General features: G+C 48.1%; 1 protein-coding gene across 2 annotated transcripts; it reads left to right on the top strand.

Moving 5' to 3' along the window:
• Positions 1-33,939: 33,939 nt before the first annotated feature.
• polr2g (RNA polymerase II subunit G) lies at positions 33,940-70,353 on the top strand. Of its 2 annotated transcripts, XM_070868237.1 has the most exons (9): positions 33,940-34,086; positions 46,596-46,628; positions 57,743-57,852; positions 59,060-59,219; positions 61,326-61,376; positions 64,198-64,263; positions 66,991-67,062; positions 68,306-68,339; positions 69,451-70,353. In XM_070868237.1, the coding sequence occupies exons 1-9, from the start codon at positions 34,075-34,077 to the stop codon at positions 69,462-69,464; spliced, it is 552 nt and encodes a 183-aa protein (XP_070724338.1). In that variant the 5' UTR covers positions 33,940-34,074; the 3' UTR covers positions 69,465-70,353. The 2 variants fall into 2 exon arrangements, with proteins under 2 accessions (XP_070724338.1, XP_070724339.1); XM_070868238.1 differs by lacking the exon at positions 46,596-46,628.
• The last annotated feature ends 1,736 nt before the right edge of the window (positions 70,354-72,089 follow it).

Below are 72,089 nucleotides of genomic sequence, written 5' to 3'. Positions count from 1 at the left end.
TTGGACAGGCATTCATGTGTACACAACATTTTTAACAATATAGGTTGAACCTCCCTTATCCAGGACTCTCTTATCCGGCACCACCCCTCGTCCGGACCATTCCTGGCCGCCAGGTGGTGCATGCGCAGAACACGACCGTCAAAATCCTACTCAACAACATAATCTTTCTCCTCAATTGGCTGCCTCCTCCTCGTCGCCCTGCTGGAACTCCTGCAGCCACAATCCTCGGGCCGGCCGCTCCTCCCCACAGCGCTCCCGCCGACTCTGGGGCCCGCCGACTCTTCGGGGCCCCCTGCACACTGATTGGCTGACTGACTGACTGACCATCGGCCCAGCCAATCGCCACACACACACTTACCCCAGCAACAGCACTTAAAGGCGCAGTCCACCCAAACACGTGACCTCCCCTCATCCGGCAAAATCCCTCATTCGGGACAGGCCCGAGGGTGCCGGTTAAGGGAGGTTCAACCTGTATAAAGATTCAGTCATCCAACACAACTGAGCAGTTGAGTGGCTAATCAATACAGAGAACATATCTAAAAGTAAGGCGACAATTTATATATGGGGGTAATTTTTCAAGTACACGCCAACAGTGAAGAACCTCGCCTGCTGCCAGCTGTATACGCTCCTGCAATTTTCCAATAAGCGATGGCAGTGAATGAGATTTCCCACCACCAGAGCACACTTGAAAAATTTAGGCTAATCAACAAAGCCTATACGTGCACCAAATACTGGCTTCCCTTCCACACATCTCCTACCCTTTTCCACTGAAGGCAACACAACATGGGACATTTTGCTACATGAAATGCATTACGTAAGTTACTGTTGACATGGAACCACAGAAATTTACAGGGCAGAAGGCGGCCATTTGGCATGTCGTGTCTGTGCCATCGCTGCTGGAGCAAACCAAAACTAAATCCACCCCCTGCTATCTCCCCACAGCCCTGAATCTTCCTCTGTTTTAAATATTTATGCAGTTTTCCCTTTAATGATGCAATGGTCTCCGCTTCAACCACTCACTGAGGTAGAGCATTCCATGTTCAACAACCCTCTCTTATAAAAAAATTCTCCTCACTTTATAAGTGATCATTCTAAAATTATGTCCCCTCACATTGACTCCTAACCAGAGAAAATAGTCTTTCCCTATTTACTCTATCAAAACCCTTCGGGATGCTAACTTTTGAAAAGTAAAAAAAGTAGCGGCAGGCACTAATGATTCTCTCCTGCCGGAAAATTCAGCTTTAGCGCTCCAAGAGGGAACTGGAGCGCTAAATCAAGCGCTAATCACTTCTCTTAGGGCGCTAAAGTCCAAGAGAGACAGTAGCGGCAGAGTGCTGAACAATGTGGAGTGCATTGCCAACGGCATCAAAGGGTTCTTCCCTCGCTTAAAGGGAAAAGTCAGTGATAGTGCACAACCTACTTGTCAGCAGGTCTGCGTTGCAAGGCGACCAGCGCGGTTGCCATTTCAGCCCGAAACACTCGCAAAGTGGAGGGCTTGGACATCTTACAGCCATGAAACATTGAAAACTTTCAGCAGGCACCAGACTGGTGCAAAGTATAAAGATTGGCCTACCTGAAAACCATTCACAAACGGCCAGCCAAGTTGACAACGTCTCTTCTTCCTGCCCGGCGATACAGCAGGGGGCGGGAGGCAATTTCACATCCGAGGTGGTAACGGTGTGCTGCGCACTTTATGATGTCACGATCTGCGAGGTGCTAGAGGCCCAGGTGGTAAGAGTTGCGTCACTGAAGTTTGCGGGTGCGCTTAATTCACCACGCCCGGTCGCTAACCCCTTAGCACACCGTTAGCACCCCACCCAGGCACTAAGCAGCCGAATTTCTCCCCCATAATTTTAAAAAACTTTATTAAATCTCCAAATAGCCTTCTCAACTCCAGTGGAAATAGTTCCAATATCTCAAGTCTCTCCATTTAACAACAGTTTCCCATCACTGGCAAATTCTGGTGAATCTATGTCATACAATGTCTAAAATGAGGTGTGCAAAACTGCACGCAGTACTCTACGGCCTAACCACTGTCATGTACAAATTTAATCATGAGCTTTTTAACTCTTGTATTCTATGGAAGAAATTTCCTACCTTAGCGGATAATGTGTCGAAATCAGCAGCCGCTGCCCTTCCGCCAGCTGGTGGCGGGTCTCATTGCGTCCTTCATTTTTGCCGGTATGTAACATCGCCCTGAAAAGAAATTTGCCACTGAGGTGATGAACACCGACTTAACGTCACCAGGCGAATTTCAACCCTAGCGCTAAGTTCAGCACTGGGTCCTACGCACACCAGGTAAACCCAGCGTGCAAGCAGATTGACAGAGGTGCTGACACCTCTCAAAGGGACACAAACATCTTTCAGATAAGTTTGCACTTAAGCTTTGGGACAGGATATTTTTTTGATTATATTTAAGTAGTGGCTTGCTGCAATACATGTTAAAAGTTGTTTAAGTGTGTAAGGAGTGGAGTGCTGCTGGATGCTTGCAAGGTCTCGGATGGTAAAGGAATGCCTCTGAGAAGACAAAAAACGCTACAAAAAAATGCCGCAGGTTTCTGTCGATGTCCAATTTCTAGGCCTATGCCTCTATTTATGTTATGTATGCAATAAAGGTTCAAACTGAGTACTGTTTAACTAAGCAAGATACAACCTTGGCTCTGCTTTATTTAGGCCCAAAGTGCCTGACTCTCAAAGTGGCTGCCTTTTATACCTGAGCAGCACCTTGTGCGTGCTGCTCAATGGCCTCCAAAAATGATGCCATCTGGTGGCTACAAACAGAATGTACATACATGACAATACCCCCCTCTGAGATCTTATCATGGTCTTTCACAGGTTGAGATGGTCCGGTGCTTTGTGCTCCTGGGTTGACCGTCTCAGTTTGATTCCAGCCTTGTTGGGGGTGGCAGTGGTCATGTCAGGAATTGCAAGTCCGTTTTTATTGAACAGGTGATGGAAATTCTGGGTTCACTGATGACCCTTGAGCCCCCTGAAGACCGCTGGTAGGTTGGTTGGTCGTCGATGGTTTCTTCGTCCGACTGTTCTGGCTCATCTGTGTGCCTCAGCTTTGTCTGATCCGTGTGTTTCCTGCAAGTTTGCCTGTTCTTGAGCTTAATAACGAATATTCTGTTGCCCTCCTTGGCCATAACCATACTAGCGATCCATTTGGGACTCTGACCATAGTTCAACACATATACAGGATCATTAACAGAAATCGCGCGTGACACAGTTGCACGATCGTAGTAGCCTTGTTGACTTTGTCTTCTATATTCAACATGATTATTTAAATCCAGGTGTACCAGAGATAGCTTGGTCTTAAGACCTCTTTTCATCATGGATCAGCATGCGAAACCCCTGTGAGTGTGTGGGGTCTTGTCCTATAACTCAGCAATATGCAGGACAAGCGAGTCTTCAGTGACCCTTGGGTTAACTCTCCTCATGCTTTGCTTGATAATTTGTACTGCACATTCAGCTTGCCTGTTGGACGCAGGTTTGAACGGTGCTGATCTTACATGTTTTATGCCATTAAGTTTCACAAACTCCTGACTGGTGAAGCACGACCCATTGTTGCTCACCACTATGTCAGACAGACCATGTGTCGCGAACATGACATTGAGATTCTCTATGGTTGCTGTGGACGTGCTGGATGACATGATTATGCATTCTATCCACCTCGAATAAGCGTCCACCACCACTAAAACATCTTGCCCAGGAAAGGACCTGCAAAGCCGACATGGATCCTGGACCAAGGTTTGGACGGCATGACCACAGACTCAGCAGCGATTCCGCTGGTGCTTTGCTGAGCTGCACGCAAGTGTTGCACTGATGCACGCATGCTCCCAGCTCAGAATTAATTCCTGGCCACCATACATGGGACCTGGCGATGGCCTTCATCATCACTATACCAGGATGTGTGCTGTGTAACTCACGCACAAACTTCTCTCTCCCTTTCTTGGGCATTACAACGCAATTGCCCCACAATATGCAATCTGCTTGAATAGACAGTTCGTCCTCGTCCTTGAGGTTTGGCCTCCTCACACATTTGCTTAGGTATGGCAGACCAATCCCCTTTGAGGATGCAACCCTTTACCACCGATAAAATCAAGTCCTGGATGGTCCAAGTCTTAACTTGTTGAGCTGTGACAGGGGTTCCTTCACTCTCAAAAGCATCCATGATTAACATTAGATCCGTCAGTTGTGGCGTTTCCACCTCCGGTGTGGGCAACGGCAACCGGCTCAAAGCATCGGCACAATTCTCTGTGCCAGGTCTGTGGCAAATGACATAATCATAGGCAGATAATGTCAGTGCCCACCTTTGGATGCGGGATGAAGCGTTGGTATTGATATCTTTGCTCTCGGAAAGCAATGAAATGAGCGGCTTATGATCAGTCTTTAATTCGAACCTCATACCGAACAGGTATTGATGCATCGTTTTAACACCGTACACGCACATTAAAGCTTCTTTTTCTACCATGCTGTAGGCTCTTTCCGCTTTAGACAAACTTTTAGATGAATACGCGACAGGTTGAAGTTTCCCCGACTCATTGGCTTGTTGGAGTACGCAACCAATTCCATATGATGATGCGTCACAGGCCAAAACTAAATGTTTACTTGGTCATAATGTACCAGCAGCTTGTTTGAGCAAAGCAGATTGGTGGCTTTCTCGAAAGCTGTGTTGCGATGCGCCCCACACCTCGTTGTCGCCTTTTCTCAATAGCATGTGCAGTGGTTCTAGTAAGGTGCTCAATTTAGGTAGGAAGTTACCAATGTTGTTGAGTAGACCCAGGAACAAATGCAGCTCCATCACATTCTACGGCTTGGGTGCATTCTTGATGGCCTTGGTTTTCATGTCAGTAGGTTTGATGCCATCAGCAGCGATTTTCCTCCCGAGGAATTCGACTTCCGGTGCCAGCGTTTCAGTCTGAGTCCCACTCTATCCAAAGGCAGTAGAACCTCTTCTGGGTTGTTCAGATGTTCCTTGGAGTCACGACCGGTGATCAGGATGTCATCTTGGAACACGACGGTTCTGGGAATGGACTTCAGTAGACTTTTCATATTCCTCTAGAATATTGCTGTAGCCAAGCGAATTCCGAAAGGGCACCTGTGGTAAATAAACAGTCCTTTGTGCGTGTTAATGCATGTAAGTCTCTTCGACGTCTCGACCAACTCCTGTGTCATATAGGCCGATGTCAAATCTAGTTTTGTGAATGACTTCCCTCTGGCTAACGTCGCAAACCAGTCATCAGCCTTCGGTAACGGGTACTGATCTCGTTTCGAAACCCTGTTGATCGTAGCCTTGTAGTCTCCACAGATTCTGACTGTGCCATCACTTTTCAGCACAGGAACAATGGGGCTAGCCCATTCATTAAATTCGATTGGTGATATGATCCCTTCACACTGGAGTCTGTCCTCAGTTCAATTTTGACCTTCTCCCTCATCATATACAGCACTGCCCGAGCTTTATGATGGACGGGTCTTGCATCTGAGTCCACATGGATCTGCACCTTGGCTCCCATGAAGTTGCCAATACCCGGTTTGAACAGCGAGGGGAACTTGCTCAATACTTGGGCACATGTATCTTTCTCCGATGACAACGCCTTTATGTCGTTCCAGTTGCATCTGATTTTCTCCAACCAGTTCCTGCCGAGCAGCATTGGGTCATTGCCTGGAACAATCCACAGCGGTAACTCGTGAACATAAGAACATAAGAACATAAGAATTAGGAACAGGAGTAGGCCATCTAGCCCCTCGAGCCTGCTCCGCCATTCAATAAGATCATGGCTGATCTGGCCGTGGACTCAGTTCCACTTACCCGCCCTCTCCCCATAACCCTTAATTCCCTTATTGGTTAAAAATCTATCTATCTGTGACTTGAATACATTCAATGAGCTAGCCTCAACTGCTTCCTTGGGCAGAGAATTCCACAGATTCACAACCCTCTGGGAGAAGAAATTCCTTCTCAACTCGGTTTTAAATTGGCTCCCCCGTAATTTGAGGATGTGCCCCCTAGTTCTAGTCTCCCCTACCAGTGGAAACAACCTCTCTGCCTCTATCTTGTCTATCCCTTTCATGATTTTAAATGTTTCTATAAGATCACCCCTCATCCTTCTGAACCGCACCATTATATGACACATTAATTTGTACACTGCCAATCACCTTTATCAGTTCTTTGATGTACGTGCGCAGCTTGGCGTCAACAGGGCTCAGCCTCGGCCTCACAGTCTTAGTATCCCACAGCTTATAAAATGCCCTCTCGTTCATGATCGATTGACTCGCCCCCGTGTCCAGTTCCATCAATACCGGTATCCCGTTAAAACTTCACATTAATCAAAATTGGTTTACTCTTGGTTATGAAGGAGTACAGTCCACACACTTCCTCCTCTGGCATCTCAGATTGCGTATCCGGATCCGCGCTAGTCTGACTCTCATCCTCCGCATGGTGTGTCACAGCTTGCTTGCTCATCTGTGGACACTTGCGCTGGAGATGCCCCACACTCAGACAGCCTTTGCAACTATATTGCTTAAATCGGCACTACTGGTGCCGATGATTTCCCCCACAACGCCAACACAGAGAAGTCGGATACATTCCCGCTGGCGGACTTTGGGCAACCATAGGTTTCGCGAACACAGCCGGATAGGCCCTGCCATGTGCCGCTCTGCCGAACGCCGAATCAATCGCATTTACAGTACTTGCCGAGGTTCGGTTCTTCACCGCTATTTGCTTTAGATTCCTGTCCATCGTCATACATGATTGAACGATCTGGATGGCCCTTTTTAAATTCAACTCCTCCACCGCCAGAAGTTTGCGCAGGATCACCTCGTGGTTGATACCGATAACAAAGAAGTCCCGCAGCATGTCTGCCAACACCGTCCTAAACTTGCATGGTCCCACTAAAGGTCTCAGGTTGGCAACGGATTCCGCCGCGCTCTGACTCTCCGATCGAACGTGCGTATAAAACCTGTATCTCGAGATGATGATGCCGTTGTCTGGCTTGAGGTGCTCTCGTACCAATGTACACAACTCCTCATACGTTTTCTCTGTTGGATCACTAGGCATGAGTAGATTCTTTATCAGACCGTAGATCTTTGAACTGCACACAGTGAGGAACACGGCCCGGCGCCGATCTGCATTGTCGACCCCCTTCGTTTTGTTGGCCACGAAGTATTGGTTCAAACGGCTCACAAAGTCTGCCCAATCTTCTCTTTCCATGAATCGCTTCAAAAACCCAATCGTGCTCATTTTGCAAACAAAGGTTCTTGTATTCTCGCAGCTAAATGTTATGTATGCAATAAAGGTTCAAACTGAGTACTGTTTAACTAAGCAAGGTACAACCTTGGCTCTGCTTTATTTAGGCCCAAAGTGCCTGACTCTCAAAGTGGCTGGCCTTTTATACCTGAGCAGCACCATGTGCTTGCTGCTCAGTGGCCTCCAGCAATGACACCATCTGGTGGCTACAAACAGAATGTACATACATGACAATTTATAAAATCTAAAATGTTTTGGACTGTTTTATGACTTTATCTACACATGCACTTTCAATGAAATATGTATTTGAATCCCTAGGTCTCTGTTTATCTTCATCATCATCATCATCATAGGCAGTCCCTTGGAAGACTTGCTTCCACTCCTGAAGTGAGTTCTTTGGTGGCTGAACAGTCCAATATGACAGCCACAGACTCTGTCACAGGTGGGACACAATGTCGTTGAGGGAAGGGGTGGGTGGGACTAGTTTGCCGCATACTCCTTCCACTGCCCGCGCCTGACTTCCGCACGCTCCCGGCGTTGAGACTGGACGTGCTCAATGGCTTCCCGGATGCATTTTCCCCACTTAGTCTTTGTCCAAGGACTCCCAGGAGTCAGTGGTGATGTCGCACTTTTTCAGGGAGGCTTTGAGGGTGTCCTTGTAATGTTTCCGCTGCCCACCTTTGGCTCGTTTGCCGTGAAGGAGCTCCGCATAGAGCACTTGCTTTGGGAGTCTCGTGTCTGGCATGCGAACTTGTGGCCTGCCCAGCGAAGCTGAGCGAGTGTGGTCAGTGCTTCAATGCTGGGGATGTTAGCCTGGATGAGGACACTGATGTTGGTGCGCCTGTCCTCCCATGGGATTTGTAAGATCTTGTGGAGACATCGTTGGTGATATATCTCCAGCGACTTGAGGTGTCTTCTGTACATCGTCCATACCTCTGAGCCATACAGGAGGGCGGGTATTACTACAGCCCTATAGACCATGAGCTTGGTGGTAGATTTGAGGGACTGGCCTTCAAACACTCTTTTCCTCAGGCGGCCGAAGGCTGCACTGGCGCACTGGAGGCGGTGTTGAATCTCCGCATCAATGTCTGCTTTTGTTGATAAGAGGTTCCCGAGGTATGGGAAATGGTCCACGTTGTTGAGGGCCGCGCTGTGGATCTTGATGCCTGGGGGGCAGTGTTGTGCGATGAGGACAGGTTGGTGGAGGACCTTTATCTTATGGATATTTAGCGTAAGGACCATGCTTTCGTATGTCTCAGTAAATACGTCGACTATATCCTGGACTATATCCTCAGAATGCACGCAGACGCAGGCGTCATCCGCGTACTGTAGCTCAACGACAGAGGTTGGGGTGGTCTTGGACCTGGCCTGGAGACGGCGAAGGTTGAACAGCTTCCCACTGGTTCTGTAGTTTAGTTCCACTCCAGCGGGGAGCTTGTTGACTGTGAGGTGTGTTATGTTCAGAATAACTCCACAAGAGTGTATTGTAAGCTCAAACTGTTGTGACCTTGGTCTCTTTATTCAGACTCCAGAGTGAGGAAGCAGCATGGTAGATTGCCTTTTATACCTGCTTGCCCAGGGTGCACAGGTGACCCTTAGGTCTCCCACAGGTGTACCCCCTGGCGGTAAGTCTTACATATTAGTGAGGTTTACATACATACATAACATAATTACCCCCCCCAGTCTTATGTACAAGTTATTTACAAGTAGAAGCGATCTGGCGCTCTGCGTTCCCGGGTCGATCACCTGAATTTAAGTCCTGGCATGGGTGAATTGGTCGGATCATTGCTGCACAGCCGCGCGGCTGGTCTGATCAGACTGTCGGGCATGGTGGGTTCATCCTCGTGGTTGACAGCGAGGTCGATTGTGTTAATGGGTCGCAGGGAGCCAGGTGCTTTAACAATGGTTCCTGCTTATCTGTAGTCCAAATGCTTTCTGCGTTTGCCCATTATATGGTTTCACAACAAACACTCCATTTTCATCACAAACACTCCATTCCCCTCTTTGGCTAATACAGTGCTAGCAGCCCATCTGGGGCCATGAACATGGTTTACATCTACATCATTTATTCTGATGTCGCGTTGAGGAGCTGTGCGATCATGGTACATTCTCTGCTGATAGCATACGGAAGGCTCGGTTCTGAGTGATTCTGTCCGGTGACTGCGTAGCACCCAGGATAGCCGGGTCTGTAGGGAGTCTACCGTGACATGTGTGGTGCTTGGCTTTATAATTTGGGCTGCCTGCTCCAGACTATTGTCACTGACCCTAAGGTCTGGCAAGCCAAGGATGGCCGATATGGCCTTGAGACTTTCAGTAGTGGCGGGAGACCGTGGTCCCCGTGGATCCTGGGCCATAGTATGGAAGCCCCGGACCACCGACTGTGTGTAGCCTTCCTGCCTTTCTTTGCAACATTGCAGGGGGGGCAATCTGATGGGATGAGCATTCGTCTTTGCGATGGATAAGCTGCAACATCCCGTCTAGCGATTCGCCATTAGCAGGCGGTAACGTGGGATCCTGGCTGGTCCAGGTCCTAAACTGGGGAGCGGTTACGGTTGATCCCTCACTTTCCAGCACTTCCATAACAACGAGCAGGTCTGCGGGCTGCGCCGTTTCCACCCCAGTGTGGGCAACGGTAGTCAACTGAGGGCATCAGCACCATTCTCATGTTACAGTGCACAGACAGTGTTAGACATATTCGAAGCATTGATAATAATGCCTCTGCTCTCCAAAAACTGTGAGATAGGCAGCTTGTCTGACTCGAGCAAATATTGGGACACTCTTTGGTACATCTCTTTTGTCCCATGAACGCATGCTACTGCCTTGGTTAACTTACTGGATACATGTACAACCGGTTGGGGCTCGCCCGCTACTTTGGCTTGCTGTACAACATGCCCGACCCTGTGTGATGACACATCACTTGCTACAAATACTTTGTTTGATACATATACAACTGGTTGGAGTTTGCCTGCTACTTTGGGTTGCTGTACAACACGCCCGACCCCGTGAGATAACACATCATTGGCCACGAAAGAGCGCTCACATGGGTTACACAGTGCAAACAACTTATTGGAACATAGTGGGTTCCTGGTCTTCTCAGCGGCCACCCCTTTACCTTTGCCCCAAGCCCAGTCGCCTTCCTTGCTGGGCAACACATGCCTCTGTTTCGTTGCGGCGACGTCCCATGGTCTGGACGCTCTCTCGTCCCATGGTCTGGACACACTTTTGTCCCGTGGTCTGGATGCTCTTTCGTTCCATGGTCTGGACGCTCTCTCGTCCCGTGGTCTGGACGCATTTTCATCCAGTGGTCTGGATGCACTCTCGTCCGTGTCCGTGATGCCAACTTCCGCGATTTTCCTCCCCAGGGATTTTGCCTCTGGCATCGGGAAGACGCATTCGGATCGTTTTAGCCGGAGTCCCACTCTGCTTGGTCGACCTGGAGCCTCTTCCATCGTTGCGAAGAGGTCGTCGGTTTTGGTTGGTGGGTACCGCACCTGTACCGCTGCTCGGTTGATCTTTACCTCCTCGTGGTCATGATGAGCAACCTGTGCCTCGGGGATCTGCAAATGGATCTGCACTTCGATGCCTGATTCAGCTGAAGGTGGGGGCTTGCTCAGCCTTTGAGCAAGGGAGACGTCGTTCGCCGGAGAAGGTACACAAAGGTCTTCCCAGTTCCATCGAATCTTCCCATCCACCTTGTACCAAGCAGCGTTGGCCCGTCACCTGAAACAATCCACAGCGATAAATCATGCACCGCTCTCTCATGGGATACTCTTACGTCCGCACTACCAATAACTGGTATCAGTTCCTTGGTGTAGGTGCGCAGCTTTGCCTGAATCGGGATCAGCTCGGGTCATTGTGCTCTGTTGTCCCACAGCCTCTCGAATGCCTTCTGGCTCATTATTGATTGACTCGCCCCCGTGTCCACTTCCACGGAGACTGGAGTGCCGTTGAGTTCCACTTTTAACATTATCGGAGGGCTTTTGGTGGTGAAGGTGTGTATCCCATATACTGCCTCTTCATCCTCAGGTTGAGTTGCCTCTCCTGCTCGTTAGCGTGATCCTCGCTGGATCAGTCGTCCTCTCCTGACTCTGCCACGTGGTGAGTCACAGGTCGTTTGCACATTCGCTGGAGGTGCCCCATTGTTCCACAGCCCTTGCACACATAGTGCTTGAAGCGACATTGATGGGCTCTACAACAGACACCGCAGCACCAACATGGTGTTAATTGATACGCATTCACGCCCCACGGCGGACTCTGAGTCACCCTAGGTCTGGCCTCTTACGGTCGTGTAGGACCTGCCATGTATAGTTCTGCCTGCTGAAAGCATTATTTTATGCACAGTACTTGCCGGTAAGCTTTGATTCTGTGAAGATATCTGTTTCGTGTTGTCGCTCGTGGATATGAAAGCCTGGACTATCGTGATGGCCTTGCTCAGATCTAGGGATTCGGCAGACAGCAGTTTGCAAAGAATGATCTCGTGGCCGATTCCAAGCATGAAAAAGTCCCGCAACATTTCCCCCAAAGATCAGGCAAATTCGCACTGTCCTGCAAGGCGTCTTAGTTCGGCGTCAAAGCTCGCCACTGTTGTGTATAGAGAAAGAGTCAGACTGAACACTGTGAGCTCAAAGTGAAGTGTGACCGTAGTTTCTTATTGCAGGTCTCCAGAGTGCCTCTCCAACCTGTGAAGCCTTCTTAAATACCTGTGCTCGCAAGAGATTATGGGATCCCTTGGGGCTCCGGGGAATGAGCCCACTGGTGGCTGTACAGAGTAAATGCAAGTCCACATATATAACATTCCCCCCGCCAAAGTCAATTGTGTAACTATTTACAATGTGAGTTGATCTGGGGCCCTTCTTGCCCTGGTTGATCGTCTCGGTGTGAAAGTTGGTGTTGTTGAATCATTTGTTGGGCCCTCGCTGGGCTGCTGTCCAGCTGGCCTTGCTGAGCTGCATGGTGTGTAGGGCCCTGCAGGGCTGCCGTGGATGATGGGTTCTGCTTCATGGTCAACCGTGGTGTCGGTTGCCACTGGTGTGTGTGTTGGGGGATCAAAAAAGGTAGGGTTCAAAGTGAGTTGCTCAGGATAGTCCGTGAATCTGAGTTTGATTTGGTCCAAGTGTTTCCGGTGAATGAGTCCATTTGAAAGTTTGACCCGAAACACCCTGCTCCTCTCTTTGGTAACGACAGTGCCGGGAAGCCACTTGGGACCTTGTCCATAATTTAATACAAATACAGGATCATTGACTTCAATCTCGCGTGACACATTTGCGCTATCATGATATGCACTTTGTTGAAGCCGCCTGCTCTCTACCTGTTCATGTAGATCAGGGTGAACTAACGAGAGTCTTGGCTTAAGTGCTCCTTTCATGAGCAGTTCAGCAGGTGGGTTCCCAGTGAGTGAGTGTGGTCTCGTGCGGTAGCTAAACAGGACTCGGGATAGGCGAGTCTGCAGTGAGTCTTCAGTTACCCTCTCCAAACCTTGCTTGCTTGATGGTTTGCACTGCTTTCTCTGCCTGACCATTGGATGCTGGTTTAAACGGAGCAGATGTGACATGTTTGATCCCGTTACGGGTCATGAATTCTTTGAACTCAGCACTGGTAAAACATGGCCTATTGTCGCTCACCAGGAGATCCGGTAAGCCGTGTCTGACAAACATGGCCCGCAGGCTTTCAGTGGTGGCAGTGGACGTGCTAGCTGACATTATCTCACATTCAATCCATTTGGTGGGCAATGGCAGCCTACTGAGAGTATCGGCGTAGTTTTCTGTGCCTGGCCTGTGGCAGATGGTGTAGTTGTATGTGGACGACGTGAGCGCCCATCTCTGGATGCGGGCCGATGCGTTGGTATTTATCCCTTTACTCTCGGAAAACAGGGATATAAGTGGCTTATGGTCAGTTTCCAATTCGAATTTTAGCACAAACAGGTATTGATGCATTTTCTTTACCCCATAGACACACGCTAACGCTTCTTTTTCAATCATGCTGTAGGCTCTCTCAGCCTTAGCCAGACTTCTAGATGCATAAGCAACCGGTTGCAGTTTCCCAAAATCATTAGCTTGTTGCAATACACACTCGACGCCATATGACGATGTATCACATGCTAGTGCCAAACGCTTACATGGATCATACAATACAAGCAATTTCTTTGAGCATAACAATTTTTTCGCTTTTACAAAGGCATTTTCTTGGCTTTTGCCCCAAACCCATTCGTGGCAAGACATGTAGTGGTTCTAGCAGGGTGCTGAGACCCGGTGAGAAGTTACCAAAGTAGTTCAAGAGTCCCAGAAACAAAGTCACGTTCTGTGGCTTCGGCGCGTTCTCGATTGCCTCCGTCTTCGCGTTGGTGGACCTGATGCTGTCCGCCGCAATCCTCCTTCCCAGGAACTCCACTTCAGGCGCCAGAAAAACACACTTCGAGCATTTTAACCTGAGCCCCATGCGGCTGAGTCGACTAAGAACCTCCTCCAGGTTCTGCAGATGCTCGACTGTGTTCCGACCTGTGACCAAGATGTCGTCGTGGAAGACCACGGTGTGCGGGACCGACTTCAATAAACTTTCCATGTTTCTCTGGAATATCGCCGCCGCTGATCGGATTCCAAATGGGCATCTGTTATAAACAAAAAGACCTTTGTGCATGTTGATGCAGCTGAGGGCCTTCGATGATAACTCCAGTTTCTGCGTCATGTAGGCTGAAGTCAGATCCAGCTTCGTGAACATCTTTCCTCCCGCCAGCGTTGCAAAGAGGTCATCGGCTTTTGGTAGTGGGTATTGGTCCTGCAAGGAGAAACGATTGATAGTTATTTTGTAATTGCCACAGATTCTGACAGTGCCATCTCCCTTGAGGACAGGGACAATAGGACTAGCCCACTCGCTGAACTCGATCGGTGAAATGATGCCCTCTCGTTGCAGCCGGTCTAGCTCGATCTCTACCCTTTCTCTCATCATGTATGGTACTGCTCTCGCCTTGTGATGGATGGGTCGCACCCCTGGAATTAGGTGGATCTGCACTTTTGCTCCTTGGAATTTTCCGATGCCTGGTTCGAACAGCGAAGGAAATTTGTTTAAGACCTGGGCACACGAAGTGTCGTCAGCGGGCGATAGCGCTCGGACGTCATCCCAGTTCCAGCGTATCTTTCTCAGCTAGCTCCTGCCGAGCAGCGTGGGACCATCGCACGGTACCACCCAGAGTGGTAGCTTGTGCACCACTCCATCATAGGAGACCTTTACGGTAGTACTGCCGATTACAGAAATCAGTTCTATAGTGTAAGTTCTTAGTCTCATGCGAACTGGAGTTAAGACTGGCCTTCAGGCCTTGTTGCACCACAACCTTTCGAAAGTCTTTTTGCCAATGATGGACTGGCTCACGCCCGTGTCCAGCTCCATTGACACCGCGAGTCATAAGAACATAAGAATTAGGAACAAGAGTAGGCCATCTAGCCCCTCGAGCCTGCTCCGCCATTCAACAAGATCATGGCTGATCTGGCCGTGGACTCAGCTCCACTTACCCACCCGCTCCCCGTAACCCTTAATTACCTTATTGATTAAAAATCTATCTATCTGTGATTTGAATACATTCAATGAGCTAGCTTCAACTGCTTCCTTGGGCAGAGAATTCCACAGATTCACAACCCTCTGGGAGAAGAAATTCCTTCTCAACTCGGTTTTAAATTGGTTCCCCCGTATTTTGAGGCTGTGCCTCCCAGTTCTAGTCTCCCCGACCAGTGAAAACAACCTCTCTGCCTCTATCTTATCTATCCTTTTCATTATTTTAAATGTTCCTATAAGATCACCACTCATCCTTCTGAACTCCAATGAGTAATCTATCCTCATCTCCGGAATCAGCCTAGTGAATCGTCTCTGTACCCCCTCCAAAGCTAGTATATCCTTCCTTAAGTAAGGCAACCAAAACTGCACGCAGTACTCCAGCTGTGGCCTCACCACCAATACCCTATACAGTTGCAGCAGGACCTCCCTGCTTTTCTACTCCATCCCTCTCGCAATGAAGGCCAACATTCCATTCGCCTTCCTGATTACCTGCTGCACCTGCAAACTAACTTTTTGGGATTCATGCACAAGGACCCCCAAGTCCCTCTGCACCGCAGCATGTTGTAATTTCTCCCCATTCAAATAATATTCCCTTTTACTGTGTTTTTTTCCAAGGTGGATGACCTCACACTTTCCGACATTGTATTCCATCTGCCAAACCTTAGCCCATTCGCTTAACCTATCTAAATCTCTTTGCAGCCTCTCTGTGTCTTCTACACAACCCGCTTTCCCACTAATCTTTGTATCATCTGCAAATGTTGTTGCACTACACTCTGTCCCTTCTTCCAGGTCATCTATGTATATTGTAAACAGTTGTGGTCCCAGCGCCGATCCCTGTGGCACACCACTAACCACCGATTTCCAACCCGAAAATGACCCATTTATCCCGACTCTCTGCTTTCTGTAAGCCAGCCAATTCTCTATCCATGCTCATACATTTCCTCTGACTCCGCGTACCTTTATCTTCTGCAGTAACCTTTTGTGTGGCACCTTATCGAATGCCTTTTGGAAATCTAAATACACCATATCCATCGGTACACCTCTATCCACCATGCTCGTTATATCCTCAAAGAATTCCAGTAAATTAGTTAAACATGATTTCCCCTTCATGAATCCATGTTGCATCTGCTTGATTGCACTATTCCTATCTAGATGTCCCGCTATTTCTTCCTTAATGATAGCTTCAAGCATTTTCCCCACTACAGATGTTAAACTAACTGGCCTACAGTTACCTGCCTTTTGTCTGCCCCCTTTTTTAAACAGAGGCATTACATTAGCTGCTTTCCAATCTGATGGTACCTCCCCAGAGTCCAGAGAATTTTGGTAGATTATAACGAATGCATCTGCTATAACTTCCGCCATCTCTTTTAATACCCTAGGATGCATTTCATCAGGACCAGGGGACTTGTCTACCTTGAGTCCCATTAGCCTGTCCAGCACTACCCCCCTAGTGATAGTGATTGTCTCAAGGTCCTCTCTTCCCACATTCCTGTGACCAGCAATTTTTAGCATAGTTTTTGTGTCTTCCACTGTGAAGACCGAAGCAAAATAATTGTTTACGGTCTCAGCCATTTCCACATTTCCCATTATTAAATCCCCCTTCTCATCTTCTAAGGGACCAACATTTACTTTAGTCACTCTTTTCTGTTTTATATATCAGTAAAAGCTTTTAATATCTGTTTTTATGTTTTGCGCAAGTTTACTTTCGTAATCTATCTTTCCTTTCTTTATTGCTTTCTTAGTCATTCTTTGCTGTCGTTTAAAATTTTCCCAATCTTCTAATTTCCCACTAACCTTGGCCACCTTATACGCATTGGTTTTTAATTTGATACTCTCCTTTATTTCCTTGGTTATCCATGGCTGGTTATCCCTTCTCTTACCGCCCTTCTTTTTCACTGGAATATATTTTTGTTGAGCACTATGAAAGAGCTCCTTAAAAGTCCTCCACTATTTCTCAATTGTGCCACCGTTTAGTCTGTGTTTCCAGTCTACTTTAGCCAACTCTGCCCTCATCCCACTGTAGTCCCCTTTGTTTAAGCATAGTATGCTCGTTTGAGACACTACTTCCTCACCCTCAATCTGTATTACAAATTCAACCATACTGTGATCACTCATTCCGAGAGGATCTTTTACTAGGAGATTGTTTATTATTCCTGTCTCATTACACAGAACCAGATCTAAGATAGCTTGCTCCCTTGTAGGTTCTGTAACATACTGTTCTAAGAAACAATCCCATATGCATTCTATGAATTCCTCCTCAAGGCTACCCCGTGCGATTTGATTTGACCAATCGATATGTAGGTTAAAACCCCCATGATTACTGCCATTCCTTTTTCACATGCCTCCATTATTCCCTTGATTATTGCCCGCCCCACTGTGAAGTTATTATTGGGGGCCTATTTAGTTCAACATTCAGCATTATCAGGAGACAATTCGTGGTGAATGTGTGCACCCCATGTACCTCTGTCTCCTCTATCTGAGGCTCTTGTTCGTAGTGATCCTCCATGGATCTGTCCTCCTCTGCAATGTGGTGGTTTGCAGGTTTAACAGGCTTAGCAGCTCGCCTGCACACTCGTTGAAGGTGTCCCATTGTTCCACAGCCCTTGCAAACGTATCCTTTGAATCGGCACAAATGGAAATGATGATCACCCCCGCAGCACCAACAAGGTGTTAATGGCCTTGCATTCATCACAACATACATACATAACAACACTCTCCCCCAAAGTCAATAGTGTAACTATGTAGGGGGTGGTCTCGGGGGCCAGGTTCACCTCTGACCTTCTGAGTGGTTCGAATCGCTCCCACTCCCTGGGTTCTAGACTTTGGATTTATTTGGGGATGTGACAAAGTGCAAGAGACAACTGGTTTTGTTGCAAAGAACTTCGATTTTATTAAGGACAAGAATGTACAGTGTCAAGCTTGTAATTACTAGAATAAAAACAACTTTATCACACATTCAAAGGGGTTACAGAAAAATAATACAGCTCCCACCTCCCAATGCCTAACTCTGACTAAGTTGAACTCCAGGACAAACAGGGATTATGCTCACCAATCCTTTTATTGTCAGTTGGCGATGGTTCACAATTTTGGGGTTCGCTGGACTCTGTAGGTTCTGCTTGTCGTACCCCGAACGTCGTAGAAGACTTCTTACTGCGTAGTCTTCAGTTGGGTGGTGTCCGCTGATGCGATAGGGCGCGTATTGGACTTATGGGGTGAGTACCTGCTTTCTTCCATCAGCAGTAGGTTTCAAAGTCTCTTTAGGTAATGTTTCACCTGTTGGTAGCTAGGAACAGATTGTAGAGTGGAAACTTTCGAATCTTCGATTTCTTCTTGAGGAGTTTTGTTCTTAGAATTTGTTGATCGCGGTGTTTTCGATGTTATCACATTGGCTGTGGTCAGTTGCTGCCGCGATGATGATGTCCGAAGTTACTGGGAACTGCTTTCTCTGCCGTGATAATATTCTTCCTTCTTCTTCGATAGCAGGGCAGTGTGGCCCAGGATGGTGATGCTCATTAGAGCTGCATAGGAGGCTGTGTAGCAAGCTCTCTGGAAGGCTTGTTAAAAACTGCTGCGGCGGTCTCTGTCCTTTTTTCCTCCTTCTCCTCCTCCTTTCGTTAAAAAAAAATAGGGCCCCAGTTATACTTTGGGAGCCGTTCTAATGTGCGCATCAAATCAGCCCCGATTCTTTGTTTTAATTTTTGCGGGCTTGATATCTCTTTGTTATATTTTGGTGGGCCCATTAATGGTAAGCTGTCTCGGAAGTGTCGATCTTTCGAATTTGTTTCTTGATCAGGAAAATTAGCTTTTTGGTATTTGCAATGTCTGCCTAGGCCTGGGTTTTCCATGCGGGCTGGATGGGCCATTGTCATTATGTATGCGCTGGATGGGTTTCCTGCTCAGAGTGATGGCTGGCTATCTCTGGATTGACTGTTGCTATGTTAATGTCTCCCGGGGAGAAGGGTTTTCGAGTTTACACAATTTCCCACACAATTTGTTTAGCTTCAATACCCCAGACAGCTTAAATACCCAAAATTGCTTTCCTTGAAGGATAGTTATCCTTTATTTCTCAGCCCTTTCCACACGGACCCAATCTGCCTTGTAATATTCCAAATTCGATTAAAACTCGTAGTTATTTCCATGTGCATTTTAGGATCCCAAATTTTCTGGTTGATAGTTCCAAATTCAATTTCCTTCCCATGAGTCCAAACACGGGGGGGGCGGGTTCCCACGAATTTTGCAATCCTATAACTATTTACAACGTGAGTCGATCTGGGGCCTTCCTTTCCCTGGTTGAACGTCTCGGTGCAAATGCTGGTGTTGGTGAGTCGTTTGTTGGGCCTTCGCTGGGCTGCTGCGCAGCTGGCCTTGCTGGGCTGCTGGGGGTGGTGAGTCTTGTTGGGCTGCTGCGGGTGATTGGTTCTGCTTCATGGTCAACCGCTGGGTCGGTTGCCACTTGTGTGTGTGTTGGAGGGTCGAAAAAGGTAGAGTCTATTGTGGGTTGCTCTGGATAGTCCATAAATCTGAGTTTGGTTTGGTCCAAGTGTTTCCTGCAGGGGAGTCCATTTGTGAGTTTGACCATAAACACTCTGGCCAAAACAGTGCCAGCAAGCCACTTGGGACCTTGTCCATAGTTCAACACAAATACAGGATCATTTGTTACAATTTTGCGTGACACATTTGCGCGATCATGATATGTATTCTGTTGAAGCCGCCTGCTCTCTACCTGTTCGTGTAGATCAGGGTGGACTAACGAGAGCCTTGTCTTAAGTGCCCTTTTCATGAACAGTTTAGCGGGAGGAACCCCAGTGAGCGAGTGGGGTCTTGTGCGGTAACTAAGCAGGACTCGGGATAAGTGGGTCTGCAGTGAACCTTCAGTTACCCTTTTCAAGCTCTGCTTGATGGTTTGAATTGCTCGGTCTGCCTGTGTTATATATGTATACTTATATTTACTCTGTACAGCCACCAGATGGCTCATCCCCTGGAGTCTCAAGGGATCCCATAATCCCTTGGGAGCACAGGTATTTAAGGAGGCTTCACAGGTTGGAGAGGCACTCTGGAGACCTGCAATAAAACACTAAGGTCACACTTTACTTTGAGCTCACAGTGTTCAGTCTGACTCTTTCTCCATACAGAACAACTAGCGACGAGATACAGATAGCGAACCCAAAGATGCAGAGAACAGTGGGCATCCTGGAGAAATTCTCGGAGATGATTGGGAAACTTTTGTGGAGCGACTCGACCAATACTTCGTAGCCAACGAGCTAGATGGGGAAGAGAGCGCTGCCAAACGAAGGGCGATCCGCCTCACCCTCTGTGGGGCACCAACGTCTGGCCTCATGAATAATCTGCTCACTCCAACAAAATCCACGGAGAAATCGTACGACAATTTGTGCACACTGGTCCGAGAGCACTTGAACCTGAAGGAAAGCGTTCTGATGGCAAGGTACCGGTTCTACACCTACAAAAGGTCTGAAGGCCAGGAAGTGGCAAGTTATGTCGCCGAGCTAAGACATTGTGAATTTGAAGGACATTTGGAGCACATGCCCACAGACTTTTTCATACTTGGCATTGGCCACAAAACCATACTTCGCAAACTTTTGACTGTAGAGACCCCAGCCTTGAGTAAGGCCATAGCGATAGCCCAGGCTTTCATTGCCACCAGTGACAATACTAAGCAAATCTCAGCACACAAGTGCTGCTACAAGTACTGTGAACAAAGTGATGCTGTTTTTGAATCGCAACATACAGGGCAGGTCACACATACCTGCAGCTACACGTGCGCAGATGTCTCAGAGTCCACCATCAAGGGTGATGAATGCAAGGCCATTAACACCCCTTGTTGGCGCTGCGGGGGTGATCATCATTTCCATTCATGCCGATTCAAAGAGTACGTTTGCAAGGGCTGTGGAACAATGGGACACCTCCAACGAGAGTGCAGGCGAGCTGCAAAAGCCTGTTAAGCCTGCAAACCAACAAGTTGCAGAGGAGGACGCATCCACGGAGGAGCACGATGAACCAGAGCCTCAGATCAAGGAGGCAGAGGTACATGGGATGCACACATTCACCTCGAATTATTCCCTGATAATGCTGAATGTTGAACTAAATGGACTCCTGGTGTCAATGGAGCAGGACACGGGCGCGAGCCAGTCCATCATGGGCAAAAAGACTTTCGAAAGGTTGTGGTGCAACAAGGCCTCAAGGCCAGTCTTAACTCTAGCTCGCACGAAACTAAGAACTTACATGAAAGAACTGATTCCTGTAATCGTAAAGGTCTCCTACGATGGAGCTGTGCACAAGCTACCACTTTGGGTGGTACCGGGCGATGGTCCCACGCTGCTTGGCAGGAGCTAGCTGGGAAAGATACGCTGGAACAGGGATGACGTCCGAGCGCAATCGCCCGCTGACGACACTTCGTGTGCCCAGGTCTTGAACAAATTTCTTTCACTGTTCGATCCAGGCATCGGGAAATTCCAAGGAGCAAAAGTGCAGATCCACCTAATTCCGGGGGACCCATCCATCACAAGGCGACAGCAGTACCATACATGATGAGAGTAAGGCTAGAGATCGAGCTAGACCGGCCACAAAGAGTGGGCATCATTTTCCCGATCGAGTTCAACGAGTGGGCCAGTCCTATCGTCTCAGTCCTCAAGGGAGACGGAACCGTCAATTACTTTGCAATCGCCACAGATTCTATCAATCGTTTCTCCCTGCAGGATCAATACCCACTACCAAAGGCCGACGACCTCTTTGCAATGCTGGCGGGAGGAAAGACGTTCACAAAGCTGGATCTGACTTCGGCCTACATGACGCAGGAACTGGAGGATTCATCGAAGGCCCTCACCTGCATCAAGACGCACAAAGGTCTTTTTGTTTATAACAGATGCTTGTTTGGAATCCGATCGGCGGCGGCGATATTCCAGAGAAACATGGAAAGCTTACTGAAGTCGGTCCCGCACACCGTGGTCTTCCAGGACGACGTCTTGGTCACAGGTCGGAACACAGTCGAGCACCTGCAGAACCTGGAGGAGGTTCTTAGTCGACTCAACCGTGTGGGGCACAGGTTAAAACGCTCGAAGTGCATTTTCCTGGTGCCTGAAGTGGAGTTCCTGGGAAGGAGGATTGCGGCAGACGGCATCAGGCCCACCAACGCGAAGACGGAGGCAATCGAGAATGCACCGAGGCCACAGAACGTGGCGGAGCTGCGGTCATTTCTGGGACTCCTGAACTACTTTGGTAACTTCTTACCAGGTCTCAGCACACTGTTAGAACCACGAAAAGGGGATGAATGGGTTTGGGGCAAAAGCCAAGAAAATGCCTTTGTAAAAGTGAGAAAATTGTTATGCTCAAAGAAATTGCTTGTGTTGTATGATCCATGTAAGCGTTTGGTACTAGCATGTGATGCGTCGTCATATGGCGTTGGGTGTGTATTGCAACAAGCTAATGATTTTGGGAAACTGCAACCGGTTGCTTATGCATGCAAGAGTCTGTCTAAGGCTGAGAGAGCCTACAACATGATTGAGAAAGAAGCGTTAGCGTGTCTCTATGGGTTAAACAAAAGGCATCAATATCTGTTTGGGCTAAAATTCGAATTGGAAACTGACCATAAGTCACTTATATCCTTATTCTCCGAGAGTAAAGGGATAAATACCAACACATCGGCCCGCATTCAGAGATGGGCGCTCACGTCGTCCGCATACAACTACACCATCTGCCACAGGCTAGGCACAGAAAACTGCGCCCATGCTCTCAGTAGGCTGCCATTGCCCACCACGGGGGTGGAAATGGCGCAGCCCACAGATCTAGCCATGGTTATGGAAGCATTTGAGAGTGAGCAATCACCCGTCACTGCCCGGCAGATCAAAACCTGGACAAGCCAGGACCCCTTATTATCTCTAGTCAAAGGCTGTGTGCTTCACGGGAGCTGGTCCAGTGTCCCAGTGGAAATGCAGGAAGAGATAAAGCCATTCCAGCAGTGCAAAGATGAAATGTCTATACAAGCAGACTGCCTTCTATGGGGCAATTGAGTAGTGGTCCCCAAGAAGGGCAGAGACACCTTCATCAATGACCTCCACAATACCCACCCAGGCATCATAATGATGAAAGCGATAGCCAGATCCCACGTATGGTGGCCCGAGATCGATGTGGACTTAAGAGTCCTGCGTTCACAGATGTAATACAGGCTCGCAGTTAAGCAATGTACCCAGGGAGGCACCGCTAAGTTAATGGTCTTGGCCCTCCAAACCGTGATCTAGGGTACACGTCGACTATGCAGGCCCATTCTTGGGTAAAATGATCCTTGTGGTTGTAGACGCGTACTCCAAGTGGATTGAATGTGAGATAATGTCGGCTAGCACGTCCGCTGCCACTACTGAAAGCCTGCGGGCCATGTTTGCCAAACACGGCTTACCCGATGTCCTGGTGAGCGACAACGGGCCATGTTTTACCAATGCTGAGTTCAAAGAATTCATGACCCATAACAGGATCAAACATGTCACATCTGCCCCGTTTAAACCAGTGTTCAATGGTCAGGCAGAGAGAGCAGTGCAAACCATCAAGCAAGGCTTGAAGAGGGTAACTGAAGGCTCACTGCAGACTCGCCTATCCCGAATCCTGCTTAGCTACCGCACGAGATCACACTCACTCACTGGGATCCCACCTGCTGAACTGCTCATGAAAAGAGCACTTAAGACAAGGTTAGTTCACCCTGATCTACATGAACAGGTAGAGAGCAGGCGGCTTCAACAAAGTGCATACCATGATAGCGCAAATGTGTCACACAAGATTGAATCAATGATCCTGTATTTGCATTAAATTATGGACAAGGTCCCAAGTGGCTTCCCGGCACTGTTGTGGCCAAAGTGGGGAGAAGGGTGTTTCGGGTCAAACTTTCAAATGGACTCATTCACCGGAAACACTTGGACCAAATCAAACTCAGATTCACGGACTACCCTGAGCAACCCACCTTGGACCCTATCCTTTTTGATCCCCCAACATACACACCAGTGGCAACCGACACTACGGTTGACCACGAAGCAGAACCCATCATCCACAGCAGCCCAGTAGAGCCCAACACACCAGACAGCCCAGCAAGGCCAGCTACACAGCAGCCCAGCGAGAGCCCAACAAATGATTCAACAACACCAGCTTTCACACCGAGACAATCAACCAGGGCAAGAAGGGTCCCAGATCGACTCACATTGTAATTACACTATTGACTTTGGGGGGGGGGGTACACTATTGACTTTGGGGGGGGGGGGGGGGGAGTGTTGTTATATATGTATACTTGTATTTACTCTGTACAGCCACCAGAGGGCTCATCCCCTGGAGTCCCAAGGGATCCCATAATCCTTTGGGAGCACAGGAATATAAGGAGGCTTCATAGGTTGGAGAGGCATTCTGGAGACCTGCAATAAAAGACTACGGTCACACTTTACTTTGAGCTCACAGTGTTCAGTCTGACTCTTTCTCCACACACAACAGCCTGACCGTTGGACGCTGGTTTAAACGGGGCAGACGTGACATGTTTCATCCCATTGCGGGTCATGAACTTCTTGAATTCAGCACTGGTAAAGCACGGCCCATTGTCACTTACAAGGACATCAGGTAGGCTGTACATGGCAAACATGGCCCGTAGGCTTTAAACAGTGGCAGCGGACGTGCTTGCCGACATTATCACACATTCAATCCATTTGGAGTACGCATCTACAACCACTAAAAACATTTTTTCCCAAGAATGAGCCTGCATAGTCGACATGGATCCTAGACCACGGTTTGGAGGGCCAGGACCATAAACTTAGTGGTGCCTTCCTGGGTGCATTGCTTAACTAGGAACATGTATTACATTTGTGCACACAGGACTCTAATTCTGGGCCACCAAAAGTGGGATCTGGCTATCGCTTTCATCATTATGATGCCTGGGTGGGTGCTGTGGAGATCACTAATGAAAGTGTCCCTGCCCTTTTTTGGCACAACTACCCGATTACCCCATAGGAGGCAGTCTGCCTGAATAGACATTTCACTTTTGTGGATCTGCACCTTTGCTCCTTGGAACTTCCCGATGCCGGGTTCGAACAGCGAGGGGAACTTGCTTAGGACCTGGGCACATGAGGTGTCATCCCAGTTCCAGCATATCTTTCCCAGCATGGGGCCATTGCCCGGTACCACCCAGAGTGGTAACTCGTGCACCACTCCATCGTAGGAGACCTTTACGGTAGCACTGCCAATTACGGGAATCAGTTCCTTTGTGCACGTCCTCAGTTTAGTGCGAATGGGAGTCAGGACTGGCCTTGAAGCCTTGCTGCACCACAGTTTATCGAAAGTCTTTTTGCTCATTATGGACTGGCTTGCGCCCATGTCCAGCTCCATGGACACCGGGAGTCCATTTAATTCAACCTTCAGCATTATCGGGGGACACTTTGTGGTAAACGTGTGCACCCCATATACCTCTGCCTTCTCGGTCTGAGGCTCTGGTTCGTCGTGATCCACCGTGGATCTGTCCTCCTCTGCAACATGGTGGTTTGCAGGATTAGCAGGGTTTGCAGCTTGCCTGCACATGCGTTGGAGGTGACCCATTGTTCAACAGCCCTTGCAAACATATCCTTTGAAGTGGCATGAATGGAAACGATGATCACCCCCACAACACCAACAAGGTATTAATGGCCTTGCATTCATCACCCTTGAAGGTGGACTCTGAGACATTTGCGGACGTGTAGCTGCAGGTATGTGTGACCTGCCCTGTACGTTACGATCCGAAAACAACATCACTTTGTTCACAGTACTTGTAGCAGCACTTGTGTTCTGAGAGATTTGCTTAGTATTGTCACTGATGGCAATGAACGCCTGGGCAATCGCTATGGCTTTACTCAAGGTTGGGGTCTCTACAGTCAAAAGCTTGCGAAGTATGGTTTCGTGGCCAATGCCAAGTACAAAAAAGTCTCTGAGCATGTGCCGAAGGAGCACGTGCCAAAGGAGTTCCGAGTAGAGCATTTGCTTTGGGAGTCTCGTGTCAGGCATGCGGACAATGTCGCCCACCCAGCGGAGCTGATCGAGTGTGGTCAGTGTTTTGATGCTGGGGATGTTGGCCTGGTCGAGGACGCTAATGTTGGTGCGTCTGTCCTCCCAGGGGATTTGCAGGATCTTGCGGAGACATCGTTAGTGGTATTTCTCCAGCGACTTGAGGTGTCTACTGTACATGGTCCATGGCTCTGAACCATACAGGAGGGCGGGTATTACTATAGCCCTGTAGACCATGAGCTTGGTGGCAGGTTTGAGGGCCTGGTCTTCGAACATTCTTTTCCTCAGGCAGCTGAAGGCTGCACTGGAGGCGGTGTTGAATCTCCGCATCAATGTCTGCTTTTGTTGATAAGAGGCTCCTGAAGTATGGGAAATGGTCCATGTTGTCGAGGGCCGCGCCGTGGATCTTGATGACGAGGGGGCAGTGTTGTGCGGCGAGCACAGGCTGGTGGAGGACCTTTGTCCGACAAATGTTTAGCGTAAGGCTCATGCCTTTGTATGCCTCAGTAAATACGTCGACTATATCCTGGAGTTCCGCCTCAGAATGTGCGCAGACACAGGTGTCGTCCACGTACTGTAGCTCAACGACAGAGGTTGGGGTGGTCTTGGACCTGGCCTGGAGACGACGAAGGGTGAACAGATTCCCACTGGTTCTGCACTTTAGTTCCACTCCAACGGGGAGCTTGTTGAGTGTGAGGTGGAGCGTAACAGCGAGTAAGATTGAGAAGAGGGTTGGCGCAATGACGCAGCCCTGCTTGACCCTGGACCAGACATGGATTGGGTCTGTAATGGATCCATTGGTAAGGATTATGGCTTGCATGTCGTCGTGGAGCAGGCGTAGGATGGTGATGAACTTTTGGGGGCAATCGAAATGGAAGAGGACGCACCATAGACCCTCGCGGTTGACAGTGTCAAAGACCTTTGTAAAGTCGAAAAAGGCCATGTACAAGGGCTGGTGCAGTGCCCTGCATTTTTCTTGCAGCTGTCGCGCTGTAAAAATCATGTCCGTTGTGCCCTGTAGGGATGAAATCCGCACTGTGACTCCGGGATGAGCTTCTCAGCCACTTTCCCAGTGGCTGATAACAGGGAGATTCCTCTGTAGTTGCCGCAGTCGGACTTGTCCCCTTTTTTAAAGATGGTCACGATCACTGCATGTCTGAGATCTACCGGCATGCTCTCCTCCCTCCAGATGAGAGAAATGAGGTCATGAATTCGCGCCAACAGTGCCTCTCCAATATACTTCAGTGCCTCAGCAGGGATTCCATCCGCTCCCGTAGCCTTGTTGTTCTAAGCTGTCTTATGGCTTTTTCTATACTCGTGCAGGGCTGGGGTTTTACTGAGGTGGTGGCGGGTAGCAAGCTGCGGGATGGAGTCGAGGACACTTGAGTCAAAGGCAGAGTCTCGAGTGAGGAGATCTTTGAAGTGCTCCTTCCACAGGCCCTGACTGCCTCGGTGTCCTTGATGAGTGTCTCCCCATTCTTGGCCAGTAGTGGGGTGGGGCCTTGGGTGTTTGGGTCGTAGGTGGCCTTGATTGTGTGAAGAATCCTCGCACCTCATAACTGTCGGCCAGCTGCTGTATCTCCTGTGCTTTTTCCATCCACCTTAGGTTCCGAGTTTTTTGTTGGACTTAAGCCGTCTGTAATGCTGCCTTGCTGCTCCCGTGTTGGGTTGTTGTTTAAGGCTCAGAAATGCCCTGCACTTGCGATCTATTAGCTCTTGGATCTCCTGGTCATTCTCATCAAACCAGTCCTGGTGTTTCCTGGTTGAGTGACTGAGCGTCTCTTCACAGGCACTGGTTATGGAGGCCTGGAGGGCAGACCAAGCGCTGTGGGCATTCTGCGTCTTGGGGTCTTCAAGGCACGCTAGGTTAGCTGTGAGGCGCTGACTGTATAGGGCTCCCTTAGCTGGGTCTTTGAGTGCCCCGGCATTGACTTTTTTGCGGTACTGCTTCTGCTGCCCTCGCCGCTTTGGGGCTATGTTAATGTCAATGATGGATCGGATTAGGCGTTGGTCCATCCAGCAGTCGTCAGCTCCTGTCATGGCACAAGTGATGTGCACATCCTTGCGATCCCTGGCTCAGACGATGACATGATCGAGCAGGTGCCAGTGTTTGGAGCGAGGGTGTTGCCACGATGCCTTGTACTTGTCCCTCTGGCAGAACAAGGTGTTGGTGATGACAAGGTCATGTTCTAGACATTTTGTCAGGAGTAGGGTACCACTGGAGTTGGTTTTCTCTATCCCCTCTCTGCCAATCACACCTCCCCAGAGGGCTATTCCTTGCCGATCCTGGCGTTGAAGTCACCGAGCAGGATCAGTTTGTCGTCCGAGGGACACGGGACAGGGATTTTTCGAGGCTGGAGTAAAAATGCTCTTTGGTCTTGTTATGTCTTGAATAAAGAATCAGACTAGATACTGCAAGCTCAAAGTAAGGTGTGACCATAGTCCTTTATTACAGATCTCAGAGTGCCTCTCCAGCCTGTGAGGCCTCCTTATATACAGGTGCTCCCAAAGGATTGTGGGATCCCTTGGGACTCCAGGGGATAAGCCCTCTGGTGGTTAGACATGGTATTTACAGGTTTACATACATAACAGGTCTCATCTGTCGCATCAAGTGTTGGGGCATATGCACTGATGACTGTGGTGCATTGATTCGGGATAAGGTGAGTCGGAGAATCATGAAACGTTCGTTAACCCCGCAGGGGGAAGTCTTTGAGGCAGTTGACCAGCTCATTTTTGATGGCGAAACCAACTCCATGGAGGTGGGGTTCTTCCTCTGGTTTCCCTTTCCAGACGAAGGTGTAACCTCCACGTTGTTCCTTGAGCTGGCCTTCCCCTGCTCGCCAGATCTCTTTAGGGTGGCGATGTCGACATCGAAGCATCTAAGTTCCCGAGCAACTATGGCAGTGCAGCGTTCCGGCCTGTCGCTGTTGGAGTTGTCCATGAGGGTCCTGACGTTCCAGGTCCCAAACTTCATGTTAAAGGAGTGGAAGGTGCCTGTGTGTGAGTTCTTTTAACGTGGGATGGCCGTTGCACACCGGCTACCACACGGGCTGAGCTGAGCAAGGTCTTGGTCCAGTGGCAAGGGGGTCCAAAATGACTGGAGACCAGGCACTGCTGAATGAGCCTAATTGCCTACGGCGAGATATTGGCTGCAAGCTCGGCGCTGAGTAGCACCCTTCGTTGAGATGGTAAGTGGTCCGAGGCTTGGTTGGGGGTAGGCATTGGGAGGGTCAATGGTCCACTGGAGTTCAGAGTGGAAGGTCAGGGTGGTCTCAGCCATTGTGCTCACCACGTGCTGGAGGAGAAGAGGCCAGGTCATCAATGGGGAAGGAGAGGCCCAGTTGTCGCTGAAGGGGAGGAGGCCCGATCGCCGTTGAGGAGGAGCGGCCCAGCCGCCGTCGCCGAAGGGGAGGAGGCCCGATCGCCGTTGGAGGGGAAAAGGCCCGATCGCCGCCGAGGAAGAGAAGCCCGGCTGCTACCGATGCAGGGGGCCCGATCACCACTGGAGGGGAAGAGGCCCAATCGCCGTTGGAGGGGTGGAGGCCTGATCACCTGGCTTGCCGGGCGCCGTCGAGGATCGGGTGGGGTAGCTGAGTCAACATCCAAGGAGGAAGTCGCTGAAGGAGGGAAGAGGTCCAGGTCGCCGCTGCAGGAGCTCGGTCGCACTGGCAGTCCGGTCGTCGTTGATGAATGGAATGGAGTTTCGCGCCTGAGGTAGAATTTATGGGATTAGAGTTTTAAGTCAAGTTTTAAGAAAATGCACCCTCTATTAGAGTCTATTAAGGCTAGGGGAAGTTTAGACAGTGGGAGCGGGGAGGTTGGGGGTGAAAAGTTGTTGGATGTCAGAAGATGACAAGGATAAAGTTGTTTTGGCAGGGGAGCTCCCTAGGCACCTGCCACCCCTGTGGCCATCTTGACAACAAGCACCTTGGGACTACATCCATAGCATTCCCTTTATCTACCCAACTGGTCACTTCTTCAAAAAACTCCATTAAATTTGTACTTAATTCTCCCACGCATTTCCAAATGATTACTAATTTGATCTGGAATGATGGGTTCTTAGGGGGAAAAATTCGGTCGCACTTCAGTTGGGGCGCCGTCCCAGGGGAGCGGTAAATTTTACACCTGCAAATGGTTTACGTCTGCCGCCGCAAAATTCATCAGCTGGGTCCTGAGTTTGGAGTGGGGCGCTAAGGCTGGCTGAGCAAGGGAAAATCCCGAGCTAAATAGCTGGCTTCGGAGCACCATAACAGAGGCCTGAGGGCAGGGGGCAGGGGGAGGGGGGGAACCCTGAAAAAAAAACACCAAAAATATTCCCAATACGTAGCTCACGCCAACACAACATAAATCACAAAAATACATTTTTTTAAAACGATCACACTTGCTTGAGGTCGGCATTACTTACCTCACTGCGGCCACTACAGCTCGGGATGCCCGCTTTCACAGGCGTCCCACCAGGGTGCACTATGGGTCAGGCGGCAACCTAAAATCGAGTCAGTGTCGCAACCAGGTGCGTTGCACACCGGCTCGCCATTTCCAGGCAATAAAGCTCATCGATACCGGCACTGAATGTCCCAACGGGGCGCCTGAACCTGGCCGCCCGGGCACAAGTGCTTTCCGCCGCCATTGCTGCCCCTTCAGGGCGCTAAGAGGGGCGGCAGAAGACCGAATTTCCACCCCTAAGACTTTATCCACAACTGATATCAGACTAACTAGTCTTGTGACTTGGTGTATCATTTTCTCCCTTCTTGAACAAAGATATTAAAGTTTCTACCCTCCAGTCCCCCAACACAATTTGTATATCTGAGGAGGACAGTGCTGGGGTACAGTTTCATGGGCACCTAGGCTATGAGTGTCGCTTGGATATTCAACTGCAGTTGGCATCATGGCCAAGCCCAATCCTGTCCTCACCCGACATCCATGTGCATGCACTTTCCAGCAAGGGGCACAGAGACCAATAGTTGTTCCCCATGTGGGGTGAGCTAACTCAACATAAATCTGAGCTCAATCTTGGAGCCTTCCTGGTCTTGCTGGGGAATTGTGGTATTTATAGAATTATATCTGACATGTTAAATTAGTTCTATTCAATTCAACATTGAACAATGATACGGCATGAGATACGGAAATAAGATTTTTTCCCCAGCTAAGTCAATAAGAGAGTTGATTGAATTTGGAGCAAAGGATCAAATGACTCTGACTCATGCACAGGCAAGGAACTATTCTTTTGTGTACAATGAGAAGAGTGAAATGAGAGCCACAAAGTGAAAGTCCCATCCCTGAGACAATAACAGCGGGGAGAGAATCAGCGGCTGAATAAAGGTAGAGGTGGAGTGGAGGGATTTTAGTTGGGACATTAATCGGGAAAGGACCACAGGGTTGTGGAGGCTCAGTGCCACTGGTGCACTATTCTCAGAGGTCAGAAGTCTTGTGACTCCTTTCATAGATAGCGTCGCAAGATAACCATCAGTATTGCTGATAAGACACTGCCCTGGTGGCAGTGGCTAGGTACACTTGCAAACATTGAAGCTAAAGTGTTTTGATAGACTGTAAAGCCGTTTTTGTTTAAAAATTGGACTGCCATTCTGGCTTGCTTTAATCACTGTTGTGCAGCTTATGGTATTCTGCATCACAGAGCGATAGGGTGGTCCATCCCTGCTTCAGGAACTTCCTCTGCAAGCAACGAGTCAATTTCTGCTATCACATCAACACACAAGCACATCTCTCTGCCGTCAACTCCAAGGGAACTTTCCAACTGCGTATCCAATATTAAGTCCTGGATGCATGCAAAGTTTCTTTCAGCACAAGAATAGCGTTGTTTATGACATATCAGTAGCTACATCCCTCTGGCTCCCACTCCACTAATCAATCTTCAACAATAAATTCCAGGTTCGGTGGATTAATTAAAAAAAATGTCTTCCTGATTTTTGTCACTTCCAGAATCGACAATTCCAACATTCTCCTGGCCCGTCTCTCATCCTTCATCTTTCATCAACTTCAGCTCATCCAGAACGCTGCTGCCTGTATCTTCTCCCATATCAAGTACCCCTCACCCATCAATTCATTAAGGGATTTAAACACAATGATGAAAATGTTAAATTGGAGGTGTTGGGGGACCAGAAACCAATATAGGTTAACGCTGACCTACACTGGTTTCGGGTCCCCCAACACCTCCAATTTAACATTTTCATCATTGTGTTTAAATCCCTTCATGGTCCTGCCCCTCCCGATCTCCAACCAACTCCAGCCCTACAACCTCCCCACTCCCACACCTCTCCATTCCTCAAAGCTTTTGGTCATCTGCCCTAATATCTTCTTATGTGGATGGGTGTCAAATTTGTTTATTATTGCCATCACTCTTGTTAAGCGCCTTGGGACATTTTACTAGCTTAAATGCCCGATATAAATTGTTGTTTCATTCTATAATTGATATACTTGCTTTGGAGGCAGTTCAGAGAAGGTTCACTTGGTTGATTCCGAGGATGAGCGGGTTGACTTACGAGGAAAGGTTGAGTAGGTTGGGCCTCGACTCATTGGAATTCAGAAGAATGAGAGGTGATCTTATCGAAACGTATAAGGTGATGAGGGGGCTTGACAAGGTGGATGCAGAGAGGATGTTTCCACTGATGGGGGAGACTAGAACTAGGGGGCATAATCTTAGAATAAGGGGCCGCCCATTTAGAACTGAGATGAGGAGAAATTTCTTCTCTCAGAGGGTTGTAAATCTGTGGAATTCGCTGCCTCAGAGAGCTGTGGAAGCTGGGACATTGAATAAATTTAAGACCGAAATAGACAGTTTCTTCAACGATAAGGGGATAAGGGTTTATGGGGAGCGGGCGGAGAAGTGGACCTGAGTCCATGATCAGATCAGCCATCAGTATTTTAAATGGTGGGGCAGGCTTGAGGGGCTGTATGGCCTACTCCTGCTCCCATTTCTTATGTTCTTATAATTCAATGAGAGCAGGACCAGTTGCTAGATGGGGCGGAGATTTTATCTTATAAAAGGTACGTGAAATACCAGGAAATATAAGCATGGTTGACGTGGTCTCCTGGACGAGTTCTGAGCGGGTCGGAGAGCAACTTTCCAGATTGTTTTCTTACTTTACCTCAGATTTGATCTGGTGTTTTTTCCCCCCCGCCTGACATGGTTGCTGGTGGGTAGAAAAAAAAGGGACAAAAAAGATTTGCGTTAGTGTAGACCCTTTCACCACCTCAGGAAATTCCAAAACGCTTTGAAGTATTTTTTCAAATGTGGTCACTGTTGTAATGTGGGAAACGCGGCAGCCGATTTGCGCACAGCAAGCTCTCACACACAGCAATGTGATAATGACCCAGATAGTCTGTTTTAGTGATGTTGACTGAGGGATAAATATTGGCCCCAGGACGCCGGGGAGAACTCTTCTTCCAGCAGTGGTCATGGAATCTTTTACGTTCACCAGAGAGAGCAGACGGGGCCTTGGTTTAACGTCTCAGCCGAAAGACAGCACCTCCGACATTGCGGCGCTCCCTCAGTACTGCCCCTCCGACAGTGCGGCGCTCCCTCAGCACTGCCCCTCCGACAGTGCGGCGCTCCCTCAGCACTGCCCCTCCGACAGTGCGGCGCTCCCTCAGTACCGCCCCTCCGACAGTGCGGCGCTCCCTCAGTACCGCCCCTCCGACAGTGCGGCGCTCCCTCAGTACTGCCCCTCCGACAGTGCGGCGCTCCCTCAGTACTGCCCCTCCGACAGTGCGGCGCTCCCTCAGTACTGCACTGGGAGGGTCGGCCCAGATGCTTTCATGGTCAAGTCTCTGGAGCGGGTCTCAAACCCACGACCTTCTGACTCCGATCACAACTGCGTGGGCCGCGGCTTCGATTGATCTTTTCCTGCTGCCAGCCCCCTCATTTTTTTTTTTCGCGTGCAAAGGACCACACTGTCCTTACCTTCCCTCAGACCCGCCTGCTTTTGAAGCCTGGCCCCATTGCCAATTGATTCCTGCACGCTGGCGGAGCTCTGCGTTTGAGGGGGAAGCGGAGGGCTTCGCGCCGAGGCACCTCGACGACCGATGGACAACTCTGCGGGAAAGGGCGGGAAGGCCAACGGCCGCCGCACGCGGAGGGCGGGGCCAGGACGCCGCGCGACACGTCATGGCGCCGTTGGTGCGTCATCACGCCGCCTCTCCCCACCCGCGGCCGAAGCGATTGTCCGTTGCTCGTCAGGGCGCGCGTGAGCTGACGGAAGACGCGATTTTTTAAAACTTTCTTTCAAGATATTTCTCCCCCGTCATTCGCAGCAGAGATGTTTTATCATGTGAGTAGTTGATGCGTTTTAATTGGGTGTCAAGGCGGTGGGGTAGGGGAACAGCAAAGAAAAACGGCGACAGTCGGTGAGTTGAAAAGCTGGACGTGTGTGTGTGCGCGCCGAGAAACGGCTGGCGTGCTGCGTGGTGACGTCTGTTGATGGAGCTGGTGCTGCGTGGTGACGTCTGTTGATGGAGCTGGTGCTGCGTGGTGACGTCTATTGGAACTGGTGCTGCGTGGTGACGTCTGTTGGTGGAACTGATGCTGCGTGGTGACGTCTGTTGATGGAAACTCTTTTTGGAGTTCACCTGCAAAACATAAAACATTAAACGGTGCCACCCGACCTGGCTGACACTCCAGACATTTACAAGGCCCTTTTTTTTTCCCCCTTTTTTTTGTTTTTTTTTGTGTTTTTCTTTTTTTGGTTTTTTTTTGGGCACTAAAATCACAATTTTCCCCAGTGCCCCCTATAAAAGGGAAGGGGGACACTAAAAGCACCGGCAATTAAAACAAATTAAACTTAAAAACGTAAAATCAAATTAAAATTTGGTTGCCGGGCGTGATAGAAACATAGAAACATAGAAAATAGGTGCAGGAGTAGGCCACTCGGCCCCTCCAGCCTGCACCGCCATTCAACGAGTCCATGGCTGAACATTCAACTTCAGTACCCCATTCCTGCTTTCTCGCCATACCCCTTGATCCCCCTAGCAGTAAGGACCTCATCTAACTCCTTTTTGAATATATTTAGTGAATTGGCCTCAACAACTTTCTGTGGTAGAGAATTCCACAGGTTCACCACTCTCTGGGTGAAGAAGTTCCTCCGCATCTCGGTCCTAAATGGCTTACCCCTTATCCTTAGACTGTGACCCCTGGTTCTGGACTTCCCCAACATTGGGAACATTCTTCCTGCATTCCAGTCCCTCCGGTGCCCACCTCTCGCGGAAGGCCGCGAGCGTACCGGTGGACACCTCGTGCTCCATCTCCAAGGACACCCTGGACCGGATGTAAGAGCGGAAGAGAGGCAAGCAGTCAGGTTGAACGACCCCCTCGACCGCCCGCTGCCTGGACCGGCTGATGGCACTCTTGGCCGTGCCCAGGAGCAGTCGTCTGTTGATGGAACATTGAAACAGAGAAAATAGGTGCAGGATTAGGCCATTCGGCCCTTCAATAAGATCATGGCTGATCATGCAACTTCAGTACCCCTTTCCTGCTTTCTCTCCATACCCCTTGATCCCTTTAGCCGTAAGGGCCACACCTAACTCCCTTTTGAAGATATCCAATGAACTGGCCTCAACAACTTTCTGTGGTAGAGAATTCCACAGGTTCACAATTCTCCTCATCTCAGTCCTAAATGGCTGCCCCCTTATCCTTAGATTGTGACCCCTGGTTCTGGACTTCCCCAACATCGGGAACATTCTTCTTGCATCTAACCTGTCCAATCCCGTCAGAATTTTATATGTTTCTATGAGATCCCCTCTCATTCTTCTAAATTCCAGTGAATATAAGCCTAGTCGATCCAGTCTCTCCTCATATGTCAGACCTGCCATCCCGGGAATCAGTCTGGTGAATCTTCGCTGCATTCCCTCAATAGCAAGAATGTCCTTCCTCAGATTAGGAGACCAAAACTGAACACAATATTCCAGGTGTGGCCTCACCAAGGCCCTGTACAACTGCAGTAAGACCTCCCTGCTCCTATACTCAAATCCTTTTGCTATGAAGGCCAGCATGCCATTTGCTGCCTTCACCGCCTGCTGAACCTGCATGCCAACTTTCAATGACTGATGTACCATGACACCCAGTTCTCGTTGCACCTCCCCTTTTCCTAATCTGTCACAATTCAGATAATATTCCGTCTTCCTGTTTTTGCCACCAAAGTGGATAACCTCACATTTATCAATATTATACGGCACTGGCCATGCATTTGCCCACTCACCTAACCTGTCCAAGTCATACTGCAACCTCTTAGCAACCTGGTGCTACATAGGATGTCTCTTGATCGTAGAATCATAGACGTTTACAGCACGGAAGGAGGCCATTTCGGCCCATCGTGTCCGCGTCGGCCAACAAAGAGCCATCCAGCCTAATCCCACTTTCCAGCTATCGGTCCATAGCCCCTGTAGATTACGGTACTTCAGATGCACATCCAAGTACACGGCTGATTTTAGTATCGTCTGCAAACTTCTTAATCATGCCCCCGACATTGTTGAAAATGTTGAATCATTGTGGGTGGAGATTAGAGATAGTAAGGGGAAAAAGTTACTGGTGGGCATAGTTTATAGGCCCCAAATAATAACTTCACGGTGGGGCGGACAATAATCAAGGGAATAATGGAGGCATGTGAAAAAGGAACGGCAGTAATCATGGGGGATTTTAACCTACATATCGATTGGTCAAATCAAATCGCAGGGGTAGCCTTGAGGAGGAATTCATAGAATGCATACGGGATTGTTTCTTAGAACAGTATGTTACAGAAACTACAAGGGAGCAAGCTACCTTAGATCTGGTCCTGTGTAAGGAGACAGGAATAATAAATTATCTCCTAGTAAAAGACCCTCTCTTTTGAGTGATCACAGTACGGTTGAATTTGTAATGCAGATTGAAACATAGAAACATAGAAACATAGAAAATAGGTGCAGGAGTAGGCCATTCGGCCCTTCTAGCCATCACCGCCATTCAATGAGTTCATGGCTCAACATGCAACTTCAGTACCCCATTCCTGCTTTCTCACCATACCCCTTGATTCCCCTAGTAGTAAGGACTTCATCTAACTCCTTTTTGAATATATTTAGTGAATTGGCCTCAACAACTTTCTGTGGTAGAGAATTCCACAGGTTCACCACTCTTTGGGTGAAGAAATTCCTCCTCATCTCGGTCCTAAATGGCTTCCCCCTTATCCTTAGACTGTGTCCCCTGGTTCTGGACTTCCCCAACATTGGGAACATTCTTCCTGCATCTAACCTGTCTAACCCCGTCAGAATTTTAAACGTTTCTATGAGGTCCCCTCTCATTCTTCTGAACTCCAGTGAATACAAGCCCAGTTGATCCAGTCTTTCTTGATAGGTCAGCCCCGCCATCCCGGAAATCAGTCTGGTGAACCTTTGCTGCACTCCCTCAATAGCAAGAATGTCCTTCCTCAGGTTAGGAGACCAAAACTGTACACAATACTCCAGGTGTGGCCTCACCAAGGCCCTGTACAATTGTAGCAACACCTCCTTGCCCCTGTACTCAAATCCCCTCGCTATGAAGGCCAACATGCCATTTGCTTTCTTAACCGCCTGCTGTACCTGCATGCCAACCTTCAATGACTGATGTACCATGGCACCCAGGTCTCTTTGCACCTCCCCTTTTCCTAATCTGTCACCATTCAGATAATAGTCTGTCTCTCTGTTTTTACCACCAAAGTGGATAACCTCACATTTATCCACATTATACTTCATCTGCCATGCATTTGCCCACTCACCTAACCTATCCAAGTCGCTCTGCAGCCTCATAGCATCCTCCTCGCAGCTCACACTGCCACCCAACTTAGTGTCATCCGCAAATTAGGAGATACTACATTTAATCCCCTCGTCTAAATCATTAATGTACAATGTAAACAGCTGGGGCCCCAGCACAGAACCTTGCGGTACCCCACTAGTCACTGCCTGCCATTCTGAAAAGTACCCATTTACTCCTACTCTTTGCTTCCTGTCTGACAACCAGTTCTCAATCCATGTCAGTACACTACCCCCAATCCCATGTGCTTTAACTTTGCACATTAATCTCTTGTGTGGGACCTTGTCGAAAGCCTTCTGAAAGTCCAAATATACCACATCAACTGGTTCTCCCTTGTCCACTCTACTGGAAACATCCTCAAAAAATTCCAGAAGATTTGTCAAGCATGATTTCCCTTTCACAAATCCATGCTGACTTGGACCTATCATATTACCTCTTTCCAAATGCACTGCTATGACATCCTTAATAATTGATTCCATCATTTTACCCACTACCGATGTCAGGCTGACCGGTCTATAATTCCCTGTTTTCTCTCTCCCTCCTTTTTTAAAAAGTGGGGTTACATTGGCTACCCTCCACTCCATAGGAACTGATCCAGAGTCAATGGAATGTTGGAAAATAACTGTCAATGCATCCACTATTTCCAAGGCCACCTCCTTAAGTACTCTGGGATGCAGTCCATCAGACCCTGGGGATTTATCGGCCTTCAATCCCATCAATTTCCCCAACACAATTTCCCGACTAATAAGGATTTCCCTCAGTTCCTCCTCCTTACTAGACCCTCCGACCCCTTTTATATCCGGAAGGTTGTTTGTGTCCTCCTCAGTGAATACCGAACCAAAGTACTTGTTCAATTGGTCCACCATTTCTTTGTTCCCCGTTATGATTTCCCCTGATTCTGACTGCAGGGGACCTACGTTTGTCTTTACTAACCTTTTTCTCTTTACATATCTATAGAAACTTTTACAATCCGTCTTAATGTTCCCTGCAAGCTTCTTCTCGTACTCCATTTTCCCTGCCCTAATCAAACCCTTTGTCCTCCTCTGCTTGGTTCTAAATTTCTCCCAGTCCCCGGGTTCGCTGCTATTTCTGGCCAATTTGTATGCCACTTCCTTGGCTTTAATGCTATCCCTGATTTCCCTTGATAGCCACGGTTGAGCCACCTTCCCTTTTTTATTTTTACGCCAGACAGGAATGTACAATTGTTGTAGTTCATCCATGCGGTCTCTAAATGTCTGCCATTGCCCATCCACAGTCAACCCCTTCCGTATCATTCGCCAATCTATCCTAGCCAATTCACGCCTCATACCTTCAAAGTTACCCTTCTTTAAGTTCTGGACCATGGTCTCTGAATTAACTGTTTCATTCTCCATCCTAATGCAGAATTCCACCATATTATGGTCACTCTTCCCCAAGGGGCCTCGCACAACGAGATTGCTAATTAATCCTCTCTCATTACACAACACCCAGTCTAAGATGGCCTCCCCCCTAGTTGATTCCTCGACATATTGGTCTAAAAAACCATCCCTTATGCACTCCAGGAAATCCTCCTCCACCGTATTGCTTCCAGTTTGGTTAACCCAATCTATGTGCATATTAAAGTCACCCATTATAACTGCTGCACCTTTATTGCACGCACCCCTAATTTCATGTTTGATGCCCTCCCCAACATCACTACTACTGTTTGGAGGTCTGTACACAACTCCCACTAACGTTTTTTGCCCTTTGGTATTCTGCAGCTCTACCCATATAGATTCCACATCATCCAAGCTAATGTCCTTCCGAACTATTGCCTTAATTTGCTCCTTAACCAGCAATGCTACCCCACCTCCTTTTCCTTTTATTCTATCTTTCCTGAATGTTGAATACCCCTGAATGTTGAGTTCCCAGCCCTGATCATCCTGGAGCCACGTCTCCGTAATCCCAATCACATCATATTTGTTAACATCTATTTGCACAGTTAATTCATCCACCTTATTACGGATACTCCTTGCATTAAGACACAAAGCCTTCAGGCTTGTTTTTTTAACACCCTTTGTCCTTTTAGAATTTTGCTGTACAGTGGCCCTTTTTGTTCTTTGCCTTGGGTTTCTCCGCCCTCCACTTTTCCTCATCTCCTTTCTGTCTTTTGCTTTTGCCTCCTTTTTGTTTCCCTCTGTCTCCCTGCATTGGTTCCCATCCCCCTGCAATATTAGTTTAAATCCTCCCCAACAGCACTAGCAAACACTCCCCCTAGGACATTGGTTCCGGTCCTGCCCAGGTGCAGACCGTCCGGTTTGTACTGGTCCCACCTCCCCCAGAACCGGTTCCAATGCCCCAGGAATTTGAATCCCTCCCTGCTGCACCACTGCTCAAGCCACGTATTCATCTGCGCTATCCTGCGATTCCTACTCTGACTATCACGTGGCACTGGTAGCAATCCCGAGATTACTACTTTTGAGGTCCTACTTTTTAATTTGGCTCCTAGCTCCTTAAATTCGTTTCGTAGGACCTCATCGCTTTTTTTACCTATGTCGTTGGTACCAATGTGCACCACGACAACTGGCTGTTCTCCCTCCCTTTTTAGAATGTCCTGCACCCGCTCCGAGACATCCTTGACCCTTGCACCAGAGAGGCAACATACCATCCTGGAGTCTCGGTTGCGGCCGCAGAAACGCCTATCTATTCCCCTCACCATTGAATCCCCAATCACTATTGCTCTCCCACTCTTTTTCCTGCCCTCCTGTGCAGCAGAGCCAGCCATGGTGCCATGAACTTGGCTGCTGCTGCCCTCCCCTGATAGAAACATAGAAACATAGAAAATAGGTGCAGGAGCAGGCCATTCAGCCCTTCTAGCCTGCACCGCCATTCAATGAGTTCATGGCTGAACATGAAACTTCAGTACCCACTTCCTGCTTTCATGCCATACCCCTTGATCCCCCGAGTAGCAAGGACTTCATGTAACTCCGTTTTGAATATATTTAGTGAATTGGCCTCAACTACTTTCTGTGGTAGAGAATTCCACAGGTTCACCACTCTCTGGGTGAAGAAGTTTCTCCTTATCTCGGTCCTAAATGGCTTACCCCTTATCCTTAGACTGTGACCCCTGGTTCTGGACTTCCCCAACATTGGGAACATTCTTCCTGCATCCAACCTGTCCAAACCCGTCAGAATTTTAAACGTTTCTATGAGGTCCCCTCTCACTCTTCTGAACTCCAGTGAATACAAGCCCAGTTGATCCAGTCTTTCTTGATAGGTCAGTCCCACCATCCCGGGAATCAGTCTGGTGAATCTTCGCTGCACTCCCTCAATAGCAAGAATGTCCTTCCTCAAGTTAGGAGACCAAAACTGTACACAATACTCCAGGTGTGGCCTCACCAAGGCCCTTACAACTGTAGCAACACCTCCCTGCCCCTGTACTCAAATCCCCTCGCTATGAAGGCCAACATGCCATTTGCTTTCTTAACCGCCTGCTGTACCTGCATGCCAACCTTCAATGACTGATGTACCATGACACCCAGGTCTCGTTGCACCTTCCCTTTTCCTAATCTGTCACCATTCAGATAATAGTCTGTCTCTCTGTTTTTACCACCAAAGTGGATAACCTCACATTTATCCACATTATACTTCATCTGCCACGCATTTGCCCACTCACCTAACCTATCCAAGTCACTCTGCAGCCTCATAGCATCCTCCTCGCAGCTCACACTGCCACCCAACTTAGTGTCATCCGCAAATTTGGAGATACTACATTTAATCCCCTCGTCTAAGTCATTAATGTACAATGTAAACGGCTGGGGCCCCAGCACAGAACCCTGCGGTATCCCACTAGTCACTGCCTGCCATTCCAAAAAGTACCCATTTACTCCTACTCTTTGCTTCCTGTCTGACAACCAGTTCTCAATCCACGTCAGCACACTACCCCCAATCCCATGTGCTTTAACTTTGCACATTAATCTCCTGTGTGGGACCTTGTCGAAAGCCTTCTGAAAGTCCAAATATACCAAATAAATCAACTGGTACTCCTTTGTCCACTTTATTGGAAACATCCTCAAAAAATTCCAGAAGATTTGTCAAGCATGATCTCCCTTTCACAAATCCATGCTGACTTGGACCTATCATGTCACCATTTTCCAAATGTGCTGCTATGACATCCTTAATAATTGATTCCATCATTTTACCCACTACTGAGGTCAGGCTGACCGGTCTATAATTCCCTGCTTTCTCTCTCCCTCCTTTTTTAAAAAGTGGGGTTACATTGGCTACCCTCCACTCGATAGGAACTAATCCAGAGTCAATGGAATGTTGGAAAATGACTGTCAATGCATCCGCTATTTCCAAGGCCACCTCCTTAAGTACTCTGGGATGCAGTCCATCAGGCCCTGGGGATTTATCGGCCTTCAATCCCATCAATTTCCCCAACACAATTTCCCGACTAATAAAGATTTCCCTCAGTTCCTCCTCCTTACTAGACCCTCTGACCACTTTTATATCCAGAAGGTTGTTTGTGTCCTCCTTAGTGAATACTGAACCAAAGTACTTGTTCAATTGGTCTGCCATTTCTTTGTTCCCCGTTATGACTTCCCCTGATTCTGACTGCAGGGGACCTACGTTTGTCTTTACTAACCTTTTTCTCTTTACATACCTATAGAAACTTTTGCAATCCGCCTTAATGTTCCCTGCAAGCTTCTTCTCGTACTCCATTTTCCCTGCCCTAATCAAACCATTTGTCCTCCTCTGCTGAGTTCTAAATTTCTCCCAGTCCCCAGGTTCGCTGCTATTTCTGGCCAATTTGTATGCCATTTCCTTGGCTTTAATACTATCCCTGATTTCCCTAGATAGCCACGGTTGAGCCACCTTCCCTTTTTTATTTTTACGCCAGACAGGAATGTACAATTGTTGTAATTCATCCATGTGGTCTCTAAATGTCTGCCATTGCCCATCCACAGTCAACCCCTTAAGTATCATTAGCCAATCTATCTTAGCCAATTCATGCCTCATACCTTCAAAGTTACCCTTCTTTAAGTTCTGGACCATGGTCTCTGAATTAACTGTTTCATTCTCCATCCTAATGCAGAATTCCACCATATTATGGTCACTCTTCCCCAAGGGGCCTCGCACAATGAGATTGCTAATTAATCCTCTCTCATTACACAACACCCAGTCTAAGATGACCTCCCCCCTAGTTGGTTCCTCGACATATTGGTCTAGAAAACCATCCCTTATGCACTCCAGGAAATCCTCCTCCACCGTATTGGTTCCAGTTTGGCTGGCACAATATGTGCATATTAAAGTCACCCATTATAACTGCTGCACCTTTATTGCATGCACTCCTAATTTCCTGTTTGATGCCCTCCCCAATATCACTACTACTGTTTGGAGGTCTGTACACAACTCCCACTAACGATTTTTGCCCTTTAGTGTTCTGCAGCTCTACCCATATAGATTCCACATCATCCAAGCTAATGTCTTTCCTAACTATTGCATTAATCTCCTCTTTAACCAGCAATGCTACCCCACCTCCTTTTCCTTTTATTCTATCTTTCCTGAATGTTGAATACCCCTGGATGTTGAGTTCCCAGCCCTGATCATCCTGGAGCCACGTCTCTGTAATCCCAATCACATCATATTTGTTAACATCTATTTGCACAGTTAATTCATCCACCTTATTGCGGATACTCCTTGCATTAAGACACAAAGCCTTCAGGCTTGCTTTTTTAACACCCTTTGTCCTTTTAGAATTTTGCTGTACAGTGGCCCTTTTTGTTCTTTGCCTTGGGTTTCTCTGCCCTCCACTTTTCCTCATCTCCTTTCTGTCTTTTGCTTTTGCCTCATTTTTGTCTCCCTCTGTCTCCCTGCATAGGTTCTCATCCCCCTGCAATATTAGTTTAACTCCTCCCCAACAGCACTAGCAAACACTCCCCCTAGGACATTGGTTCCGGTCCTGCCCAGGTGCAGACCGTCCGGTTTGTACTGGTCCCACCTCCCCCAGAACCGGTTCCAATGCCCCAAGAATTTGAATCCCTCCCTGCTGCACCACTGCTCAAGCCATGTATTCATCTGCGCTATCCTGCGATGACTACTCTGACTATCACGTGGCACTGGTAGCAATCCCGAGATTACTACTTTTGAGGTCCTACTTTTTAATTTAGCTCCTAGCTCCTTAAATTCTTTTCGTAGGACCTCATCCCTTTTTTTACCTATGTCGTTGGTACCAATGTGCATCACGACAACTGGCTGTTCTCCCTCCCATTTCAGAATGTCCTGCACCCGCTCCGAGACATCCTTGACCCTTGCACCAGGGAGGCAACATACCATCCTGGAGTCTCGGTTGCGTCCGCAGAAACGCCTATCTATTCCCCTCACCATCGAATCACTATCGCGCTCCCAATCTTTTTCCTGCCCTCCTTTGCAGCAGAGCCACCTACGGTGCCATGAACTTGGCTGCTGCTGCCCTCCCCTGATGAGTCATCCTCCCCAACAGTACTCAAAGCAGTGTATCTGTTTTGCAGGGGGATGACCACAGGGGACCCCTGCACTATCTTTCTTGCACTGCTCTTCCTGCTGGTCTTACATTCCCTATCTGACTGTGGACCCTTCTCTTGCGGTAAGACCAACTCACTACACGTGATACTCACGTCATTCTCAGCATCGTGGATGCTCCAGAGTGAATCCACCCTCAGCTCCAATTCTGCAACGCGGACCGTCAAGAGCTCGAGGCGGATACACTTCCCACACACGTAGCGCCCAGGGACACCGGAAGTGTCCCCGAGTTCCCACATGGTACAGGAGGAGCATATCACATGGCCGAGCTCTCCTGCCATGTCTTAACCTTAGATACCCTTAAATTGGTAATAACAATGTTACAGTTCACTTACTGATATAAAAAAGAAAAGAAAAGCTACTCACCAATCACCAGCCAATCACTTACCCCATTGGCTGTGATGTCACTTTTTGATTACTTTCTACTTCTATTTTGCTTTCTCTCCCGCTGTAGCTGCACCGGTCGCCTTTTATAGGCCGCTCCGACACTGCTCCCGCCTCTCACCCACTGCCGCTGGCTCTCGATCTCCCGCTGGGCCTTTGATAGGTCGCTCCCGTGTCTCACCAACTGCCGCTGGCTCTCGATCTCCCGCTGGGCCTTTTATAGGCTGCTCCCGCGTCTCACCAACTGCCGCTGGCGCTCGATCTCCCGCTGGGCCTTTTATAGGCTGCTCCCGCGTCTCACCAACTGCCGCTGGCGCTCGATCTCCCGCTGGGCCTTTTATAGGCCGCTCCCCTCTCACCAACTGCCGCTGGCTCTCGATCTCCCGCTGGGCCTTTTATAGGCCGCTCCCCTCTCACCAACTGCCGCTGGCTCTCGATCTCCCGCTGGGCCTTTTATAGGCCGCTCCCCTCTCACCAACTGCCGCTGGCTCTCGATCTCCCGCTGGGCCTTTTATAGGCTGCTCCCCTCTCACCAACTGCCGCTGGCTCTCGATCTCCCGCTGGGCCTTTTATAGGCCGCTCCCGCGTCTCACCCACTGCCGCTGGCTCTCGATCTCCCGCTGGGCCTTTTATAGGCCGCTCCCCTCTCACCAACTGCCGCTGGCTCTCGATCTCCCGCTGGGCCTTTTATAGGCCACTCCCGCGTCTCACCAACTGCCGCTGGCTCTCGATCTCCCGCTGGGCCTTTGATAGGCTGCTCCCGCGTCTCACCAACTGCTGCTGAGTCATCCCCCTCAACAGTACCCAAAGCAGTGATTGAGGGTGAGGAAGTAGTGTCTCAAACGAGCATACTATGCTTAAACAAAGGGGACCACAGTGGGATGAGGGCAGAGTTGGCTAAAGTAGACTGGAAACACAGACTAAACGGTGGCACAATTGAGGAACAATGGAGGACTTTTAAGAAGCTCTTTCATAGTGCGCAACAAAAATATATTCCAGTGAAAAAGAAGGGCGGTAAGAGAAGGGATAACCAGTCGTGGATAACCAAGGAAATAAAGGAGAGTATCAAATTAAAAACCAATGCGTATAAGGTGGCCAAGGTTAGTGGGAAACTAGAAGATTGGGAAAATTTTAAACGACAGCAAAGAATGACTAAGAAAGCAATAAAGAAAGGAAAGATAGATTACGAAAGAAAACTTGCGCAAAACATAAAAACAGATAGTAAAAGCTTTTACCGATATATAAAACGGAAAAGATTGACTAAAGTAAATGTTGGTCCCTTAGAAGATGAGAAGGGGGATTTAATAATGGGAAATGTGGAAATGGCTGAGACCTTAAACAATTATTTTGCTTCGGTCTTCAGTGGAAGACACAAAAACCATGCCAAAAATTGCTGTTCACGGGAATGTGGGAAGGGAGGACCTTGAGATAATCACTATCACTAGGGGGGTAGTGCTGGACAGGCTAATGGATCTCAAGGTAGACAGGTCCCCTTGTAAATTCCTGGATTCTTTTACCTCAATCTGGTTCAGTAAAATTACTGAGTCGAATACCTCTTGTGCTTTGAACAAAGCAGTCTTTATTACCGGCCAGTAAGACCTATCAGACAGAAGATATACTCTCTGGATAGAGCGTACACACTCCCTACGGATAGGTGAAGTTACATCGTAAAGCGTTAACAGTTATACAGTTTTGAAATCAGATAACAAAATACAAATGGATTGACAGTCTAACTCTGCAGATTTATTTCATGTTACAATTAGATGTTATTGGCAGGATTAGTGACTTGAAACCTTGAGAAAGACTGTTAGCTATGCTGATGTTGCACTATTTGCAACCTGACATTCTCCCAGCTATTCTTCCATGGCTTATACATTTTCATATATCCCGTTTACTTTACTGTCCTTAATTCCATATATTCCGTTCAGATATCCACATTCCCTCCTTTTATCATTCTATGATAACATTTAGGATCATTCCAGGAGTATTGCATTCATCCGTTCGCACTCCCTTTCCAGAATCATATTATTGTTGAGTAGTTCTCTAGTTTGTTGGATCATAACCCGGGAACCCTTGACCACAAGAGGGTCTGCTAACCTTGTCATCATTACTTTACAGCAGAGGTTAAGGCAACCAACAATCAAACAGCAGGTAATTATTATTACGATGAGAACAATTGCCCCATGTATTAGATAGGATCTCCAAGATCCACCCAGAAACCAATCAAACCTGCTAAGTTCTTTTGCTGGTGTGGATAACTTCTTCACCTCCCTCCTTATGTGATCGGCAAGGTGGGTTATGTTTTCTGAACTATCAGGAATGTAAGTGCAACATTCAGATCCTATCAGGGCACATGTTCCCCCTTTCTCAGCTAACAGATAATCGAGGGCCATTCGGTTTTGTAATGCTACGGTCCTTATCGCTACCATTTCAGCTGTGATGCCCTCCAGAGCCTCAGCCGTGCGGTTAGCTACCTGTTCCAATATCGTTTCTTTGAATCCATCTAACAGTCTCAGTTAGGGTCAGTGGAACGGTGCGCAAAGGAATTCCCCCTTTGGAATGTATAGGGATATGTGAACACACCCAGCATCTAGTGAAGTGCACTTTTTCCGCATAAATGTAAGACATATACAAAAAGGTGTTTACATGGAGCTCTCGCCTTTGTCTTCCTTCCCGTGTGCCAAAACTGTCATATCAACACTATTATGCAGACAGTGGCATACAGACACAGTCTCATCTTATAAATAGTCCAATTATTTAGCTGATAAAAAGAGTTCTGTTTTCCCGTTTCCCTTCTTCAGGTCTCCGTCAGTGTATTTGGCTGTCTTATGGGTAAAAGTTCAAACTGATCCTCCTTCAACTGCCTTGTTAAGAGGAGATCTGGAACAGAAACAGGAATTAGACTAACCAGCAAAATTTGTTTAAATGATGATGAGCTTGCAGTGGTGCAGGTGAACCCAGGCACTTTTCCCCTCAACCTTGGCTGCAGTGGGGGTAGTGAGTGACACCTGAAAAGGCCCCTCCCATTGTGGCTCTAATCCCTTCCGAATCCATACTTCCCTGGTGCCACGAGGGATAATTCGGGTAAAACTGGGAGGTCGAGGTGAGCATCTTGAACCTGGTTGTGAACTAGTCGCAGAGCCTGAGTCAGAGAAAGAACATAGGTGGTCATCAGTCGAGCTGAGATCTCATATCTAGGAACAATTTCCCTCATTAACACCTTAACAACAGTTTGAGTCTTATTGTCCAGGTTAGGGTAGGCTTCAATCCATCTGCCAAACACATCTACTATTACTAACACATATTTGTAGCACTGAACTTTTTGCAACTCAATGTAGTCCAACTGAAATGTCTCAAAGGGACCTTCGGGTAGGGGCGTTTTACCCCAATCACAGGGGACTCCCTTCCCTGGATTATGTTGCTGGCCAACCAGGCAACGACTACTGATGTTCTGGGTGAGCGCCTGGAGTCTAGGGTGTCACCAAGTAGCCAAAAGCGTATCACTTGTTGCCCTTGCTCCACAATGAGTAGCAAAATGCAGACATTCTATAACCCATGAGGCCAACTCGTCAGACATGCAAGTCTGTTCCGCGGGAGTGGTCCAGAGTTTAGAAACATTGTCATAAGTACATGCATAATATTTCCACAACAGTTTATCTTTTTCAGGAGCGTCCTCCTGTGCTTTTATAACATCTTGGATGGTTGGCATTGGTTTTTCCGAGGCTAACTTATCCTTCGCAGGATTTTTAGTCTGACTCATAATTTTGGGCACTACCATCAGTTGGTCACGAGAGGCCTGTTTGGCCTCTCTTGGTCAGGACAACGATTCCCTATATCAACCAGAGAATTTCCGGTAGTATGGGCGGTACATTTGACAATGGCAATGCGTTTGGGGAACATGAGGGCTTGCAACAAATCATATACTAACTGTTTATGAGATATCTCATTCCCCTGTGAGGTTAGGAATCCCCTATTTTTCCATAATTGTCTGAAATCATGGGCCACCCCAAAGGCATACCTAGAGTCGGTATAGATATTGACTTTGAGATCTTTGGCCAAGATACAGGCTCGGGTGAGGGCGAATAGTTCAGCTTGTTGAGCAGAATAGGCGGTTTCAAAGCGGCAGATTCCAAGACCTGATTCTCCTGGTTTACTATGGCGTATCCTGAGATTCGTGTATCTTCTGGATTAATAGAAGTACTTCCGTCAACATACATAAACAATCATGACTGGGTTCTTCCTCATCTTGGGGTGGCTCAGTAAGAATACAGTCTGGATCTTCCATCAACTAAATCTTCCCTGACTGATGTGGCCTCTTAAATTAAAGATAAGCAATCATGACTGGGTTCTTCCTCATCTTGGGGTGGCTCAGTAAGAAAACAGGCCGGATTAATTGCAGTACAGTGCCGAAAGATCAGTTTAGGATTGCCTGTGATTTCAGTGGGTTCTGTCGGATAGAGGGCCAGTCCACATTGCCCTGCACTGGGATCTGAATTAATGGGAGTATAACCCACTTGGGAGGGGTCCTCTGCCCACACATGAGGATCCACATAGTCAGGTATGTCCGAGCCAGTATGATGCTGTAGAGTCGTTAAGACCTTCTCGGGGTCCCCATGAAATTGGACTGTTCGGCCATGTTTTACGATTTGCACATCCCGGCTGGTAGGGTCAGCCTCATCTATGGCCTTGCGTACCATAACTCCCAAATCTTTAGCATGGTGAGGGGCTAATATTTCACGAGCAATATGCGGTGCCATTATTAGGGGCTGTTTCCACAGATTCTTATCCACTTCCACAAAATCTGCCTCTCTTTCCAGTCCAGTCACTCTAGCCCTTAATAGAATTCCCTTCACTTCCCCTTCGTGATCCTGATAAAAGTTCTGCAGGTCCTGATTCTTTCCACTGGGATCGTATGCTAGGGTCACGTGATAGGGTGCCTGCGGCAGGTCCAGAGACCACCACTGAGGGGTTCTAGTGGTATAATACTGCCGCTTAAGGGTTTCCTGTTTTACAATAATCCCATTATCTCCATACTCCAAATGCAACTGGAATTTGCAAAGGAGGTCTCTAGCCATCAAGTTACAGTCCAGATTGGTTGTGATAACAACTCGATGTTCCACCGATTCTTCCTGGTAACCCATTTTAACCGGTTCTGACACTGGGAATTTTTATTCCAATGTCCTTCCTGCCCAAAATTAAAACAGTCAATTCCTCTTACCCAGTCCCGGCCTCTTCCCATACCATGCCAGGGACAATAGGGAGGTTTATTAGCAGGGCTCGGGCCGTTTGGTTGTTTAGTATAACCGTATCCTTGCTTATCCATCCAATCCTGTATGCAACACTACGGTTCTATTGATCCTTCCTCCCGAGATGGCTCTTCCTTTCTAGTCACGTATTCAGTCTTGACCCGGGTTGGGGGCGCACCTCCCCCCTCCCCTTTCTTTTCCTGCCAATAATATCTAACTGTCCTCTCTATCTGTCCGGATAACGTGAGCAATCAAAGAGTTGTTTGAAGATCACAGACATCTATAGAGAGGTGGTCTGCAGCTTGTTGTGCATCAGGGTTTGGCATTGGTCTGACAGGGAATTGGTGTCGGGACTTTGGGATCTTGGAAATCATTTCTAGGCCGGAGGATGTTTCAGAGCTGTCTGACTGCTTGACAGTTCTGCGTCTCGATCGGCGGGGGTGTTTGCTATGTCTTTCACAACTTGGACTGGTAGGTTGACTCGAAGATTTATGGGACTGTTTGTGATGTCGAGATATAGTTCTGCCCTTTCGAGTGTGAGATCTGGTCCTTTCGGCTATATTGCTTGTAAACTGGGGATCCGAATCGCTATCAGAGGATGAGGAGTCAGTTCGGGTTTGTTGCTTTGGTGGTATGGGGTTATTTTTAACTCCTCTTTTTACCGGAGTGTTAGGTGGAGGGTGTTGGGAAGAGGACTGGAGCAAGGGGCCAGGGGGTGCGGGAGGCGCCGTTGGGCGCTGAGTCAGTGACCACTCATCAATTTCATCATCAGCCTCGGTTAACACAATGCCAGCCATTTTAACTCGTAATTGGTCAATACCTTTCTCAGAGGTCCCAGAGGATCTCTTAGGAAGTTTCTCGTGCGCACATTCTTTTTTTAAGACGTCTACAGTTTTAACATGTGTTCCCTCTGTCAATGCAAGTCCTAATTTAATGGCATTTGTTTGCCAACTTGACAGAAGTGATGCATCTTTTAATTAATTTTTTTTTTAACAATCCCTGTGCTTTTGTTTTACTACCTCTACGCTTCTAGTGCCACCTAGAGGCCACTGGTCATCCCCTAATAATTTATTCAGGGCTCCTGATAATTTTCTAAAGTCTTCAGCTCTTTCAGGGAATTCCTCACATAACTTTTGTAGCGGACTATCCGCATCCGTGGTTTTATCCAACCGATTACCCATTTTCACGCTGCCCCTTGTATTACCGTGTCGTTACGCGTTCGTGTCGTCGTGCAATTTAAACAAACTTAAAAATAGACACAGACTTTACAGAAACTAACACTGACTTTTAACCAACTCCAAATAAACAAACTTTACTAATGCTAACACTGATCCGCGTCGCCGCGCGATTTAGAACACTTAAGATTCCCACGTCGTCCCGCAGTTCACGTCGCCACGCAATCCGCGTCGACCCGTGGCTCGCGTCGCCGCGCGATTAGAATACTTAAGACTTAAAACACAAGGTAAACAAAGACTCTACTAATCTAACACTGATTCGCGTCGCCGCGCGATTTTGAACACTTAAGATTCCCGCGTCGCCCCGCGGTTCACGTCGCCGCGCGATTAGAATACTTAAGACTTTAAAACACTTAAAACTAACAAAGACTTACTGACACTAGCACAGACTCTCGCGGTTCGCGTTGCTGCGCCTTCGCGTCGGCCCACGTTTTTACTCGGGTGCGTGTTGCCGCACGTCCCACGTCACCACGTGTTCACGCTGCCGTGCGTCTGCGTCAGCCTTCCTTTACTCGGCCACACTCTTGCGCCGCTGCGCGTCTGCGTCACTACGCGTTCGCTTCACTGCGCGTTCGCGTCGGCCTTTCTCCTCTCGGCCGCACGCTCGCGCCGCTGCGCGTCTCGCGTCGTTTGTGCGTCTGTGCCGCTGCGCGTTCACGTCGGCCCTACCTTCCGAGTTGCTGCGGGTGTTTTTTTAAAAAATTCAATCAGAGCCTAGACGGGCCAAGTGATATACAAGGTCGACGTCGTACCTGAGTTGAACACCTATTTCTAATTTAAATCCCCATTTTCATTCCCTGTGAGCCTAATTTTCTAATTTTGATTTCTTATGAGCCTTAATTAATTTCTTTCAGTTTCCAAATTTCCCTATCCTTTTGCGTTACTCCGCAGTTTAAATTCAATCAGTCAATGAAAGCCCTAATTTAATGGAGTTTTTCTGCCAACTGGACAGGAGTGATTTATTTTTTTTTACTGCAGTGGAATTTTTTCATAATTTAAAATCTCAGAACATTTTTTTCTTTCAGCACCTATTTAGTACGTTACTTTTTTTTTTCATGACTAGAGAGAAGTCTGGCACGTAGGCTGTGGACTGCTTTTCGTTATCTCAATTGTTCTAGCCTCAAGGTCGTGTTATTTAATATAATTTTTTTTTTTAAATCCTTTTGAATCCATCTCAGTTGTTTTGCTGTGCCTTCTCTGAATGTTTTCTTTCAACAAGTTTTTCTTTTTTTTTAACCACCGGGACCATGTAATTTTTTCTTTTTTTTTTAACAAACCTATCCTTTGTGCATTTCCTGGCTCCGTAACTTATCATCCGAATATATGCAATTCAATAAGGTTCACACTCTTAAACTTCCCACATACAGGACAACACTACGAAGGGTTAAAACGAACTTTCATTCTGTTTGAGATTCCCACATACAGGACAATACTACGAAGGGTTAAAACAAACTTTCATTCTGTTTGAGATAAAACAAACCACAACTCCCCGGCTTTTTTTTACAGTAAAAATCACAGAAGCATTTCTCATTTAAACAGACATTCACAAGAGTCTCTTTTCTTTCCTATTAATATTTGGATCCATGATTGATCATCCATCCCTATCTAGCTCTAACTATCTTTCCAAGTCGCCGCTTGGTTTGCGTCATCGCGCAATTTCCCTATCTCTATCCCTATTCTAAGTTTGAAAGGTATTCACCAGATTGTCCTGGATCTCGTTCAGACACTACCTGAGAACCAGCGAGTGGCTAAACTTTCCTCAGACTTTTGAAACCGGGGGAAACTGGAGCAGTATTGAAATCATACTCACTCCAGTGGCCACTTTCCCCTCGTCTCGTCCAAGGCTAGTCTGGCTCTTAATTCGCAAGTTTTCGGCAGTCGTCCGTTGAGATCCCACTTCTGACACCAAATGTAAATTCCTGGATTCTTTTACCTCAATCTGGTTCAGTAAAATTACTGAGTCGAATACCTCTTGTGCTTTGAACAAAGCAGTCTTTATTACCGGCCAGTAAGACCTATCAGACAGAAGATATACTCTCTGGATAGAGCGTACACACTCCCTACGGATAGGTGAAGTTACATCGTAAAGCGTTAACAGTTATACAGTTTTGAAATCAGATAACAAAATACAAATGGATTGACAGTCTAACTCAGCCACTTATTAGTCAATCTATATGAGATGTTTTTCTTGAAAGCTCAAGCATTGCCTCTAAATGTTTCAATCTAATGGTGTGACTACTAACTGAGACCTTGCAATTCTGCAGATTTATTTCATGTTACAATTAGATGTTATTGGCAGGATTAGTGACTTGAAACCTTGAGAAAGACTGTTAGCTATGCTGATGTTGCACTATTTGCAACCTGACATTCTCCCAGCTATTCTTCCATGGCTTATACATTTTCATATATCCCGTTTACTTTACTGTCCTTAATTCCATATATTCCGTTCAGATATCCACACCCTGGTCCTGATGAAATGCATCCCAGGGTATTAAAAGAGATGGCGGAAGTTATAGCAGATGCATTCGTTATAATCTACCAAAATTCTCTGGACTCTGGGGAGGTGCCATCGGATTGGAAAGCAGCTAATGTAACACCTCTGTTTAAAAAAGGGGGCAGACAAAAGGCAGGTAACTATAGGCCGGTTAGTTTAACATCTGTAGTGGGGAAAATTCTTGAAGCTATCATTAAGGAAGAAATAGCGGGACATCTAGATAGGAATAGTGCAATCAAGCAGACGCAACATGGATTCATGAAGGGGAAATCATGTTTAACTAATTTACTGGAATTCTTTGAGGATATAACGAGCATGGTGGATAGAGGTGTACCGATGGATGTGGTGTATTTAGATTTCCAAAAGGCATTCGATAAGGTGCCACACAAAAGGTTACTGCAGAAGATAAAGGTACGCGGAGTCGGAGGAAATGTATTAGCATGGAACGAGAATTGGCTGGCTAACAGAAAGCAGAGAGTTGGGATAAATGGGTCATTTTCGGGTTGGAAATCGGTGGTTAGTGGTGTGCCACAGGGATCGGTGCTGGGACCACAACTGTTTACAATATACATAGATGACCTGGAAGAGGGGACCGAGTGTAGCGTAACAAAATTTGCAGATGACACAAAGATTAGTGGGAAAGCGGGTTGTGTAGAGGACACTGAGAGGCTGCAAAGAGATTTAGATAGGTTAAGCGAATGGGCTAAGGTTTGGCAGATGGAATACAATGTTGGAAAATGTGAGGTCATCCACCTTGGAAAAGAAAACAGTGAAAGGGAATATTATTTGAATGGGGAGAAATTACAACATGTTGCAGTGCAGAGGGACCTGGGGGTCCTTGTGCATGAAACTCTTTTTGGGAGTAGACAAAAAACATTAAACCGTGCCCCCCCCCCGATCTGGGGGAAACACCAAACATTTACAGGCCCTTTAGCACAAAAAGTTAGTTTGCAGGTGCAGCAGGTAATCAGGAAGGCGAATGGAATGTTGGCCTTCATTGCGAGAGGGATGGAGTACAAAAGCAGGGAGGTCCTGCTGCAACTGTATAGGGTATTGGTGAGGCCGCACCTGGAGTACTGCGTGCAGTTTTGGTCACCTTACTTAAGGAAGGATATACTAGCTTTGGAGGGGGTACAGAGACGATTCACTAGGCTGATTCTGGAAATGAGTGGGTTATCTTATGATGATAGATTGAGTAGACTGGGTCTTTACTCGTTGGAGTTCAGAAGGAGGAGGGGTGATCTTATAGAAACATTTAAAATAATGAAAGAGATAGACAAGATAGAGGCAGAGAGGTTGTTTCCACTGTTCGGGGAGACTAGAACTAGGGGGCACAGCCTCAAAATACGGGGGAGACAATTTAAAACCGAGTTGAGAAGGAATTTCTTCTCCCAGAGGGTTGTGAATCTGTGGAATTCTCTGCCCAGGGAAGCAGTTGAGGCTAGCTCATTGAATGTATTCAAATCACAGATAGATAGATTTTTAACCAATAAGGGAATTAAGGGTTATGGGGAGCGGGCGGGTATGTGGAGCTGAGTCCACGGCCAGATCAGCCATGATCTTGTTGAATAGCGGAGCAGGCTCGAGGGGCTAGATGGCCTACTCCTGTTCCTAATTCTTATGTTCTTATGTTCATTCAAGTCTAGATCATTGATGGATATCACAAAAACCAAGGGACCCAGTACTGAGCCCTGTGGAACCCCACTGGAAACATCCTTCCAGTTACAAAAACAGCCATCAACCATTACCCTTTGCTTCCTGCCTCTGAGCCAATTTTAGATTCAACTTGCCACTTTACCCTGGATCCCATGGGCTTTTACTTTCGTGACCAGTCTGCCATGTGGGACCTTATCGAAAGCTTTGCTAAAATCCATATACACTACATCGTACGCTTGATGGACCGCGCGCTGCATGGTGACGTCTGTTTATAAACATAAGAACATAAGAAATAGGAGCAGGAGTAGGCCACCTGGCCCCTCGAGCCTGCTCCGCCATTTAATAAGATCATGGCTGATCTCGGCCTGTAAATAGAGCTGGAGCGCCAGGCCCTGGAACATTGTGGGCGGAGATGCGGCGAATGAGAGTTCGGGGCCCAGAAGAGCCGAGGGCCCAGGGGCAGCACGGGCCCAGCCCACACTGTGCGATATATGCGCGCACTAGGTCCGTGCAGCAGAGCAGGTCTCCAGTCGTCCTGGTTAACCCTTGCCACTGGACCAAGACCTCGCTCTGTCAAGCCCGTGTGGTGGCTGGTGTGCAACGGTCATCCCACGTTAAAAAAAATCCACCCACAGGCATCTTCCACCCCCTCAATTAGAGTTCAGGACTGGAACATCGGGTCCTTCATTGAAACACCTGTGAACTCGTGGAAGCAAGTTATCCTCGTTCGAGGGACCGCCTCTGATGATGGCTAATCCAATCTGGACCTCGTGTAGCGTGCTGACGTCGCTGGATGGGCAGTGTGGTGACGTCTCATGATTGACCACTGTGCATGGTGGGTGTTTTTTTGCATGATTGGCAGCTATTTGCACCAATCGTGTCCCCGAGCATTTTAATGTTCTTCATACAAAAGCAGAATGACTGTGGATGCTGGAAATCTGAAATAAGCATGGAAAATGCTGGGAACACTCAGCAGGTCAGGCAGCTTCTGTGGAGAGAGAGAAACAGAGTTAGCATTTCAGGTAGAGGTGCAACCGGTTTGAAGCAAGTGCAGAGGCAAGGAAAGGAGGGAGGATAAGAACAAAAGGGAAGACTTGCATTTATACAGGACTGTTCATGACCTCCACATGCCCCAAAGTGCTTCACAGCCAATAAAGTACTTTTGAAGTTGAGCCACGAGGAAGCTTGGCAGCCAATTTGCACACAGCAAGCTCCCACAAACAGCAGTGTGATAATAAGCAGAGAATCTGTTTTAGCGATGTTGACTGAGTGATAAATATTATCCCCAGGACACCGGGGAGAACTCCCCTCCAATAGTGACCGTGGGATCGTTTACGTCCACCTGAGAGAGCGGACGGGGCCTCGGTTTAACGTCTCATCTTAATGACGGCACCTCCGACAGTGCGGCCCTCCCTCAGTACTGCATTGGGAGTGTCAGCCTGGATTTTTGTGCTCAAGTCTCTGGAGTGGGACTTGATCCCACAACCTAGAATGGGCCGCTCTTCTCTAGAGTTTAGAAGAATGAGAGGTGATCTCATTGAAACGTATAAAATTCTTAGAGGGCTTGACTGGGTAGATGCTGAGAGGATGTTTCACATGGCTGATGTGTCTAGAACCAGGGGTCACAGTGTCTCAGGATAAGGGGTTGGCCATTTAGGACTGAGATGAGGAGGAATTTCTTCACTCAGAGGGTAGTGAATCTTTGGAATTCCCTGCCCCTGAGGGCTGTGGAGGCTCAGTCGTTGAGTATATTCAAGACTGAGATATTATTGGACTCTGGGGATCGGACGGGAAAGTGGAGTTACGGTCGAAGATCAGCTCATCGTCATAGGTGTTCCTTCATATCGAGGATGACTTGCCTCTACACCAAAAAGGGATGAGTTCACAGATGTTTCAATGAAGGACCCGATGTTCCAGTCCTGAACTCCAATTGAGGGGGTGGAAGATACCTGTGTGTGGATTTTTTTAACGCGGGGTGACCGTTGCACACCAGCCACCACACGGGCTCGACAGAGCGAGGTCTTGGTCCAGGGGCAAGGGTTAACCAGGACAACTGGAGACCAGCTCTGCTGCACGGGCCTAGTGCGCTCACATATCGCACAGTGTGGGCTGGGCCCGTGCTGCCCCTGGGCCCTCGCCTCTCCTGGGCCCCGAACTCGCACCTCTCCTGGGTCCCGATCACATCCCTCTACAATCTCTCGCCGCTGCTTCGCCCCGACCGCTCCGCTCCTGGTGGCGGAGGATGTGAGCAAGCAGTGGGGTCAAGAACCGGGACCTGATCGTGGATGCCTGTGGATCAACCCCCTGACCTCACCCCACCACGTAAAATACGGGTCACTGCGATCCGCATCGAACTTCATACGGGTGTTGCATAAATGGAAGGTGGGGGACTATGTTCCCACTAAGGTGCGTGCGTATGTGGCCGCTCAGTAATCTAAAAGATCCTGTGTAGGCCGCTCACTAGATTTCGAAGATCAGCTACGATCTCATTGGATGGCGGAGCAGGCTCGAGGGGCAGTATGGCCTACTCGTGCTCCTAATTCTTATGTTTTTCCTAAATCCCACTCATAGACACAAAGCATACTTGTGTCGTTTTTAAATAGCTATGTTTTTCTTTTTTGTTGCTAATAATAGATTTCTTTGGAACATGAGATCCTGCTGCATCCTCGGTACTTTGGCCCTAACCTCCTCAATACCGTCAAACAGAAGCTCTTCACTGAGGTGGAGGGAACCTGCACTGGAAAGTGAGTGACCAACTAGCTCTGTTTAAAATCTACATCCAAAATATGTGATCAAGCTTGTGTCTGCACACTTTTGTTCTTTCCTTCCCACCCCCCTCCCCCCCCGCTCTTTCCCTGCCTCTACACTTGCTTAAAAACCTGTTGCATCTCCAACTTGTTCCAGTTCTGATGAAGGGTCATCAACGTGAAACGTTTCTCGCTCCACAGACGCTGCCTGACCTGCTGAGCATTTCCAGCATATTCTGTTTTTTTATTTCCGATTTCCAGCATTTTGCTTTTATATATTATATATATATAATGTAAGTCAGTCACCAATAAACCCAATGGGGAATTCAGGAGAAACCTCTTTACCCAGAGAGCGGTGAGAATGTGGAACTCGCTGCCACAGGGAGGAGTTGAGGCGAATAGCACAGATACATTCAAAGGGAAGTTAGATAAACACATGAGGGAGAAAGGAATAGAAGGTTATCATCATCATAGGCAGTCCCTCGAAGCGAGGATGACATGCTTCCACGCCAAAAAGGGATGAGTTCACAGGTGTTTCAATGAAGGACCTAATATTCCGGATCCCGAACTACATCCTGAAGGGTGGAAGATGCCTGTGGGTGGATTTTTTTAACGTGGGGTTGGCCGTTGCACACCAGCCACCACACGGGCTTGACAGAGCGAGGTCTTGGTCCAGTGGCAAGGGTTAACCAGGACGACTGAAGACCAGCTCTGCTGCACGGACCTAGTGCGCACACATATCGCACAGTGTGGGCTGGGCCCGTGCTGCCCCTGGGCCCTCGCCTCTTCTGGGCCCCGAACTCATGCCTCTCCTGGGCCCCAATCACGCCCCTCTATGAACTCTCGCCGCTCCTCCGCCCCGACCTTGCCACTCCAGCTGTATCTGCCCGCACTCCCAATATGTTGATGGGGTGAGGCTCATGTGGAGCATAAACACCGGCATGGACCTGCTGGTTCTGTGCTGTAAATACTATGACTAATTGGATCGCTCTTTCAGAGAGCCAGCACAGGTGCGATGGGCCGAATGGCGGCCTCCTGTGTTGTATGATTCTATTGATGCAGCTCATCAAAGCAGTCCTGTGGCAATTGAAGAGTATCGTCCCTGAACTAAGGTTGAGATTTACTCCGGACTGTCTCATGGTCTGGAATGGCATGCACTGTAAGCTGCAACCTTTTTACGCTCCCGTGTTTCTTGTCCTTGCAGGTATGGTTTTGTGATTGCCGTGACCACCATAGACAACATCGGAGCCGGGGTCATTCAGCCAGGACGGGGATTCGTGCTTTACCCCATCAAATACAAGGCCATTGTCTTCCGCCCATTCAAAGGGGAGGTGGTCGATGCTGTGGTCACTCAGGTCAACAAGGTACTGTCTGGGTAGATTTAATCACCACAGCTCCTGTATGCAGATAAACAAAGCTTTTTTTCCCCCCATTGGATTTTCCTATTTTCCCTCTCCCTGGAAATTATATGGCTGGAAGAGAGTGGGTAGGAGGGAGGAGAGAGGGAAGGTGTTTAGCCATCAAGGTCTGGCCATCATGGGGTGGGGCAGGCTTGACGGACCGGCTGGTGGTCTCCTGCCATCAATTTTGTACGTCCGTATGAAGCCATTCTTGGTTTGAGCAGTGAGAGGGGTGTCGGCTTAGCTCAGTTGGCAATAATCCTGCCCCTAAGTCAGAAGGTTATGGGTCGATGGGTTCAAGCCCCACACTGAGGTTTGAGCTCAACACCCAACAGTTGACAGTCCATAACAATACTGAGGAACTGCCGCACTGTCGGAGGTGCCGCCAGGGGCCAGCTCCTGCTCATCCGCTTCAGGTCCTATAAGCATCCCAGTGCAGTATTGGAAGAGCAGGGAGTTCTCCTGGTGCCAGGCCAACATTCAAGGTTCCGAAGTACCTTGGGGCATCCTGAGGATATGATCAGGCACTGCGGAAATGCAACTTCATTTATTGTTAATATTGAAATAATAATTCTTGTTCGCTGTAATTACCCAGTCAGACCTGAAAGAATCATGCCCCGGCGATATCTGTGTGTAGTTGCAAACATTGTGTAATGCTGGGGAGTCTGGATATTGAGCAGGGTGAGAGTCACTCACCTAACTGCACAGAGCCACTGTTTATTCAGGGTAAGGGTCACTCACTGTCACTGTACAGAGTCACTGTTTATTCAGGGTAAGGGTCACTCACTGTGTAACTGTACAGAGTCACTGTTTATTCAGGGCAAGGGTCACTCACTGTAACTGTACAGAGTCACTTTTGGCTAAGATCATGCGTAACTGACCTGACAGGGGAGTAGCCACCATGACCTCCGGGTGGTTCTTCCTGGATCAGGAAGGTATATGCTTGCTTTTTTGGAAACAGGAGGTGGGTGGGGTGGCTTGAACCATCCACCTCCACGGAGGTGTGTGGGGGGCCTGACCCATCCACCTCCATGGCACGAACCTGGTATTGCAGTACTTCCAGGAACGGTGCAGTGGCTCTAGGCCTTTTGGCTAAGAGCATTGGCGCAGAGTGATCCTTGGCGTGTGCAAGGTGACCTCTGGCGTTTGTGATTTGACAAAGAATTGGAACGATTGGCTACGAATTTCCCCCCCAAAAAAAAACTGTACAGAGTCACTGTTTATTCAGGGTAAGGGTTACTCACTGTGTAACTGTATAGAGTCGTTGTTTATTGAGGGTAAGGGTCACTCACTGTAACTGTATAGAGTCACTGTTTATTCAGGGTAAGGATCACTCACTGTGTAACTACAGAGTCACTGTTTATTCAGGGTAAGGGTCACTCACTGTAACTGTGCGAGTCACTGTTTATTCAGGGTAAGGGTCACTCACTGTGTAACTGTACAGAGTCGCTGTGTATTCGGGGTGTGAGTCACTCACTAACTGTACAGAGTCACTGTGTATTCAGGGTGAGTGTCACTCACTAACTGTACAGAGTCACTGTTTATTCGGGGTATGGGTCACTCACTAACTGTACAGAGTCACTGTTTATTCAGGGTAAGGGTCACTCACTAACTGTACAGAGTCACTGTTTATTCAGGGTAAGGGTCACTCACTAACTGTACAGAGTCACTGTGTATTCGGGGTGAGGGTCACTGTGTAACTGTACAGAGTCACTGTGTATTCGGGGTGAGGTCACTCACTAACTGTACAGAGTCACTGTTTATTCGGGGTGTGGGTCACTCACTAACTGTACAGAGTCACTGTGTATTCAGGGTGTGGGTCACTGACTAACTGGACAGAGACACTGTATATTCGGGGTGTGGATCACTCACTAACTGTACAGAGTCACTGTGTATTCGGGGTGTGGGTCACTCACTGTGTAACTGTACAGAGTCACTGTGTATTCAGGGTGTGGGTCACTGACTAACTGGACAGAGTCACTGTGTATTCGGGGTGTGGGTCACTCACTGTGTAACTGTACAGAGCTCCTGTGTGTTGGTTGATTGATTGCTGGTTGTGGTATATTACAGGTCGGGCTCTTCACTGAAATCGGACCCATGTCCTGCTTCATCTCCAGACATGTAAGTTGCAACTTCTTAACATTTAAACCTGTACCTGCTCTTGTCTATTAAAAGTACTGTCGTGGTTATGGTACTGGACAAGTAATCCAGAAAACGTGAATTCAAATCCCCTGAAGAAAGTTTGAGAATTTGAATTCAGTGATGAAAATAAAACTAGTAAAAGTGAAGCTGTTGGGATTGTTGTAAGAACCCAACTGGTTCACCAAGATCTTTTAGGGAAGGAAACCTGCCGTCCTTACCCTGGCGCCGACTATATGTGACTCCAGTCCCATACCAACGTGGTTGGCTCTTAACAGCTCCCCGAAGTGGTCTAGCGAGCCACTCAGTTGTACCAAAACCGCTTGCGACGGTTCAAGGAGAAGGCCCACCGCCACCTTCTCTGAGCAACTAGGGGTAGGCAGGACAAGAATGCCGGTCTCGATCGTGACGCCCACATCCAGAGAATTTTATTTTGTAAAATCCCTGTGGCCTGGGGTAAGCTGCTGTTGTGACTGAGAGGTGTCTGTCTGCAGACTCGTGACCCCAGGGGAAAACTTTTTATTAAAAATCGAGTGCATTGTCTCCGATGGGATGTTTGGTCACCTTAGAAAACCGTTTCATATCACCCAGCCACTTCCAGTTATTCAGAGCCTGTGTGCTGGCTATTTCACCCATGAACCGCTCACTAGTGATCGGGGTAGTCTCATGGTTTCTCTTTCCCTCCCGCCCCCCGTCCTCAGCACTACTGAAGACCTCCTATCTTCCCAATTCTAGCTCTTGATTGTGGTTCCATCATCATCATCATAGGCGTTCCCTCGTATCGAGGATGACTTGCTTCCACGCCAAAAAGGGATGAGTTCACAGGTGTTTCAATGAAGGACCTAATATTCCGCATCCTGAAGGGTGGAAGATGCCTGTGGGTGGATTTTTTTAACGTGTGGTGGCCATTGCACACCAGCCACCACACGAGGCTTGGCAGAGCTAGGTCTTGGTCCAGTGGCAAGCATTAACCAAGACAACTGGAGACCAGCTTTGCTAGTGCGTGTTGTAAACGACTGTCTCGCTCTTTTTTGCTTTGTTGCTTTCAATGTCGAATTACGCACACACTCAGTCTTTTATTTCAACATTCATACTAAACAAACCCAGTAAGGAAGTTACTGAGAACACTTGACAAAGGCAGCTTGCTTCGATTTCCGTGGCTGCTTGAGACACACACCTTCCGAATGTCCAGTGTCTCTACAGTCCACAAGAGTCTGTGTGACAAAAGCCAGATCCATCTTTTATATCTAAAAAGCCTTTGAACTCTTATTCTTTGCATTTAGACAATAATGACTAACTGCTTTCTGAATCATTTTAACATACGGACTATTATTCCCACCGTAACAAGGTACTCAAATACTTAACATTACTTGTTTAACCTACAGACATCATTAAATAGTAACAAAGGTACAATGAAATACTTAACATACAGAATCATTTCCTCGCATTGTAACAAAGTTACACTCAAATACTTAACATACAGACATCATCAAATCATTTAGTCATGAATTTCCATTATTCCCACTGTAACAAGGTGCTCAAGTATTTAACATCCAGACATGACCAGTCACTCATCTCACTGGTTGGAAGGCACCACATTGTCGAACAGTCTCTTTTCGATCCAAACTTCCAATCTTCTTGTTTTTTAATCCAAACTTCAGACCACGTGCTGAAGCAAAGAGTTCAGAAATGTGGGACTGTGCTCCCACAGTGCGCACACATATCGCAGTGTGGGCTAGCCCATGCTGCCCCTGGGCCCACGCCTGAGGCAAGCATGTCCTTCCTCAGGTAAGGAGACCAAAACTGTGCACGGTAGGCCTGGTGTGCTCTCACCAAAGCCCTGTACAATTGCAGTAAGACTTCCTTACGCTTCTACTCCAACCCCCTTGAAATAATGGCCAACCTGCCATTTGCCTTCCTACTTGCACGCTGTACCTGCGTGCTAACTTTCTGTGGTTTCTTTACGAGGACACCTAAATCTTTCTGAATCCATGCCGAATCAGTAGACCTGTCTTTTGTCTTTCCAAAGCTGCATTCCCTATCTTTTTTTTTTCCTTCTAGCCTTCGCCAGCAGTCACACTCACAACCACGGGCAGGATTTTCGGTTGTCGTAACACCTCAGTTAGCGGCCAGAGGGGGCGTTAATGGGAGGTTACCGACCGGAAGCACAGCTTTTAGCGCCCTGACCGAAGAAACGTTAGCAGCTCACCCGGGAGGGGGGGGGGGGGGGGCAAGCCATTAACGCCTGGCTGCTGATGGTCACTGTGATCCTGGCGGCAGTCCTGTTGCAATGCCCACGCTTGCACCCTGATCGGTAAATTAGATGCGGCTGCCTCATTTAGCGTCCGCCAGGAACAGCATGTTAATGGGGTGAGATAAAGAGGGGTGGGAGGAGGCTCGTGTGGAGCATAAACACCGGCACGGACCAGTTGGGCCAAATGGCCTGTTTTTGTGCTGTACACTCTATACATTCTCTGACACACCCCGCATATTTAAAAATATGGCAGGAGGTGCTGGGCGGACAGGAGAATACTATAGGTGTGTGTCTATACCTGGCAGGGAAAATGGGAGTTCTGATGGCCATCCAGTTTGGAAATCCATGTGTTCCTGTGTCCGGTGAAGAGGGCTGTGAAGCTGTCCACAGTCAAATAGCCTGCTGGCACCTTCTGCCTGAGCTGAAGCATAAGGAATGGCTGTCCATGTGCAGATTTCAAGGCCTCGTGAGTCAGCACCTTTGGGAGGGGGTAAAATTGGCGAGTCTCCTTTTGAGTCATTCATCCTTCACTGTGTTCTTTCTTCCCAGTCTATTCCGTCAGAAATGGAGTTCGATCCCAATTCCAATCCTCCCTGTTACAAGACGAGTGACGAGGTATGTAAATGGCTGACGAGTGGTCGATCCTAAAATGAAGACTTCGCCCAGGGGGCTCAGTTGCTCAGTGCAGTGTGTAGTTGCAGCCGGGAAAGGTCCCAAGTTTGGCCCTCAGTCTGTGTGTCAGTTACTTCACCTCCGCTGAGGTAGCGTTGGGGATGCTACAGGTGGCCTCGGGCCAGGAACGGGGGGGGGGGTGGAATTATACTGGGTCTCCACTCCGCTCACTAACCAATATCTCTACTGCGGGAAAGTCAACCTGTGCGGATGTTGGGTGAGAAATGATTGAGCTCTGCGTCGATGCCCCCAATCCCTCCCCATATATGAATATTCCTCCGACACAATATAGGCCGATAAATCCCTAGGGCATGATGATCTGTACCCAGAGTACTAAAAGAGGTAGCCATGGAAATAGCAGATGTATTGGTTGTCATCTTCCAAAATTCTATAAATTATGGAACAGTTCCTGCAGATTGGAAGGTGGCAAATGTAACGCCACTACTTAAAAAAGGAGGGAGAAAGAAAACAGGGAATTACAGACCGGTTAGCCTGACATCAGTAGTAGGGAAAATGCTAGAGTCTATTATAAAGGATGTGATAATGGCACACTTAGATAATATCAATGAGATTAAACAAAGTCAACATGGATTTATGAAAGGAAAATCATGTTTGACAAACCTACTGGAGTTTTTTGAGGATGTAACTGATAGAATAGATAAGGGAGAACCAGTGGATGTAGTGTATTTGGATTTTCAGAAGGCCTTTGATAAACATAGAAACATAGAAAATAGGTGCAGGAGTAGGCCATTCGGCTCTTCGAGCCTGCACCACCATTCAATATGATCATGGCTGATCATGCAACTTCAGTACCCCATTCCTGCTTTCTCTCCGTACCCCTTGATCCCTTTAGCCGTAAGGGCCACATCTAACTCCCTTTTGAATATATCCAACGAACTGGCCTCAACAACTTTCTATGGTAGAGAATTCCACAGGTTCACAATTCTCTGAGTGAAGAAGTTTCTCCTCGTCTCGGTCCTAAATGGCTTACCCCTTACCCTTTATCCCACATAAGAGGTTATTGTGCAAAATTAAAGCACATGGGATTTGGGGTAATGTATTGGCATGGATTGAAAATTGGTTAACTGACAGGAAACAGAGTGGGAATGAACGGGTCTTTTTCAGGGTGGCCTACCACTGCTCCTAGTTTCTATGTTTCTATCGCACCGGCTGTCCAGAATCCCCTTTGAAGAATGGCCGTGTGGGTGAGGTTGTGGGAAGTGATTGCACCCTACAGAGCTGTAACCCAGCAAGAGTCGACCCCTTGAGAAAAGAGTCGAAAAATTTGGCCAAACAAAATAAAACTTGGAAGAAAAAGAAACATTGAAGAATGTTTTGGGGGAGGCCAGCAGATTTGTGACGGATTCTTTCCGGGTGCACAGCTTCCTGATACCCGTAAAGTTGAAACTTCTACTCCATCGACCGTTCCTCCACTAAATTTACTATAATGGGATGAGGATCAACGTTCCCTGCAACAGCGTTCCAGGGACCCCGCGCAGCCGGCTTCTCCATGAGAACGCGCGGCTCCTTAAAGGGGCCCGCGCAGCGTCAAACTAAACGACAGGTAACATTGATGGGGATTATCTCTCGTGCCCAGATGTGGGAACGCCCAACTGATTCCTGGTTTGAAGAATGCTCTGCCGGCTGGTGTGGTTGGTGATGACACTCTGCCTGCCTTCAAGAGGGAGCTGGACCGGTTCTTGACCAGGGCAGAGATCTCATCATATAGAAGGGCAGCGGTTTTGTGGCTGTCTCGTGGTCCGTGTGATCTCCTGGACTGGCTTTCAATCACCCGACGGGGGCCGGAAAGGAATTTTCCCCAGGATATTTCATCCCTTATTGGCCCTGGGCTTTTTCCTCTGGTTCCGTGCCTCTCCCAGGAGATTACCAGCTCGCTGCACCACCTGGTCATAGAAACATAGAAAATAGGTGCATGAGTAGGCCATTCGGCCCTTCGAGCCTGCACCACCATTCAATATGATCATGGCTGATCATGCAACTTTAGTACCCCATTCCTGCTTTCTCTCCATACCCCTTGATCCCTTTAGCCGTAAGGGCCACATCTAACTCCCTTTTGAATATATCTAACGAACTGGCCTCAACAACTTTCTGTGGTAGAGAATTCCACAGGTTCACAATTCTCTGGGTGAAGAAGTTTCTCCTCATCTTGGTCCTAAATGGCTTACCCCTTATCCTTAGACTGTGACCCCCTGGTTCTAGACTTCCCCAACATCGGGAATGTTCTTCCTGCATCTAACCTCTCTAAACCCGTCAGAATTTTATATGTTTCTATGAGATCCCCTCTCATTCTTCTAAATTCCAATGAATATAAGCCTAGTCGATCCAGTCTTTCTTCATATGTCAGTCCTGCCATCCCGGGAATCAGTCTGGTGAACCTTCGCTGCACTCCCTCAATAGCAAGAATGTCCTTCCTCAGATTAGGAGACCAAAACTGTACACAATATTCCAGGTGAGGCCTCACCAAGGCTCTGTACAACTGCAGTAAGACCTCCTTAAAGGGGCCCGCGCAGCATCAAACAAAATGACAGGTAACATTGATGGGGATTATCTCTCTTGCCGATCGATTGTGTATATTTGTAAAGGGTGCAGAGCTCCTAATGTAACCGAAGTTTTCTAGCCAGCGCCTCCTAACTCTCGGTCTGTTTCCAGGACATCGTCATCCAGCAGGATGATGAAATTCGGCTGAAGGTGGTCGGAACCAGAGTAGACAAAAACGACATCGTGAGTACACCGCCCAATGTTTAGCGGATTATTTTATAATGGCTGCCAGCATAACCGATTGTACGAGTGATTTTTTTTGTTGGTGATGTACCGAGACACACACACACACACACACACACACACACACACACACGTCCCAGGTTTGATTCCTGGTCTCGAGTGAATAAGCTGAAAGGGGGATGACAATTAGCCTCTGTGATCCTGGGCTGGAAAGAGGGAATCCTCGGGGGAATACCCTGTTCCCGATCACTATCCTGCTGGAAATAATCACATGCGGGAGGTCATCTGGAAAGTGAAGGGGGGAGGAAGTTAAAGAGAATTTTTAAATTTTTTATTACACAGTGATGATCTGGAGCGGGCTGCTTGAAAGAGCAATGGAAGCAGATTGAACAGTAACTTTCAAATTGGATAAATACTTGAAAAGGAAACATCTGCAGGGCTTTGGGGAAAGAGCGGGGGAGAGTGTGGGACTAATTGGACAGCTCTTCCATAGAATCATAAAAGCAGCAGCGTGCAGCCCAGAGAGCAGCGTGGAGGCATACCACTACAAGGTACAGCGCGAGCTGGTACAGGAGGGGCGACGGCAGCGAAGAGTGATGTCAGCAAGGTCCAAATCGTTGATTGGAGCACGGGCAGACACAGCAGGAGCGGCGAGAGACTGGAGGGATGTGATCGGGGCCCAGGAGGGGCGTGAGTTCGGGGCCAGGGGCCCAGGGGCAGCACGGGCCCAGCCCACACTGTGCGATATGTGTGCGCACTGGGTCCGTGCAGCAGAACTGGTCTCCAGTCGTCTTGGTTAACCCTTGTCACTGGACCAAGGCCTCGCTCTGTCAAGCCCTTGTGGTGGCTGGTGTGCAAGTTTAAAAAATCCACCCACAGGTATCTTCCACCCTTCAGGATGTAGTTCGGGATCTTCATTCAAAACACCTGTGAACTCTTTTTTTTTTGACGTGGAAGCATGTCATCCTCGTTTCGAGGGACTGCCTATGACGATGGCTTCCATAAAGCCGGGCTGTATGGCCGCCTTCTGTGCTAATTCGAACAGGGCCAGCTGTGCCTCCCCACATGACTGAAGAGTCTGCCATTACTCAGTCTGCAGAATGGCGAGGGGCCTTGGTGCTTGTGGCATTTGTCAGGGTCATGGGGAGGGGGGGATCTCGCTTTTTACACATCCATTCTTGCTGTTAGGGGATTGAGTTTGGGGTCTGTCGTCTCTGATAATCTGTACTCTCATCTCTTCCAGTTCGCTATTGGCTCTCTGATGGATGACTACCTAGGTAAGTGCGACTGCGTCTCCGTCCAGTCGTGTAGACCCGTTTTATTTAGCGGGTGTCTCCGCTAGATCTGACTACACAGTAAGGGGCAATAGCTGAGGCTTAGCACCACAGTAGGTGTGAGCAGGGCAGGTGTATAGTGTCGCTAGGTGTGAACGTAGGTTCCCATTTTACTAATTACCTAAGGAAGGATATACTTGTCCTAGAGGGAGTGCAAAGAAGGTTCACCAGACTGATTCCTGGGATAGAGGGGATTGTCCTATGAGGAGAGATTGAGCAGACTAGGCCTACATTCTTTAGAGTTTAGAAGAATGAGAGGTGATCTCATTGAAACGTACAAAATTCTTACAGGGGGCCTGACAGGGTAGATGCAGGGAGGGTGTTTCCCCCCCCCGGGCTGGGGAGTCTAGAACCAGGGGTCACACAGTCTCAGGATAAGGGGTCGGCCATTTAGGACTGAGATGAGGAGGAATTTCTTCACTCAGAGGGTGGTGAATCTTTCGAATTCTCTGCCCCAGAGGGCTGCGGAGGCTCAAGAGTATATTCAAGACCAGATAGCGATAGATTTTTGGACTCTAAGGGAATGAAGGGATCGGGCGGGAAAGTGGAGTTGAGGTCGAAGATCGGCCATGAAATTGAATGGCAGAGCAGGCTCGAGGGGCCGAATGGCTGACTCCTGCTCCTATTTCTTATGTTGTGTACATGAGTAAAAGGGTTAGCTTGGAAGTAGGCTTGAGAGTTACAAGGTGTCACATGCATAACTAAAGGTGATGATCCCTAAAGGTGGTGGGGGGGGGTGAAATGTGCATTCAACAATGCAGCTGCTGCAAAACAAATTTTACACAAGTCCCTTTAAGTTTCAAAACTCAACATGTTGGGAAAGAGCTGACTCAATTTCTCACCATTTAACCAGCGTTGAAGCGCTGGTTAACAAAGATTGGTGCGTGCGTGTGAGCGTAGGTAGAGGTCCGCTTTACCTAACGGGAGACAGCAGCAAACGTGCAGCATAACACTGCCATCAGCCTTGGAGAGAGGGAGGTTTGGCCGTGTCAATTTATACAAGTGTCGGCCTTTATACAAGTGTTAATCCTTCCAACTGTTTTTCTCCTCGCAGGACTTGTGAGCTAAAGCTACCATCGGCCGTCCAAAGCCCCGACCGTGGGGAGTGTCGAAGCGATCACCCCGGAGATCATCACTTTCTTCCCCCCCGGTACATCGTCCTGCTCCACCCGCTCAACATCGACATGTCTGCTCACTGGTCCCCGGGACCGGCCGGTGCAGTCGTGCTTACTAGGGCCGAGGCGAAGCCCCAGTTTTAAGCAGCGCTGTCACCAGGTACAACTCCAACGGGAACTCCCTGCCCCTCCAAACAAATCAGCTGCTCCCTGAATTAGCCACGGTGAGCCTGCTCTTTTTCAAAAGCAGGCGCGTGCTCATGCTCTCTCTTTCTCTCCCTCCCCCTCCCTTATCTCTCATTTAAACGGAGTAACGCAACCTCAGCAATGACCCCCTGGACCAGCCTGGTTCGTAAATGTTTGCTTCTGTTAGTGCAGCTTTACATCACTGGCCCGTTTCATGCAGTGCCAAGGCCGCACATCAACTGAAACAGTGAGTGCAAAATCTGGCCTGCTTCAGACTCACACTGCAAGGAAGACTAGGTAGCAGCACTGGTGGCTGCAAACCAGCCCCTTCCCCAGTGCCCTAACGGCAGCATCTGTACCCGAGACATGTAGCATTTACCACGGTGAGGGGATTGATTTTTTCGCCACAGTTACACCTCCTGCTGATTGGTACATCTGGGGTGTAGGCCGTTCGCTGTGAGTTTTGAACGAAAAGACAGAATCCAGGATAATGAGCACCAATGGCGATTTGTCATTCCCGAGTTTTTAAAGTCTCCTCGATTTGTCGTTCCTGTGACGAAACACTTTGTATTTTTGTTGTTTGTATATAATCTAGGCCACCGTGTGACAAGATAAGCATTTGCGACTGAATAAAGAAATCCTGGGTAAACCGAAAACCCGAGCGTGTTTTGTGTTTGGTTTCGAACCCAAATCTTGCTCGCAGAAGGGATTTAAATTTCTTCCGTGAAATTATAAGCGGGTTGGTTTACATTTCGACGTGTTTAACAATCGTTTGAAGTAAACTGAGCGATGTCATACAAACATCATGTGCTGAAAATAGGGAGTTAAACGATTGTGACTATCAAGAAGGGGGATTCCCTGCACCAGGAGCTGGGCAGTGGCACAGATTTCAGGATTTGTTGACTTATGAGCGGTTCACATCTGTGGCGATATACTTCAAAACAAAATGCAGATTTTTAATTTAAGATAGTTGACGCCGTCCTTTAGCTGTTGGGACAGTCCCGGCAGTGTATCCAGATTTGCACGAGTTCAATGAGGGGTCTCTCGGGCCTGTTGCGTTGTCACTGCAACTCTTGAGTAAACGGTAGCTACCTTTGGTATTGGGTCCACTTGGTACTGCAGAAGAACATCATTCAACACTGGCTTTCCAAACATGTACTGGTGGGTACGGGTCTGTCACCGTATAATACTGGGGTACAGTACTGGTGGGTATGAGTCTGTCACTGTATAACACTGGGGTACAGTATGGTGGGTACAGGTCTGTCACTATAACACTGGGGTACAGTACTGGTGGGTACAGGTCTGTCACTGTATAACACTGGGGTACAGTACTGGTGGGTACAGGTCTGTCACTGTATAACACTGGGGTACAATACTGGTGAGTACGGGTCTGTCACTGTATAACACTGGGGTACAGTACTGGTGGGTACAGGTCTGTCACTGTATAACAATGGGGTACAGTACTGGTGGGTACAGGTCTGTCACTGTATAACACTGGGGAACAGTACTGGTGGGTACGGGTCTGTCACTATATAACACGGGTACAGTACTGGTGGGTACGGGTCTGTCACTATATAACACTGGGGTACAGTACTGGTGGGTACAGGTCTGTCACTGTATAACACTGGGATACAGTACTGGTGGGTACAGATCTGTCACTGTATAACACTGGGGTACAGTACTGGTGGGTATGAGTCTGTCACTGTATAACACGGGTACAGTATGGTGGGTACAGGTCTGTCACTATAACACTGGGGTACAGTACTGGTGGGTACAGGTCTGTCACTGTATAACACTGGGGTACAGTACTGGTGGGTACAGATCTGTCACTGTATAACACTGGGGTACAGTACTGGTGGGTACGGGTCTGTCACTATATAACACTGGGGTACAGTACTGGTGGGTACAGGTCTGTCACTGTATAACACTGGGGTACAGTACTGGTGGGTACAGGTCTGTCACTGTATAACACTGGGATACAGTACTGGTGGGTACAGGTCTGTTACTGTATAACACTGGGGTACAGTACTGCTGGGTACAAATTGCTGTGGTTGAGAGCAGTTTGTGGTGTTGTAAATAATTCCAGTAAATTTATTTCCCCCCTCACTACGTTAGTATTAATACATTAAACCTAAAGACAACCTTTGCCTCTTCCGTTGCCCCTTCCACTCCAGAGGTTTGGGAGGAGGCTACATTGATAGTAATCGAAACAAAACCTGCTGATGACTTGCAAGAAGTTCAAATCCTTTTATTTTAACACAAGCAATACTTTTTACAAGCAATCCGAACAGCTTTCTGCACTGTAGCTTAATGTATTTTGTCTCTGCCTTTACTTAAAAACATTGCCGTTATAAATTTAAGATGGGAGTATTGCTAACGCAAGCACAATGAG

This window comes from Pristiophorus japonicus, chromosome 27 (assembly GCF_044704955.1).
Source record: "Pristiophorus japonicus isolate sPriJap1 chromosome 27, sPriJap1.hap1, whole genome shotgun sequence".
Lineage (NCBI taxonomy): Eukaryota > Metazoa > Chordata > Chondrichthyes > Pristiophoridae > Pristiophorus > Pristiophorus japonicus.
The sequence above is the reverse complement of the archived record's forward strand: the minus strand, read 5'-3'. Positions and strand labels throughout refer to the sequence as shown.

What these genes read in the sequence shown, in the direction of transcription:
- polr2g (XM_070868237.1), top strand. An exon ending in CCTGCTTCATCTCCAGACAT is followed by an intron (nt 61,377 to 64,197) that starts GTAAGTTGCAAC and finishes CTTTCTTCCCAG; the next exon opens with TCTATTCCGTCAGAAATGGA. An exon ending in GTTACAAGACGAGTGACGAG is followed by an intron (nt 64,264 to 66,990) that starts GTATGTAAATGG and finishes GTCTGTTTCCAG; the next exon opens with GACATCGTCATCCAGCAGGA.